General features: G+C 42.2%; 3 protein-coding genes across 4 annotated transcripts in view; 1 reads left to right on the forward strand and 2 right to left on the reverse strand.

Annotated features, from left to right (window-relative positions):
- The window catches only part of RHOU (ras homolog family member U), a 9,697-nt gene extending 1,327 nt beyond the window's left edge, over positions 1–8,370 (reverse strand). Inside the window, exons 1-3 of the mRNA XM_074948831.1 lie at positions 7,624–8,370; positions 5,954–6,012; positions 1–2,404 (exon numbers count right to left, since the gene is read on the reverse strand). The exon at positions 1–2,404 is cut by the window's left edge and continues 1,327 nt beyond it. Coding sequence (XP_074804932.1) covers positions 1,949–2,404; positions 5,954–6,012; positions 7,624–7,909 — 801 coding nt within the window. The 5' untranslated portion in view covers positions 7,910–8,370 and the 3' untranslated portion in view covers positions 1–1,948. The remainder of the gene's footprint in view (positions 2,405–5,953; positions 6,013–7,623) is intronic.
- A 36,614-nt stretch (positions 8,371–44,984) lies between these two features.
- EXOC8 (exocyst complex component 8) lies at positions 44,985–48,507 on the reverse strand. Its single transcript, XM_074948832.1, has 2 exons — positions 46,865–48,507; positions 44,985–46,164 (listed from the first exon to the last, which is right to left on the reverse strand). The coding sequence occupies exons 1-2, from the start codon at positions 48,380–48,382 to the stop codon at positions 45,556–45,558; spliced, it is 2,127 nt and encodes a 708-aa protein (XP_074804933.1). The 5' UTR covers positions 48,383–48,507; the 3' UTR covers positions 44,985–45,555.
- Positions 48,508–48,549: 42 nt separating this feature from the next.
- SPRTN (SprT-like N-terminal domain) lies at positions 48,550–55,044 on the forward strand. Of its 2 annotated transcripts, none has more exons than XM_074948833.1 (5): positions 48,550–49,092; positions 50,201–50,300; positions 51,171–51,299; positions 52,577–52,847; positions 54,043–55,044. In XM_074948833.1, exons 1-5 carry the CDS (start codon positions 48,836–48,838, stop codon positions 54,792–54,794), a joined length of 1,509 nt encoding a protein of 502 aa, XP_074804934.1. In that variant the 5' UTR covers positions 48,550–48,835; the 3' UTR covers positions 54,795–55,044. The 2 variants fall into 2 exon arrangements, with proteins under 2 accessions (XP_074804934.1, XP_074804935.1); XM_074948834.1 differs by having other exon boundaries at positions 48,971–49,097.
- Positions 55,045–64,683: the final 9,639 nt, after the last annotated feature.

Below are 64,683 nucleotides of genomic sequence, written 5' to 3' on the forward strand. Positions count from 1 at the left end.
AGCTGTTAATTTCACAACCATTAAACATTATGGACCACATGCAACTAAGTTAAAATACATCCTCCCAATTTTGAGTTCTAGAAACTGATTTTCCAGGCTGTCCCAATGCAGAAACCAACATATTTTTATTGAATAGATCTCATGGACTTCAGTAAAAGGTTTCTATTGCATTTTTTAAGTTCAGCTGTGGAATGTTATGCATTTATTTTGCTTTAACAGAGGGAAATTTTGCTTATGGCACTTAAGCCAATATATCCCAGAATGCATTTACATAATGTCATTTTCTTTAAGTAGGCCAGGAGGTAAATTGTGGCCAACTTTATCAATTCAAATGGTTTCCATAATTTTCTTATAATCAGATATCCATTTTGTTATGATGAGAAAGAAATTGTGAACAGTTAAAATTCCAGTTTAATTGAAGACTCTGAACAAAGGCTCGCTTTAAGGCTGCTGCCAAAGAAAAAATAAAGCCAGAACATAACTGAGCTTGGAGTATATAGAACAAAGCAAGCTGGGGCCATAAAAAAAGAGAGAATATAAACTAAGGCTTTTCACTCACTGTGCAGACACCGGCCTTGGAGTTAACCACATCTTGCAAATAGTCAAATTAACCCAGTGATACCCTCAAACAAAGCAGACTGGAATTCAGCAGGTTTTGTTAAACCAGGAATTGTGTCATATTTGATGCTGCAATAGGCAAACCACTAAATGACATTTTAAACACACTTCACTTTAATTTGTTGAAGGTATCTGTGAAAGAATCAGTTAAATTTCACTGCTTGTTTCAACACAATTTTGCAACTATAATCTAAAACAAGTTTAACCGACCAACAACTGCTTCCTTTGGAAACAAATAAGAACTTTGTTCAAAACAGCATCAGAAACAGGTCACAGCAGTATCACTTTTCTGGTGTTTGGTTATGGCACGTAATCTGCCTTTTTTATAGGCCTTTCAATTTAACTGGCAGCATGAAAATTTCTCAGCAAAGAACATTCTGAAGTTCATATTTGTAGACTTAAAACAGACACATTTTGTGTGGTGTTATATGGACATTTGTTGCATCCCTTTTAAAAAACAGCATTTACATTCTTTCATCAGTTGATCTAAATGAACTGTCATGGTGTCTGTATAAATACAAAGGCACCCACGACTATTCAAAATGTAACAAAGTAGGACTTTGTAATGTTCATAGGGCGTGCACATTACTGCATGTAAAAGAGAGAGAAAGAGGAGAAGAAAGGATTTCCAAGTCAGGAGGCTACAAATAAGATGTAATTACATCAGTTACTTAACATGTTAGGCAGTCTAACAATGTGTTGGAGGTATATGCATGACCTTTCAAGCAGCAGCATTTGGGGGAAAACTCCACCTCTTGTTTCACATTGTTAAAGTCCACCCCCCCACCCCCCCAGAAGTGGTTGAGGGAAGGAGATGGGGGGAAAGAGGGAGTAAGTTTTTAAAGCTAAAATGTCATTTTGGAGGCACAGTGTTAGTTTTTAAAAATTGTCCATCTATATAGAGCTCTCTATTTCCATAGTCCTGTGTTTCTTCTAAATAGCCCTATCCACAAAGGCCTCAGTTTTGTTCCTCCCTCTTTTATATACATTGTATAGCACAGCGGTCTAAGCTTGTCAAATACAAGATACAGAAAGTCAAACCCTTTGTACAATTTCTAACTTCACAAATGTGTTCCTTGACGCGAGACTAGTCCGGAAACTCTGACATCAGACAGGTGAATGCTGAAACTCCTTAACCTGATTTAACAGGAACTGCCTACCTATGTGTTCTTCCATCTCCCTCAAAAGAGAAGGGGAAATTGAGATTTCTAATAGCAACATAAACACACTTATGGATCTATGCTACATACCTGGAGAATACAGAGTGAGATTTAAGCTAATATAGCTTCTATTTGATTTCACTAGAGCAACATTTAGGTCCTCGCAAATACTATACAAAACAACAGTACTTTTTCCACCAAGATTTGGAGAGATTTTTCATTTTGTCTGGAGTCCTGCACTTGGATTTCTTTGGTTGGTGCTGGGTATCTGAGTACTGAATGCCAGCGACAATGGCCGCGTCAAAGACCTCTTTGAGATTTTTCTGAGTCAAAGCTGAGCACTCAATGTAAGATGCTGCTTTTATTTCCTCAGCACAGAGCTTTGCGGCCTCTTCTGCAACAGGCTTTTCTTTGCATTTGTCCAGTTCAATGAGAACTTTGACATCCTCTCGGAGGTCCGACTGTGTCCCAACCAGAATAATAGGAGCTTTGGGGCAGTGGCATCGGATTTCAGGAACCCACTTTTCACTCACGTTCTGGAAGGACGAAGGGCTCACAACACTGAAGCACAGCAAGAAGATGTCTGTGTTGGTGTAGCACAGCGGTCTAAGCTTGTCAAATTCATCCTGCGCAAAGCAAAGCAACATTACTGCTGAATAAAAGTAGCATTAAAAATTATAAAGGTACCACCCTTACCAGTTACTAAATACTTCCCATTATAGAGATTTGAACTACTGAACGTATAAAGGAAAGGATCATGTTTAACTGTTCTTCTCACACAGGCACAAATGTAACTTGCGTACAACAGAACATGGTGTTTTCATAGTAAAAGCCACAAATATGCCAAATTTCAGCTTCATCCTGCAACATGGAAGTCATCTGAAATTTTGCCATCGACTCCAATGGGCACAGGGCCAAACAATATCTTCTTAAGGTATTTAAGATTCATAAGCTCACGAAAGCTTATGCTCAGATAAATTGGTTAGTCTCTAAGGTGCCACAAGTACTCCTTTTCTTTTTGTGGACACAGACTAACACGGCTGCTACTCTGAAATCTAACACTGCTGATTTCTTTTGAATGCTTTAAGCCTTACTTTAGTGTTTGTATTTATGGCCTTCTGCCCTATCTCAACAGAAGAGCCAGACTGTAGAGGTGGAGTGCAGGCTAAGGTAGACCTTAAATAGGGGGTTAGAGGGAGGGTGTAAATTCACCTTTAACAGAGATTAATCATGGATCAGCTCAGATTTAAAATGCACACACACCCGCAATGCTGACCACACTATCCATATGTTGAGATACAGACAAGAGCACAGAGACAACACAGCTGCAAGTGTTCCCACGCAAGAATAATTTTAAATAAATGAAGGTTCAATAGCATCCTACAGGAAATTAAAATAAAAGATGAGCTCCCTACTATTTTGTGTTCATATTTCTTATTACCATCACACTTAATGAATTACAATATAAAGGCTTAACTTGCCAATGGCATAATATAAAGCCCCTCTTTACTTCTCATTCCCCTCTACATCACATCAACCACCTCCAAACCGGCAGGGTTAGATTTTTTTTCCTTTCTGTCTTTTTGGCCTTTAAAATAAAGATCTAGAATGCAAGGCTCTGATTTTCATCTTGAGGAATCAACTAACATAATGTAGATCAGTGGTTTTCAACCTGTGGTCCATGGATCTAGGTCTAAGATTTCCAAAGGGGTCTGTCTGCACCTCCATTCAACATTTTTTAGGGGTCCACAAATGAAAAAAGGTGGAAAACCATGGATGTAGATGACACCTAAAAGGTAATAGAAGACTTGGCCATCGTGGCATTCTCACTTATCGCAGCAGCTCAAAGAACTGTAAGAAGAATGCAAAATGAGGCAAGGGTTAAATTAACTATGCATAGCCTGATTTTATGCTGACAGCAGGATAAAAGCACAGTAACACTAACAGCTTAAACAGGTAGGATTTGGTTCAGCCATGATGACATTTTAATTAAAATTCACCATGCTCTCACGGGGTCTTAAATTAAGAAGAGCAAAGAGCAAATAAAGTCAACAATGCCGCTCTAGGAACAATATTTTACTGCTGAATTGCAAGTTACATGTTAATTTGTCAGGATTTAAGATTTTATTTGGAAGCTTCTGAAGAGTCTAGGATATGCAGTTGTTTAAAGCCTCAGAATTCCCATTCCACTTGAATAAATTTATTTCAGTTGTCATGCAAAGGTTGACAACAGATTATAAAACAAGAGTCAAGAAAGCAGGCTTCATTAGTTCTCTCGATTCTCAGATTAAGCCTCCCAGGCAGCAAAACAGCAATGCAGGATTGTCACCATTTGGCTTAAAAGGAACCCTGTCTTTACAAAGTGTTCTGTCCTGTGCAGCAAAGGGGCCAATTAAAAAAAGACATCTCCCCATGTTATTGCAAGGCATTATGAAATTTTGCAGGATTCAATGGTTTCAAAAGCCAAAACCAGATGTTACTGGAGATTTCTGTAAAGATGATACATGGTCATTTATACAAGTACAGTCAGCAGACATTCTTTGTCTCACTGCTAGATCCAGGGACTGCAGAGCTGCACCTTTGGGCTCACGACACCAAATCCTCAATGTTTCTGTATGTTTTTACCTATTTAAATGCTAATCCCATTTTGAAGCTGCCTCACACACACAACCAAGATTTTATTTGATTAAGCATCCTATACTGCTGGAAATGGCCCACCTTTATTATCACTACAAAAGGTTCCCCCCTCCCCCCCCGTAATAGCTCACCTAAAGTGATCACTCTCCTTACAGTGTGTATGGTAACACCCATTGTTTCATGTTCTCTATGTATATAAATCTCCCCACTGTATTTTCCACTGAATGCATCCAATGAAGTGAGCTGTAGCTCACGAAAGCTTATGCTCAAATAAATTTGTTAGTCTCTAAGGTGCCACAAGCACTCCTTTTCTTTATATTCAGAATGATTTTCTTCATTTTACTGGTTTTGACCGAACCCATTCCTTTTAAAGGCAAACACCAGAGAGCGGTTTCACTGGTTATTTCATTAAGGAGTTTTTACACTCCTGAACCAATAGCAGTAACCAAAGCAAAAAGTGACTGGACTTTTTAAATCTTCCGGAAACCAATGCTTTTGCCACTCCGTGGGGCCCCATCACCAAGGATATGGTTACAATTACATCTGGTACACTCTACTTCTGAATTCACATCTCAGCTGAAGCTGACAGCATGTTGCCATGCCCCCTTGCCCTCCATCAGGGTATTACATTATGGGACAACCCTAGTGGCCTATCTCATATTATTGTTCAAAGGGGGTTGCTCTGTACTCTTTTAACCTGGGTTAGAACTGCAAAAAGTATAGGGAAAATGCAGTGCTGGCATTGCATAAGGTATAAGCCAGTACTGAACCGAGCCCATGGAGTTCACATCTTTGTTATAATGCCCAATTACAACACTGCTCATTAGGATAATGGGGTTTGTCTACTGATGCCATCATACTCTCCTTATACTGCTTTCGCTAATGCTTGGCTCCCTCAGATGGTATTGCATTATTTGGCTGGATGCATATTCCAGATGCTTATGTAAGGAATGTGAGTTTTCATATGGGTGTGCAAAACTGGGGGCTTCGGGTGGCTTTAGCCCTCCCCCTAAAAATTTAGGGAGTGTCTTAATAATGGAAGCACTGAGTTTAGAATGAAGCTCATTTATCTCATCTTAGTAAGAGTTGACAAATGTGATCATGGTACAAAACTACTCATGAAATGGACATTCAACAGCGTTCTTTTTAATTTCCAGACACCTCAATAAAAATAGTTGCCCACACCCTTCACTTGCCTTCCTATCTGTGCTCAAAACATACAGAATCCCCCCTCCATTCCCCCAGCAGCAGCACTTTTAAACTTATAGATAATTAAAAAAATAAAATTAAATCAGTGGCAACAAGTCTGAGAGAGAACTTACAGTCCCTGGGAATTCAACCTGACAGTGAAGTTAGCAGGGAAGCAATCTAAACCAACCATATACAGTGGGTTAAGAATTACTTACTCTGATGGCAATTTAATAAAATGATCAAACAATGGGTATCCTTTTAAATCCATAAAGTCTTTAGGAGGACTATTTTGTGTGACACTTCTCCCTTCCCCCCATCACTTAAATGAAATAAGAAGCTTCACTGACCTGACCAGCCGTGTCACAGAGCTGAAGTCTCACGGGTCTGCCATCAACAGACACAACAGCTTAGGAGAGAAAAAATGTGTAATGAGTTCAACGTTACACATTTTTCACTTAAAAAAAAAGAGAGAGAGAAAAGAATCATGCCTTCCCTCAACATTTGTTTTCCCTTCAATTAATTTAATGACTTGAAGAACTGGAACCAAGTCTGTCACTAACATTTAGGCACATACAAACCCTTCAGGGCTTTCCAATTCATTTCACTGCAGCTGATGAAGTAGCAAATCACTGAACTAAAACTCTTTGATGACACAAAAAGAGAGTGATCCGAACAATTAGGTTACTTCTCTTGTTACAGAGGATTTGTCTTCTTGTCACGTTTGTGTTTTCAGAGGTCTGGGTCCAAAAAAACCTTCCCAGTTTTAAATCACTGGGAAGACAATGCAAATATTTGTGTTTTCCCTTGGGAAGCTCCTCTTCCTGCACTACTGGAAATTTTGACTACAGAATTTGCCATTAAAACAAGCTAGCTTGATGTGTGACCATGTGCAAACACTGACTATGGTGGTATCTTTTATAAGAGAGACCAGCCTCATTATTTCTTTCTGGCTATTTAAATATAAAATGCTTTTAGCCATATTGTAGGTTTCATTTATTATTTGGTCGCTAGGCTTCACAGTATTGATTTTCAATAATACAGAGAAGTCATGCCATCCAATCAATCTTCCAGCATTTAGAATGATTACATTACCTTTAAAGCTAGAATGCTAGCTGCTAATCATACATAAAGTACACCCAGAAAGGGACCGTTTGGATCAGCTCCATAAAAACTAAAAACCGAGTACTGAAGCTCGACATCCAGATTTGTGCCAGGAAACTGAAAGTCTCCGGCACAGCTGACCTCACACCACTTAAGCGTAGAGAGACTAGAGAGCCATACATTTAATACCCTCATGTGGCCCTACAGTCTTATTAAAACTTTCAAAGAGTGACAAAGATATATAATTGAAAGAATTCAGGAGGCAGTTTCAAGAGCCCCATCCATCTCTGCAGCCACCTTCCAACACAGTTCTGAACAGAGGGGAGATGAAGGATTTACTCCCTCCGTCCTCGCGCCCCCAGAACCCAACTAAAGGGGGCAGGGTTGTGACACACCGATATTTCCAACATGATCTAAAGTTCAATCCTTTAAAAAAAAAAAAAAAAAAAGCAAAGTCTTATCCGGGCGCCTGGCTGAACACAGCTGTAAAATATGGGCACCGCACAAGCACAGAGCTAGGAAAGCTACATGCTAACAATATGGGCCAACACGCGTGCATCACTGGGAAGAAGGGGCGATAATGATGTTTGCCCCCGAGCGTTGGGGGGTGGGCCTTTCGCCTGCCCCATGGGAGCTCCCTCCCCACCCACGGGGGGGAATTCACTCTTTCACCAGTGCCAAGCCATTTCACTTCTCCCCGAAGAGGGAAATCCATGCAGCTCCCTCTAGCGGGGGGTGGGAGCGGGGCATGGGGGTACTCCCCCTTCCCCGACAGTTCATCTCCGGGAGGTGGATGGCAGATCCCCAAGCAGGTCGCCAGTGTTGGGGGACTGTCCCCGAGGGATTTCGTCCCTTCCACCTGCCCCCCTCCCCCAGCTCGTCTCCCCACCTCCCTCCCCCTGCGGCGGCCCCTTACCGGAGAAGTTGTCGAAGGCGGTGGGGATGTACTCCGTGGGGTACCCATTCGTGGTGTAACTCACCACCAGGCTGGTCTTGCCCACAGCCCCGTCCCCCACCAGGACACACTTGAGGCTGCGGCGCGGCTCGGCTCCCGCCCCGGTCCGGCATCTGCTGCCTAGGGCCGCTCCCAGCGCCGCCGCCCGGCTGCTGCGGACCCTGCGCGGGGGCACCGGGGGCACCTCGCAGCCGCCAGCCAGCGGCTTGCTGATGTAGCCCGCCTCCCCCTCCTGCTGCGGCGGCATCCGCCTGGCACCGGCGAAGGAGAGCTCTGCGGAGCGGGGATCAGAGCCACTGGGCTGGGGGTGCGAGGGGCTCAGCGCCCGGCCTGGGTACAGGGGTGCCCTGCCCCTTCAGGGTCCGCCACCCCTGCCGCGCAGCTCCTCCGTCGGGGAGCCGAGTTCCCCCTCGCCGGTCTCCTCTGGCTCCAGATCCTCCCGCCAGCAGCCGGTGCGGGGCGCCCGGGGCAGCTCCTGCTCCTCCGAGCCAGCACGGTGCTGCCTGAGCCGCTTCCCGGCTGCCCGCCGCCCGGCGAGAGGCTGGGGGGGCGGAACAGCAGCCAGCTCCAGCGGCGGGACGGAAGGGGCGCGATCCCGGCCTTCCCGGGGCACCGGGGGGTGGGAGCGGCAGCAGCAGCGGGAGCCCTACGCGTGCTGCACTCGCCTCGCCGCACACTGAGGAGCCTCCAGCCCCGGCTCTCCGCCTCCACAGGACACGACGATGCACTGGCAGCAGGCGGCGGGGGGAGGAGTCCGGCGGTGGGGACTAGGCGGCGCTGCGGCGCTCCCTGCCGCCCCTCGCGGTGGCTACTGGAAAAGAAGGAGCCTGGCGGCGGCAAGAGCTTCTACGGAGGCCTGGGGCCCGGGCAGTGGCTGCGCCGCTTCTCATTGGCCAATTCGCTTCCCCTTCGAACGCTGAAACAGCCCGCGCCGCGACTATTGCCTGGAAGCGGCCACTTCTCCGCCTGCTCTGCCCCGGGCTGTTCCGTCCCTGCCGGCTCCTTCCTCCCGCTAGACAGTGATGCTCCTCCCCCCGTCTCCACTGCTTTGCCCTCTTCCCCCTGCTCCTTGCCCCCATTCCTGCCTCGCTCTTTGCTCTGCTCCCGCTTCCATCTCTCTACTCTGGGTGACCTTGTCTCCCAGGCCGGCCCATTTCCATAGCCTGTCTCCTTCTGTCTATGCCTTCCCCGACTCCTACTCCCCCCAGCCCCCACATGACTTCCCTCCTCTCCATCTTCTTCTTCAGCTTCCCTCCCACGGGCTATTTTTTCTCCTCATTCCACGCTGTCCGTCCCCCCACCCCCGAGGCTCAGCTGTAATTTCTGTAAAACTGTCTAATCATGTCAAAGCTCTGCCTAGTTCACAGAGGGAAACAAAGTTTCCAGAGCTAATTTATCAGTATTAATGAGACATAATATGAGAGGAGATTTATTTGAGCACAGCTAAAGGCTACATCAAAGGAACAGTATTATTTGATTTTTCCATCCGCGTTTCTCTGTCTCTCTGGTTATATTTGGGTATGTCAAAAACAATAGAGTTAATACAAGGTGTTTTTTTTTTACTATGGCAGTTCTCTTAATTGTATTTGTACTTTGTGCATATACAATACAAGATCAGGGGAGTAATGGCTACTTGATATGCTTCCACCTGTGAAAGGAATAAACTGAGATATTTGAGTTTTAACACCTTTAAAACAGTGTCACCAGATCACGGGCTCCCCCTGTGGTTGCAACATGATCTTCAACGTGTTAAATCCGTGTCTACCCAAGCTGCTGAGTGATGTTTCAAGTCACTTTAGGTAACTCAAGTTTCAGAAAAGCATCATTTTTTTCTAATCTAGACACTTTGCTACTATTTCTGGCCAAGTTTTGGCAGTATGGAGGAAGAGATCACAGAACCAGAGGTGTGTTCTGTTTTAGATAGGTCCTTATACCATCCTATCACAACTTCATCTGAGCACTTTCCAATAGTATATTAAGCAACATCTGTCATGTGTGGTTAGTTCTTTCTCTCACTCTTTCCCTGGGTGAGAGTTGTGTGCACCATGTGGTGTTTTGTTAGAGTAGTTTTTTTATTTTTAAATGTACATACTGATATAAAAGCGGCAATGAGTCCTGTGGCACCTTATAGACTAACAGGCGTATTGGAGCATAAGCTTCTGTGGGTGAATACCCACTTCGTCAGATGCACCTGATGAAGTGGGTATTCACCCACGAAAGCTTATGCTCCAATACGTCTGTTAGTCTATAAGGTGCCACAGGACTCTTTGCTGCTTTTACAGATCCAAACTAACACGGCTACCCTCTGATACTGATATAAATTTATGTTAGAGAATTAGGGCTCTCGGTTAATTGTAGTTAACTCAGGCAATTAACTCAAAAATTAATTGTGGTTAAAAAATTAATCGTGATTAATCTTATAACAATAAACTACCAATTGAAATTTATTAAATATTTTTGGATGTTTTTCTACATTTTCAATATTGATTTCAATTACAATGCAAAAAGAAAAGGAGTACTTGTGGCACCTTAGAGACTAACCAATTTATTTGAGCATAAGCTTTAGTGAGCTACAGCTCACTTCATCGGATGCATAAAGTGGAAAATGCAGTGAGGATGTTTTATACACACAGACCATGAAAAAATGGGTGTTTATCACTTCAAAAGGTTTTCTCTCCCACCACCCCACCCTCCTGCTGGTAATAGCTTATCTAAAGTGATCACTCTCCTTACAATGTGTATGATAATCAAGTTGGGCCATTTCCAGCACAAATCCAGGGTTTAACAAGAATGTCTGAGGAACAGTGGGGGGGGGGGGCAAGAAAAAAACAAGGGGAAATAAGTTACCTTGCATAATGACTTAACCACTCCCAGTCTCTATTCAAGCCTAAGTTAATTGTATCCAATTTGCAAATGAATTCCACTTCAGCAGTCTCTTGCTGGAGTCTGGTTTTGAAGTTTTTCAGTTGTAATAACGCAACTTTCATGTCTGTAATTGCATGACCAGAGAGATTGAAGTGTTCTCCGACTGGTTTATGAATGTTATAATTCTTGACATCTGATTTGTGTCCATTTATTCTTTTACGTAGAGACTGTCCAGTTTGACCAATGTACATGGCAGAGGGGCACTGCTTGCACATGATGGCATATATCACATTGGTAGATGTGGAGGTGAACGAGCCTCTGATAGTGTGGCTGATGTTATTAGGCCCTGTGATGGTGTCCCCTGAATAGATATGTAGGCACAGTTGGCAACGGGCTTTGTTGCAAGGATAGGTTCCTGGGTTAGTAGTTCTGTTGTGTGGTATGTAGTTGCTGGTGAGTATTTGCTTCAGGTTGGGGGGCTGTCTGTAGGCAAGGACTGGCCTGTCTCCCAAGATTTGTGAGAGTGATGGGTCGTCCTTCAGGATAGGTTGTAGATCCTTGATAATGCGTTGGAGAGGTTTTAGTTGGGGGCTGAAGGTGACGGCTAGTGGTGTTCTGTTATTTTCTTTGTTAGGCCTGTCCTGTAGTAGGTGACTTCTGGGTACTCTTCTGGCTCTGTCAATCTGTTTCTTCACTTCAGCAGGTGGGTATTGTAGTTGTAAGAATGCTTGATAGAGATCTTGTAGGTGTTTGTCTCTGTCTGAGGGGTTGGAGCAAAGGCGGTTGTATCGTAGAGCTTGGCTGTAGACAATGGACCTTGTGGTGTGGTCTGGGTGAAAGCTGGAGGCATGTAGGTAGGAATAGTGGTCAGTAGGTTTCCGGTATAGGGTGGTGTTTATGTGACCATCGCTTATTAGCACCGTAGTGTCCAGGAAGTGGATCTCTTGTGTGGACTGGTCCAGGCTGAGGTTGATGGTGGGATGGAAATTGTTGAATCATGGTGGAATTCCTCAAGGGCTTCTTTTCCATGGGTCCAGATGATGAAGATGTCATCAATATAGCGCAAGTAGAGTAGGGGCATTAAGGGACAAGAGCTGAGGAAGCGTTGTTCTAAGTCAGCCATAAAAATGTTGGCATACTGTGGGGCCATGCGAGTACCCATAGCAGTGCCGCTGATTTGAAGGTATACATTGTCCCCAAATGTGAAATAGTTATGGGTGAGGACAAAGTCACAAAATTCAGCCACCAGGTTTGCCGTGACATTATCGGGGATAGTGTTCCTGATGGCTTGTAGTCCATCTTTGTGTGGAATGTTGGTGTAGAGGGCTTCTACATCCATAGTGGCCAGGATGGTATTTTCAGGAAGATCACCAATGGATTGTAGTTTCCTTAGGAAATCAGTGGTGTCTCGAAGATAGCTGCGAGTGCTGGTAGCGTAGGGCCTGTGGAGGGAGTCTACATAGCCAGACAATCCTGCTGTCAGGGTGCCAATGCCTGAGATGATGGGACGCCCAGGATTCCCAGGTTTATGGATCTTGGGTAGCAGAATACAAAGTTCACAGTGCTCACTATATATTATTTTTAATTACAAATATATGCACTGTAAATATTTTTCAGTTCACCTCATACAAGTACTGAAGTGCAATCTCTTTATTGTGAGAGATTTATTTGGTGATGGTCCTGCTTTGATCAGGGGTTTGGACTAGATGACCTCCTGAGGTCTCTTCCAACCCTAATATTCTATGATTTTAAGTGTAACTCACAAATGCAAATTTTTTTATTACATAACTGCACTCAGAAACAAAACAGTGTAAAACTTTAGAGCCTACAAGTCCACTCAGTCCTACTTCTTATTCTGACAATCTCTAAGACAAAAAAGTTTGTTTACATTGACAGGAGATACTGCTGCCTGCTTCTTATTTACAATGTCACCTGAAAGTGAGAACAGGTGTTTGCACAACACTTTTGTAGCCGGTGTTGCAAGGTATTTACATGCTAAACATTCATAGGCCCCTTCATGCTTTTGACCACCATTCCCGAGGACATGCTTCCATGCTGATGATGCTTGTTAAAAAAATAATGCGTCAATTAAATTTGTGACTGTACTCCTTGTGGGAAGAATTGTATGTCTCCTGCTCTATTTTACCCACATTCTGCATATATTTCATGTTATAGCAGCCTCAGATGATGACCCAGCACATGTTTGTTTTAAGAACACTTTCACAGCAGATTTGACAAAACACAAAGAAGGTACTGATGTGAGATTTCTAAAAATAGCTACAGCACTGGACCCAAGGTTTAAGAATCTGAAGTGCCTTCCAAAATCTGAGAGGGACGAGGTGTGGAGCATGCTTTTAGAAGTCTTAAAAGAGTAACACTGATGTGGAAACTACAGAACCCGAAACACTGAAAAAGAAAATCAACCTTCTGCTGGTGGCATCTGACTCAGATGATGAAAAAGAACATGCGTCAGTCCACACTGTTTTGGATCTATCAAGCAGTACCCATCATCAGCATGGAAGCATGTACTTGGGAATGATGGTTGAATCATGAAAGGCTATATGAATCTTTAACACATCTGGCACATACATTTCTTGCAACGCCAGCTACAGCAATGCCATGCGAATGCCTGTTCTCACTTTCAGGTGACATTGTAAACAAGAAGCAGGCAGCATTATCTCCTGCAAATTGTAACCAACCTTGTTTGTCTGAGTGATTGGCTGTCCAAGAAGTAGGACTGAGTGGACTTGTAGGCTCTAAAGTTTTACATTGTTTTATTTCTGAATGCAATTTTTTGTACATAATTCTACATTTGTTAAGTTCAACTTTTCATGATAAAGAGATTGCCCTACGGTATTTGTATTAGGTGAATTGAAAAATACAATTTTTTTTACAGTGCAAATATTTGTAATCAAAAATAAATATAAAGTGAGCACTGTATGCTTTGTATTCTGTGTTGTAATTGAAATAAATATATTTGAAAATGTATTACACATCCAAAAATATTTAAAATAAATGGTATTCTATTGTTCTTTAACAGCGTGATTAATACATGATTAATCGCAATTCATTTTTTTAATTGCTTGACAGCCCTATAGAGACTACAAGGTCAGATCAATGCAACTTGCACTTAGAGCAGACGATGAGGTTCCTGATGGTTTTTAGTTTCCAGGGGGCATTTATTCCACAGTCTTAGGCCAGCTGCTCCCCCACCCCCACCCCACAAAAAACCCCTCTATCTCCTGCACTGAGGAGCTTTATTTATCCTTTTAATAGAAATGTCCAATGTGCCCGAGGAGAGAGTTGTCAGCCATAGTCTTCCTCTCAGAGTTTAAAGCTGTTCTCTGCCCTTCCCCCTTATGCTGGGTTTCTGCTTCCAAACACCACAGGGTAAGCATCTCCAACATTAAAAATGTAATGAACCATTCTACCATGGAGAAATAGTGAAACAAACTAAACAGACAAGTGTAGATTCACTCACAAAGAAAGCAAAGAGAGAACTACAATTAGATTTAAATAATTTGGGTAAAGGTTGTTTTATTGCAAAATTTATTTTAATTTTGACAGTGTTCCTTAAAATAAGCCATCCCAGGAGCTGTTTGAAAATGAGAAGGATTTGATACCAAAAGGTGAAGTGAGGTAAGCAGCATAGATTGGTCATCTTGTCCAATGTACCATGGCATGTTGTATTCATGACAGCTCTGGGCAAATGAACACATGCTGAAATCTTTAATGCCAGGGTGAGAAATGACCTGGCTGAGGGCACTGGTGACACCTATTAGATGTCCCTGTTTTATCTCCCATGACAAATGCCAAAGTTGTGTCTTATACCCGTGCTGTTAAGGGATGTTATCAACAGTGAGGGTGAACAGTCAAAGGCAGGGAAAAGCTCCTGTAAATGGGAAACGAGACACTGGTTGATATATTCCCAGAGGAAAAACAGATGACAATAGCTATTTTGCTTGTGCTGAAAATAATTAAAGATTGATGGAAAAGCACTTAATGAAATACTGTATACTGCAAGTAAAAATGCCATGGCTACATTTTTAAACACTGTCAGCAAAGAAATATGGTCTATTTACTGAACTAAAGGATCCAGATAGACAACCATAATTGCTTGTATTATTCCTGTGCTTCAGAGCAGGGGCCATGTGAATTCAGAGCTGCATGGTTGCATTATATTGTGATGTACCCTGTTGAACACAGTAGCCTTTTGTTAAAGGGGACGATCAAGCTGACTGTTGTGCAGTGGGGGAGTACTGGTTAAATAATTGCATCACGATAGCAAATCAAAGAGGCTGTCAGTGATAGCAGTTATAGTGGGGCTAGAGGGACATTAGTGTGTAGGATTTGTTCAGGAATATATAAATAATTTGATACATGAAATTGAAACCTCTGTGCTACAGCAATTGAATTACAGATACTTCACATGTATTAAAATCTAGTTTTAAAAATGCTGATCTGTGCTGTACACAGGCTTAAATCCACTTAAGTCAGCGGAGTTGCACTCCTCTGCTGAATTTGGCCCATTATCAGTTAGTATGAAGAAAAGCATTCACCCTATCTTATGTCCTTGCACTAGTCAAATATTATTCTTTGAGAAAATGACAGAGAGAGGAAATTATTTCATCAAGACATGAAATAGGTCATTGTTATTTCCAAGCTTATCATTTTCCCTGGGCCATCGAAATATGAGCTTGATGTTGGCCTTGTAGAACAAAAGATTATTTTTTTCTCCACAGAAGTTTTAGAGCTGAAAATGAGAGAGACAAGGGAATGATACAGCACTCTGTTGATATGCCGTAATACACTGTCACGTGTTTTAATGAAGATTCTCATTTGGGGAGCTTTCACCCAGACCCTGTTGTTTGTGAGAGGAGCCACTGCTGTTTTGGAGAAACCCATCCAGGAAGAACCAGGAAAAGATATTATAAAAAAATCTCTCCACCTGCCAAGGCATATATTTCCTAAAGCTTGTTCTATGGCTGGAAAAATATTTCCAGTAATAGATACACATTTTCTACATAATACCATTCCCAAACAAAACATGATGTTAAACGGGGTTAAGGCAAGAATACATTAGCAGTCACTTCATGGTAAAATGTTTCACACGCATGTTGTAATTATCCAAAAAAACAAGCATTGCAAACCTAGTACCCAAACAACCTTAACCTTAACCCTACAGTAACTCCAGGTGGAAAACCATCATGAAAAAATAGGGCTGTCAAGCAATTAAAAAATTTAATCGCGATTAATCGTGCGATTAATTGTGCTGTTAAACAATAAAATACGATTTATTTAAGTATTTTTGGATGTTTTCTGCATTTTCAAATATATTGATTTCAATGATAACACAGAATACAAAGTATACAGTGTTCACTTTGTATTTTAGTTAATAACAAATATTTGCACTGTAAAAAACAAAAAAAATATTATTTTTCAATTCACCTAATACAAGTACTGTAGTGCAAGTTGAACTTAAAAATGTAGAATTATGTACAAAATAAACCCTGCATTCAAAAATAAAACAATGTAAAACTTTAGACTCTACAAGTCCAATCAGTCCTACTTCTTGTTCAGCCAATCGCTCAGACAAACAAGTTTGTTCACATTTGCAGAAGATAATGCTGCCTACTTCTTGTTTACAATGTCACCTGAAAGTGAGAACAGGCATTTGCATGGCACTGTTTTAGCCGGCATTGCAAGATATTTATATGCCAGATGCGCTAAAGATTCATATGTCCCTTCATATGTCCCAACTATATTTGTAAGTGCATCAAGAGATGGCACTACAGTACTTGTACGGGGTGAATTGAAAAATATTTTTTTTGTTTATCATTTTTACAGTGCAAGTATTTGTAATCAAAAATAAGATAAAGTGAGCATTGTATACTTTGTATTCTATGTTGTAATTGAAATTGATATATTTGAAAATGTAGAAATAAAAAAAATTAATAAATTTCAATTGGTATTTTATTCTTGAACAGTGCCATTAATCATGATTACTATTTTAAGTCACAATTAATTTTTTTGAGTTAATTGCGTGAGTTAACTGCGATTAATCGACAGCTCTAGAAAAAAACTAATCTCACATTTTAAAAAAATCAGTTTCCTCTAGCCTGGGACCACAAATGCTAAAGGAATGCAAGGCTGCCGAATGTCATGCATCTCATGTGTCATGCATATATTGGAAGCCCTATGCAGTGCCATACCCCACCTGGATAGTCCTGCATCTCTCTGGACCACAAGATGGGGACGAAAAAGGTCCTCCGGGCTGCAGGCAGGAGCTGCAGTTCCTTCAGCTGGCAGCTAGAGGCTGTTGTTAAGCCTGCCATCAGGCAGCCAAGTGGCCTCTCCTCTGGCTGCTCCCCCTGCTGGATCTCAGCACCGCAGATGCAGCTGGCATTGGCAGCAACAACAGGTGGCCAATTAGGGTGACCAGATGTCCTGATTTTATAGGAACAGTCCCGATTTTTGGGTCTTTTTCTTATATAGGCTCCTATTACCCCCTTACCCTACCCCGTCCCAATTTTTCACATTTGCTCTCTGGTCACCCTGTGGCCAACTGGCTGGGTAGGAACAGAAAGTGATGGGCTCAGTACTGACTAGCGTGAACAGACAGCAAATGTGAAAAAACTTTTTTCCCCTGGGGCCAGTGGTGTATAATTGTATATATAGACAAAGCCTCTAATATCAGAATGGTCCTGATAATATCAGGACACCTGGTCACCTTAGTACTGACAAAAAAAATAACTTTGTTCGGAACCATGATAATGGCATTGGTTTTACTGAACACCAGAACAAACAGTAATTACATAAAGTTCCATATAACTTTTTGCTATATAAGTTCTGGCTGCTGCAGGGCACCAGTAATATATTAAACTTCCCTTTCATTTTGTTAACATTGTTTCATAACATGCAACTCATTTTAGTATTATATTTCTGTCTGTGGGTTCCTGCATCCCACATATTTACCAGGAGAACGTGTGGAGAAACCATAAATGGCAGCCTGAACTAGGAAATAAATCAAGTAAACTGGAGAGGTTTTTTGAGATAAGAAATTATTGGGGAAAATTTATTTGGTACCGTGCAGCATGTTATTGGAGAAGATGGGAATCACAGACGAGAAGCTAAGAGAAGAATGGCATGTTCATTTGGATGCAAATCTCTGGGGAAGCAAGATTCAGAATAACTAAAGACGAAAACAGGTTTGATATATGCTACATGTGAGGTGACTCACAACCAGACTCTGCTGATCAACTTATATGTGAGCCCCTGCTAGTTTCTGCAACCCTGAAATCCCTCAGGTAACTGGCCCCCTCCTCAATCCTACAAGAACAGCTGTAAAATTCCCAATCCACACTCCTAGCTGTTGCAATCTTCCCAATATAAGAGCCCTCTTTCCACTAGTTGATTGATGCAATGGGGGTACAGGAAAGAACAGAGTCCCTAACCCCCTTCCAACTCCTTTCAGATTGACATGGGTTTCTCACCAAACCATTCTCAGTGCTCGTTGTCTGCTGTAGCACTTCAGTGGTAACCTCCCTCCTTCCCCCACACCCAGCTCCCAGTTCACACAATGTTCCTGATCATCTGAGTGCTAAAAGCATCATTCGTGACCCCCACACACCTGCTTTAACTATCTTCATGCCCTAACAGGCTGCACCCTTTGCTCAGCCCACTCTCAACTGATCCCCCAGGAAGGAGGGGAATTGCATTTTATTGCTTCTTCGCTTCGTGAGAATCTCTGCTGAATTCTCCATAGCAATCATGCCTCTCCCGGCACAGACCAAGCTTAGATTTCAATCCATGTTTTCCCATGAACCCTTTCACCCCATTCTTTATTATCATTATTTGCATTTCTGAAGCACTAGTGACTGTAGTATCTGGGCATTCTCAAAGCCGGTGTCTTTGCTCTTTAGAAATCTCCACTGGTCTATGTAAAATGCATTTATATATTTGGCTCCTGGCAATTAGGACAAGAATATGAGTTGTTTCCATTTTGATTACCTACATACATACCACATATGTGGTGGTGACATCTCTGTGTTAAATCGCAGCCACATGCTAGCTAAAGTTTACCAGGCACCTTTAACCACCACACCTGCACTCTGCCCAACTATGCAGCTCCTTTCTGTCATACCAAACCATGGAGCAGCTTCCAACAGCCACCAATTTTTAAAGCAACTTTCCAGAAAAAGGTTTCCTTCTGTGACACTCCAGCACCCCACATTCACCATAGTAATATGATTATGATGTAATTATGTGGCATCTTGTACAAAGCATGCCTTGTAAGGTATCATTCTAAAAGTCTTAATCTGCTGAACATTAATATCCGTTGGATTGTATGTGTTATCATTGTAGGTGAAGTTATAAAGTTTTGCTAGATATGTGTTACTGAAAGATGTTGTAAAGTTGAAAACACCCACAGCTAGCCTTTCAGGTACAACAATGAAGAAGCTAGTCAGTGCTTATTGCCCATCAGCAAAGACAATGGACCATGGAAAATGTTTGTCCTCACCTGGGAACGTTTCAGCCAGCCTATGATTAATGGCTGCTATGACTCAGCAAGGCATGCAATGGCATGTGACCAGACCACATGACACTCAACTCCATTTTGGTACCTGTATTTTTCCACAAACTGGGCTAGGAATTTAGCTTGAAACTATGGATTTCACCATAGGAGAGACTATGTAAGGTGGGGAGTAACATCATGATTGGTCTTCACTCCCCTACATCTCAACACCTGAAAGAAGCTCTGGCACACAAAGGACTTGGAATGGAGGAGGGGAACCCAAATTCCAAGGCAGATGCAGCTTGTATCATTAGTCAGGGTGAGATATTGCTAATTCAAGCCCCATCTATCTAATATATTAGGCTTAGCTTGCATTTTGTTTATTTGAAAGGTAATCTGCTCTGATCTGTTTGCTATAACTTATAATCACTTAAAACCTATCTTTCTGTAGTTAATAAACTTGTTTTATGTTTTATTTTAACTAGTGCATTTTGAGTGAAGTGTATGGGAAAATCTCAGTTTGGTTAATACAGGCTTGTTGCATATCTTCCCCACATCAAAGCGGGAACAAACTGTATTAATGAGGTTGCACTGTATAGATCCCTGTGCAGTGCAAGATGGTATAATTCTGGGTTTATACTCCAGTAGGGGTAAAAGGCTGGGGAGGTGGGAAATTAGCTGGTTCTCAGTTGTGGATCTATGAGTGGCTTAGGTAAAGCACTCAGGTAATTCAGTTGGGTGTGTGGTGCCACCTGCTGTCGGGTTGGGTGATAACAGGGCCTGAAGAGGCTGGCTGAATCACCAGCAGAGCAGTGTGAGAAAGGCCAACCCAGAAGGCACAGCGGTTCCAATGGCTTCCAGACTGCACCCCAGGGGTACAGCCTGTCACGCCTTCTTTCCCCCAAATGACAGTCCAGGACTAGGGGCAGATTTAAGGTGCAGTATCTCACAACCCTCTAGCACTGGAAGAGGGAGAGATTCCCAGTTGTTTAATGGGTCAGACAGAACTTGCTTCTATGTGACCCATTGTGCTGAGACCTCGGATTTAAGCAATGGTTAAAGTTTGATTATATAAAGTCATTTTAAAGGTTTTTATAAGCTCTTTCTGAGCCCTGTACAAGGGGATGGGTTTAAAAATAAGCGCCTGCTTTGCAAATGAACCATTAGAGTGAGCAATGATAGAACTTAGCGTGGGGTTTGGGAAGGAGCGAGTTGGTGCAACTGGAGTGGCCCCCAGGAACTAGTTGAGTGGAAAGGGGGTAACCATGAGGAGAGGGAGGCAGACCTGATGCAGCTTAGGAACTGCTGTCCTCTCTCACTCCCCGATGTTCTGTCCCTATGGACTCACTAACCAGCCCTCCCTCTTGCCCTTCTCTCATCCAATTTTGCTTTCCACGTGCAGAGACCAAACCTGAACTTTCTGTCCACTTGGCTATTTTTAGATGAAGGGAAACAAAAAAGAACAATATAAAGTTTGCCACAGAGAGGGAGTGAGCAATGTATGTCACTGACACACACACACACACACACACTCACTCTAACAGCAGCAGCCACCTTGGACAGCCTCACCACACTGGGCCTATGAACACTTATAAAAATCTTCACGTCCATACATAAAACAGCTAACTCTGAAATGTTCAAATGCCAGTGTGAATATGAGATTAGAAGCATCTGGATTAACCGATAATGCTTTTCTGCTGCTGTCTTGGATGCCTCGCAGTGGCTTCTCAAGAGTTCCAACCACCTTTCTTTTTGGGCAAGAAGCATGAGCTAGGTGTTCTGCTTGGGCTCCATGTTGCAACAACAGTTTGAAAATGATCAAGTGGACTTAATGGGAATCCTTGTAAAGGTAGGACCAAAGGAAAGGAAGGGAAATAGACCAGTCTCTGCACTTCAAGGACTGCGCCTGCACTCCTGACATAGCTTCCCCAGTGCACCATGAAGCCAAGTCAGGAGTGCCAGGGACAGCACTAACTCCCTGGCACAGAATGAGTGGGCAACACGCCTGGTGCAGAGCCATAATCTCCTCAACATAAGACAATCTGCACACAGCCCTCCCTTCCCCCCCCCACCCCGCACTTTAACATTGTCACTGAATCTCCCCCTCACAGAACCTTCTTCCTCCTTTTCCCCTAGCTTACCAAGACACCGCATCCCTGCTTCCTACACACCCCACTCATTCGCCTCATACTCCCTGCTGTCCAGTTTGCCTCCAGGCTTCATAGATATTATTCACCTTTTTAAAAATTTGAATATCTATTTCCTTTTCATTACAACAGTTAAATCTCACGCTTTCGTATCCAGGAAGTTTACTTGGTAGATTTGCCTATATATTTTTTAACATTTAAAAAGCCCCCCATGTCCTTGATAGCTAAACCAAACAACAAGTGCTGTTCTGGTGATTCATAGCAACTGTAAACCCAGTTTAATTGGTCACTATACTCTGGCTGCTTTGCACTTCTCCTATAGTGGCAGGAAGCAGCCAAAGTATACTAGTGAATATGGTCCTAAAACATTTCCTTTTAATGTTTTAAAGTTGATACTACATATCTTACCTCATTAGAAACATCATATAGTTACAAGCCTCTTTAGGTTTCTTGTTTAGTGTTCATGTATGAAATTTTTAATATTTAAATAAAAAAGAAATTCCCAGACAAAAATCTTTGTTAAGACAGAGTTAAAACTGAGAGAACATATCAGTAATTTAGGTTAAATACATTACATAATTTAGGTTAAATACATTACATAAATACATTATCCCCAAAACAAATATAATAAACTTTAAAAATTCAGAGTTAAGGTTAAACTTAAATGAAATCCGAACAAGTTGGAAATGCACAGTTAAGTCACCCACTGAACCTTAACTCTGCCCTGTAGTGACATCATGAGAGAATTAAAAAACAAAATCAATATGTTTTTAAAAAATCAGTTTAATTTAAACTGGGATCACAAACATATTAATTACAATTGTATGGTGTCACTAAAGGGCAGCGCTAAGGCTGTTTGGGTGCCTTAACTGTCTTAGGTAGGTGCTGGGAAAAAAAGAAGGAATAGGAGGGAAGGGGGAGTAATCGGATACATTGGGAGGACTTGCATACCTTCCAGAGATGCTCCATGAATGCCTCCCAGGCTCAAGGTGGGAGGAGCATTTTTACCAGCAGGAACAGAAGGGAAGAGGGAGTAAGTGGGAATGGCTAGGTCATGGATACCAAAGTATCTTATACTGGGCAACCAAAAACTGAGGCACCTCAAATTAGTATCCTCATCCATAAGAGACTATATTATTCATAAGGGTGGAATTTCATTTCATGTTTATGAACACATCTGAAGATGAAAAGCTCCTGAACTAGAACCAGAATTTTGGAGAAGTTCAGATCCAGAGCCTAACTTGGTCACTTAAGCCTATCTCTAAAATGAGCTGACAAGAGTTAAAGACTTATGGTATGTCTACACTGTCCATGTTACAGCACAGACGCGGCAGCACCGGGGGAAAGCTCTCCAGGTGATTAAAAATACACACCCTGAATGAGGGGTGGGGATGTTTTTTCACACCCCTGAATGACTAAAGTTTTGGCATGAAAAGAGCCAGATCCTGAGCTAGTGTAAATAGACATAACTCCATGGACTTCAATGGAACTATGTTGATTTGCAACAACTAAAGATTTAATTCTTGCAATTTTTGTTGATTATTAACACTAAAAAATTATGATCTCTTACAGGCTTTTCTCTATTGGAGCATGTTGGTGACAGACATGGAAGAATCCCCTGGCATCTTCTGAAAAATATTTCCATTTCCACATTTTAAAATCATTTCTAAAAGTAACCTGGAGGCTTTTCTTTGGTGTGGATTAAAGGTATTGGAACAAGCTGGCACAAGTGTCCATTGTATTGAAAGTGAACAGGTGGTGGTTCCCTGATAGCAGTTCTGCTTACAGCACACAGATATACAACTGCACTGCTTCTGCATCCAGTTTTATGGAAGCTTACCAAAGATAATAAAGTCAAGATTGATTCTTTTCTGTACATTGAAACAAAGGCAGGAAAGCAAAGACTGTGATTCATTTTGGAGAAAAAAATAGTCTTCCATTGAAAACAAATAGTTTAAACCCAACTGTACCCTCCTGAGATGCTGTATGGAATCTGGGGGACACTTGAGGATAAGATGAATATTAATGTTGTAAAACTGCAATGAGTTGTGCCAGATAGGCCATGTAAGGTATCTGCAAGAATGTTATGATTTGCCAAATATGATAATCTTATTTATATGTTTGTATCACCTTTGTACTATTAGTTATAGATAGGTATGTCTGTATTTCAAACTTGTGCTATGCTTCTAGGTGACACCCCCAGACAGTTTGGCATCAGCACTGCCTAGCCTGCTTGATGGCCCATTAAGGGCCATACAACTGACCCATTGAGAGAAGGCAGAGGATACACCTTATGACTCAGCAAGGCATGCATGGGCATGCCTATGGACAGAAAAGGCCTCCAAGCCCTGTGCTGGGCAGCTTGTATTTGAAACAAAGGAAGCCCAGGTCACATGGCAAAAGACTATAAAAGGCAGCTGCATCTTCTCCATTTTGTCTTCAATCTTGCTTCTTACCTCTGGAGGAACTTTGCTACAAAGTGAAGCTCTGAACAAAGGACTAAATGACCCATCCAAGCGATGGATGTGTTCCAGAGGAACTTTCAAGCCAGCAAACTCACCAATACTGCTAGGAACCTGATATATGGACTCTGAAGTCTTTATATGTGACTGTTTTACCATTTAACATCTCTCTTCTTGTTCTTTCCTTTTTCTATAATAAACCTTTAGTTTTAGACACTAAAGGATTGGCTGGCAGCATGGTATTTTGCGTAAAGTCCAAACCTATACGGACCTGGTGACGTGGCTGACCCTTTGGGGTCAGAATAACATTTTTGTATATGTGAGCAGAGTTTAAAATAACTTCTCACTGTACTGGACCTAGGTGTTGATTGGGAGCCAGAGAACTGGAATGCAATAAAGGGGGCTGTGTGATTTCTTTTTTGCTTCTTGATAACCAGTATGGGGGATCAGAAGCACTGTTTGTGACTGGTTGAGGAGAATAACTTCAGCGTTACCCACCAGTCTTGGGAGATCTGCTCTACCTTTGGCAGCCTGCCCTGACCTTGGCATTTCCAGTGAGGGCTGCCCCAGGCAACCCCAGGTCACACCTCCTGTTCAATATACGTAACTTAAACCTGTATTTCATACCTAGACATGATGGTGAGTAGCACCCTGTAAATACCTGCCATACATTTCAAGTCATATCAGTTCTTAGAAAAGGTCATGTCTTTTTTCCTTGCTGCCCTGTTGCTTGGAATTCTCTCTCAAAAGCTCTGCACCAGGTCACCCTCCTTTCCTGATTCAGACCCCTCCTGAAGTGTCATTTTGTCTACATAGCCCCCAAGAAGTACATGCAAATGTAATACAATTAAACATACAAGTTATTCCCCCCTCCAGGTTTCCGGTGTGTCTTGTATTTGATGGGCCTGATTCTTGTTTACACTAAGGCCCCTTTTCATTGCTCTGAAGGAACCTTCAAGTGATGTAACAATACTTTATACCCACTTCAAACCCTCTTTACACTGCCACAGCAATGTAAAGGGGCCTCAGTGTAAATGAGAATCAGACCCCATGTTAGGGTTGCCACCTTTCTAATGGCTGGTAACTGGATCCCCAATGCCCAGCCTCCTGCTCCACCTCTTCCCTCCAGGGCCCCATTCCCCTCTGCCTCTTCCCCCAAGGCCTGTCCCCTTCTCCACCTCTTCCCCCAAGCCCCGCCTCTTGCTCCTCCCCTTCCCTGCCCAGATGAGAAAAAAAAACAGACATCAGGGTTTGTTAAATGGCATCCAGACACACAAGCTGAAACCCGGACCGTTTGGGTGAAAAACGGACAAGTGGCACCGCTGCCCCATGTATTTGTCCATTACAGTGTAAGCTCTTCCTGGCTGGTGCTGCCTTAATTTTTTGTGTATTGCATAGTGCTGAATGCATTGTTGGAACTAAACAAACAACAACGATATTTTGGATGCACAAGCAATGTCAGATCAGGCTTTCTGCTTGCAGGAGAGATGGTCTGGATTCAGAGACACACTTCCCAAAATTCAAAGATGTCTGGATTCAGAGCTGAGATTCAGGCCCATCTCTGGTTTGGATAGCTGGAGACAGCATCACTTAAGAATTCTTTTGCAAAGGATTAAACAAGTTAAGCACACGGCACCTTTATCTAGACACCAGTGACAATTGTGCCCTAAAGTTTGATGGTTTTAATCTCATTCATCGCTCAGGGTATGTCTGCACTTAAAACGCTACAGCGGCACCGCTGCAGTGCTGCAGCTTGTAGTGTGTCAGTGTAGACACTCACTGCAGCAAGGGGAGGGGTTCTCCAATTGCTGGAGTAAATCCATCTCCAAGAGGCAGTAGTTAGGTCCCAGCCCTGAGCCCCCTCCCATACCCAAACTCCCTCCCTGACTCCGCACTCCCTTCCGCACCCCAACCCCCTGTCCCAGCCCGGAGCCCCCTCCCACGCCCAAACTGCCTCCCAGAGCCCGCACCCAACACCCCCTCCTGCACCCCAACCCCCTGTTCCAGCCCTGAAACCCCTCCAGCACTCCAAACCCCTCGGCCCCAGCCCGGAGCCCCTCTCACACCCCAAGACACTCATTTCTGGCCCCACCCCAGAGCCTGCACCCCCAGCTGGAGCCCTCACCCCCTCTTGCACCCTAGCCCCCTGCCCCAGCCCGGTGAAAGTGAGTGAGGGTGGGGGAGAGCAAGCGACGGAGGGAGGGGAGATGGAGCAAACGAGGGCGGGGCCTTGGGGAAGGGCGGGACAAGGGTGTTCAGTTTTGTGCGATTAGAAAGTTGGAAATCCTCATTTAATATTGCTTTCAAATTATTTTCCACCACTCTTCCCTCCCACCAGCTCTCCGTAGCAGAGACAATCGTGGGCAAGAATGTAATAAAAAATGCAGGATAAAAAAAAAAAAATGCAACAGCTAACTAAAGAAGTTTTCCCAGGCCAGTCATCTGAAGGTTCAAAAGCCCAGAATCTGTTGAATATAAACATAGATTCATTAAAATGCATTACAGCTGCTTCCCCTAGTAAAAGTATAGTCATCAGGAACAGAGGATAAGCAGTTGGTTGTGCTAGAATGATAACTGAGGAAGTATCCAGACACTCTGAGGCATGACTAAATTGAGTCCTCAGCTAAGGCACATGGCAAATCAGCAGAGAAGCCACATCATGGAAAATTGAGCTAAGTATCAGGGAAAGAAGTTTCTTATCACAAGCTTGCGTAAATGGAAGTGTCATTGGGAAAGAGGCAGAGGAGTTTTCATTAGAGGGAAGGAGGAAACTTTTTTTTTTTGCCTTTTTAAAGTGCTGATCTTTTTCATAGAAAAGGCTCATTTGAAATGCAGAGCAAGGGCTTCAAAAGGCGGTTTGTTTGTTTCATTTTATTCAATTGTGCTGTGCTTGCAGGAATACTGCCTGGTTTGTTCCATTCTATTGTCATCAGTGAAGATATGGCCTATTAAAATAGTATGGAACACAGCTGTGTTAATTACACCTTCAAGTCTGATTTGGTATGAAGTAGGACTCCGGGGAGAGCTAGAACTCAAGATTTAGGGCATTATGGGAGGCTGATGTTCTCTTTAGTGGTTTCTCAGACTCCCTAAACTCCTGCTTCTTAAAAAGCAGCCTGCCTAAATTGCTTCCAAAACAAGCTTTCACTTTGCTTTTGTTTTTACTGTTTTCATTACTGCTAATTAACATAGCTAAAGAGGATAATGCCTAGATTTCTTTACTGTTTTCAACAGTTTGTATAACAGAAGAGAAACAGCTCTCTTATCAGTCCGCACAGGGCAAGGAACAGCCTCAGCAAGGGTAGCAAGGACAGAGATGGGCCAAAACCAAATTCCACATCCTTATTAGGATCCAAGTTTGCAACTCAAGCCTCTTTTTCTAATGGGCCAGATCTGTTCATGAGACATGCATGCCATGAACTCGAGGAAGGTTCAGACTGTATCCGAACACTCCCACCATTGCTAGTGCCAGGTGGTAGCAACAGCGGGAAAATGTTAAGAGAAAGAAGGCTAGTGTAAGCCTATGGCCCACAGATTGGATCCATGTGAGTGTACCCTGTATTCACTTAGAGCCCCACTGATGTCTGTGGGGCTCTGTGCACACCCAGAGATCCACCTGAGCAGAGTTAATTGCAGGGTCAGGGCCTAAATCACCACTCCCTGGACTTAAAAGAGGCATCTAGGAATTTTACTTGGAAAAGACAAAGACTTTCTGTAAGAGATTAAATCATGTTTCTCAGATACCTGCAGTGTGATATTCTTTATAAAAAACACTCCAAATACAAATGCATAACTTAATTTTTATAAAGAACTTGCAATACAATCTAAATTAAAACTGCAGAGTTATTGTATATACTGCCATGGACACCATGGTGATGAGAATGGTATAAAAGCCTAGAAAGATCGACTTGCAGCTGGAACACTGATCAGCCACTTCCCCTAGACACAGAAGACGTGAACATGGATAATGGAATGTTTATGATGTGGAACTGCTGTCTATTATCTCACCATAAAAACCTAAAGCAATACGCAGTCCCAAGTGCTGAGTGCCTTCAGTTGCCGGTGACTTTGGGCAGTCTCCTGTGTACAAGTTGTACACAAATACCTGAATTTTGGATTGTTTTGGGCACTGAAGTCCAAAGGAAATATGGTCCAGTGGTTAGGGCACTAGTCTAGGCCTTCGGAGACCCAGTTCATTTATCTGCTCTGCTACAGACTTCCTGTGTGGCCACGGGCAAGTCACTTAGCCTCTCTTTGTCTCATTTTCCAACCTGTAGAAGGGGGAGAATAGTATTTTCTTACCTCCCACTAAAGACTGTGATGTGATCAGGTACTATGTAATAAAGGCCATATAAGTACCTAAGTCAGAAGTCCAAAGCATTTCAGCTAGTCTAATAGGAGACAGTGCTTCTGTATCTAAGGCTATGGCTACACTACGAGGCTTTCAGCGACACAGCTGTGCCGCTAAAGCCGTGCTGCTAAAAGGCACGCAATGTAGTGTCTGTTTGTCGGCAGAAGAGAGCTCTCCTGCCAACAAAAAACTTCAACCCCCCCCATGAGTGGCAGTGGTTTTGTCAGCAGGAGTGCTCTCCTGCCGAGGAAGCACTGTTGATACTGGCACTTTTTGTCGGTAAAACTTGTTGTTTGTGGGGGGTGTTTCTTTAACACCCCACCCTGAACAGCAAAAGTTTTGCCGACAAAGTGCCGGTGTAAACAAAGCCTAAGACCAATTCCGGTTGGAATCTCCCTGCCTTTGCCCTAGCTGCACCGGCTCTGCAGCGCTAATAACAGTTCAAGCATCTTTTGTCAGTAAATTGAGCAGACATAACTTGAATGCAGATATGCAAATCAGGTGACACAATTTCTTTATGCCCTAAGGAGCCATGCAAACACTTAAGGCCATGCTTCACTGTAAGCACACAACATTTGCAGGATCCAGGCCTAACTTCTCTGACGACAACTACACTTTAAACAAAATACATGTCTAAGAGTCCGGTGACACCTTAAAGACTAACAGATTTATCTGGGCATAAGCTTTCGTGAAACCTTATGCCCAAATAAATCTGTTAGTCTTTAAGGTGCCACCGGACTCCTCGTTGTTTTTGTGGATACAGACTAACACGGCAAGCCCGCTGATACAAAATACACATCTGTACTTCTGGTGCCTCAAAAGCTAGATGACAATAATAAATGGAGCTGTCTGAGCAAGGTTTAGTCATACTTTTTCCTCTGCGCTACACTAAGACAAATAGGAGTAACATGAAAGGTGCTTAAAGATCAAAAGACTTACTGAAGCATATTCCATGCACCAAAGTCCAATAAGTGACGGGGGGCGGGGGTTGTGGATTTGTTGCAATGGAGCCATCAGTGTGACTGGCTAAAATATCAGTCCTCAACAGCTATGGGAGCCCGTACAGAAAAGTAACAACTACCAGAACATGAAAATATTCCTTTGACTACAGCCATTGAATTGTCAGTGATGGTTTTTTTTTTAAGAGTTTTAGTCATTCTTAGCTTCATGCGTGGCTAGCAACCCACAAACTGACCCTAAACGACATGTAATGAACGACTGATTTCTAAAGGATTTCTGTTTAATGCTATGTATTTGCAGATGGCTTTATATCTATGTACCACCATTACACATACAACCTATTGAATCCCACTTAAGAATTAGAGCCCAAACAAGGACAAACTTGTGGGTTATCTGTCCATAAACATGCTGCTCAGAGGAGTCAGAACTGATAAACGGTCAGTAGCTGTATCCTGCATTCTGATTTAACTCCTCACAATTTAACTGGTAATGGACTGGAGTAACGTCACTCCGGATCACAGTGGGTCGAAGCTTGCAGTCCTTAATCAAAATTCCCAATTAAGTCAATGGATGTTTGCCTGCATAAAGCTTGAGTCAGGATCGCCTGATTTCTCCCATATTCCCCAGGAGCATATTTTGATAGTTGCGCCCCACCCCCCACCCCCTCCCACACACACTTTTTTTTTTAAAGTAACTGATTAATAACAACCCCAGAGTTCAATGTTGCTGGAGCAACAATATCAAATGTCAGGTACATTTTCTTCAGCAGCTTAAAAATGCCTGCAGCTGGAATATGCCAAAGGGGATTCACTTTGCCTCTTTATAGACATCAGCTAACAAAAGGAAGGAATAGATTTCAAAATATAAAGTCTCCTGACTCTCAGTGCAGCCATTAGTCACAAGAGCATCCTTCCCCTCTGACTTAAGACCCACAAGACTTAAGGAGTGGACACTGACTCAAAGAAATGTAGAGAGGGAACTATATTTACAGGACGTAAGTATTTCCTAGGTGCCCTGCTGCCTTGTTAATGTGATCAGAAGCTTGAATTGTAAAAAAACACCCAATATTCTTCTAGGGTCTGATTCTTTCATGGAAGACACTGGGAGTTTGATGGCTAACTTCCACGGAAGCAAGCCTTGACACATACTTTGCAAATGGCAGCTATACTGATAAGCACAAATATAAGAGAATATACATGTATTTACACAACCTGGGCTCTTTTGAAATTGCCTTGTGAATGGGGACAGAATAAAAGCTGTGGATTCAAACCTTGTCACAAGACATTTCAAGTGTGCAGAGAATTTCTAGCTTGTCCTAGTTAGGAAATTTTTCAGCAAACCGTTATGAGCTGGGTGAAACCTTGTTATGGGTTGCGCTAAAACCTCCTTCAAATTCATATCTAAACACACCCTTCACCTAACATACTTGTGAGACAGTTGAGGAGCCACACCTAAAACAAGGCTTAATAGGTATGTCTACACAGCAACTAGACACCTGTGGCTGGCCTGTGCCAGCCAACTCAGGCTCGCAGGGCTCCGGCTGTGAGGCCATTTCATTGATGTGTAGATGTCTGGGCTTGGGCTGAAGGCCAGGTTCTAGGACCCTGGGAGGTGGGAGGGTCCCAGAGCTCTGGCTCCAGCCTGAGCCTGAAAGTCTACATAGCGATAAAAAAGCCCCAGCCCCAGCCCCAGGAGCCTGAGTCCGCTGGGATGGGCCAGCCTCAGGTTTTAATTTGCTGTGTAGACGTACTCTTAAAATCTACCCAGAAACTAGCACCCCATGGACAGAAGGGGCTCCACTGGTTTTGTGAGCAGGTGTGTAGGAGATGGGCGTGTAAAAAAGACAAGCTGGAAACAGCAAGAGCGAGAGGCGGAAAGAGAGCTAAGCAACAGCCTATAAGGACAGCATGACCCTGGGAAAAGCTAGAGAGAGAGCTTTGGGTTATTATGTTCACTAAGAAAGCTTGGGACAGTAAGCTAAGAAACTGGCCCTTTTGTTCTGGGTTCCTCCTACCTTTGGAGAAGCAGGACTTTGTACATACAGTAAACAAGATTGCAAAGAAAATACCAGACTCCACCAATTTCTGCTTCTAGGAGGAACACTCAAAAAGGGGTAACATGGGTTTCCCATAAAAAAATGTCAATGAATCAAAAGCATTATGAGAAATGATTGATTTTTGAAGGATTTCTCAACTCAGAAAAAGTTTTGAAATTGTCAAGCCAGGATTTCTTGAGATTTCCCAGCTCAAAATAACCTTGTTTTTAAATTTGAACTAATTATATAGTAAAAAAAAAAAAAAGGGGGGGGGTTAATAATAGTCAAAATACAAAAAAAATTATTGACCTGAGCCAACTTTTCTTTGGTTTGTCAGTTTGCAAAAATTTGAGATTTTGATTTTTGTCCCATTTTGAGACAAGAAGCTTTTTTGAAATTTGAATATTTTCTCACTACAGGAAAAATGTTCCCCACCCAGCTCTACATCTAGCCTGCCTTTTGGAAGGAAGTTATTTCATCTGATGACGTGTAATTGGTGACAGACTGCCTGCTTCCTGAGCAGGATTATTTTACAGGGGCAAGCTACACCAATACGCCCAGGTCTAAATCCATATAACATTGTCCACACACAAAGCTGCACCAGGTTACGAAACCTAATTAATATCATACCTTTAGCTAAACTGGTGCAACTTCTAAGTTTAGACAAGACCTAAATCAACATGACCCCAGTCCTGAGGCCATTGAAGTCAATGGGAGAACTCTCGTAGACTTCAGTGAGAACAGGATCAGGCCCTAGCTAAGAAAAGTGCCTAGAACACACAACCTCAAAAAAAACCAAAACAAACAAACAAACAAACAAAAACCCACAACCACCACCACCACCAAACAGTAAGCAGTTGTTATCTGACTGAATGAGAAAGGATGGAAGAATCAGAATGAAGCCACAGTATAGAGAGTCCAGATATGAACATTACATTAATTCCCATTAAGCAGGGCACCTGTTTCATAGTTGTATGTGTATAGCAGGGGTTGCCTTATTAGTCAAGGAGAAAGTGAGCGAGTCAGCAAAATCTAATGTGTCAGAGTGTGTGCATAGCTTTCTTGTAGAGACAGCTTGGTAAACTTTCACAGTACGCTACAAATAAAAATTAGACACTAGAAGAAAAAGAAGGAGTAATTCTTGTTCAAGTCCTAATTTAATTTCATAGTAAGTAGAAAGAATATCCCACTACACTGAAAGCATCAAGTTACTGGTATCCATTTCCAGTTATAAAACACGGAAGAAAATCTGTTAATATAATCAGGGAAGGACTGTGCTCTACTCGGACACACTGACAGCTTAGAATCAGATCGCAACATTGCAGTCAGTAAAGCTACTGATACTTGTACTTATAGTGGCCAGGGTTACAATACTTACCTTTCACAAATTCATTTGTGCGCAGAGAGCTACCACATGTCTATGCATCACTTATGTCCCATTTAAGCCAGCAGGCCTTGCCCTGGCTCTCTTCACAGGGGTGAATTTCACCAGGAATGAGGAAAGAATTCCTTTAAAAACATCCTTCCATTCTGGCCATCATGATCCAGATCAATTTAACAGCTCTGTCTCCACTGCATTAGGTAAAGATTATGAAGCAAAACTGTGTACTGAAGTGTGATCAATAGAGCCCTGTTAACTTGAGATTTTTCATACCACATAGAGACAGTTTTCTCAGCCTAGGGCCAGGTATACACTAGAAAAGGTTGGCCCCCGATAAGGCCAAACTGACAAAACCTCCTCGGGTAGACACAGCATATACCAGCAAAAACTGTTTTTTCTAGTAGAGCATATACCAGTTGCCAGAGCAAAATAAACTACACTGGCAAAAGCACTTTTATGCCAGCATAACTGCATCTATACCAGGGCTTCTGTTGGAAGCATGCATCCGATGAAGTGAGCTGCAGCCCACGAAAGCTTATGCTCAAATAAATTGGTTAGTCTCTAAGGTGCCACAAGTCCTCCTGTTCTCTTTGCGGATACACACTAACACAGCTGCTACTCTGAAAAAAAAAATAGTGACGGTACAGTACCAGCAAAAGCTTCTAGCATAGACCCGGCCTGGAAAGTGACCATTATGTGTGATGTGCTTGCTCATGATTTCAGACAGACAAGGCTGCCCTCTGCTGCATGGACTAGAGAAGTGCTTCAGTTTCAATTAGCCCAGTGGTCCCCAAACCGACATCTGTGAACCACTGGTGGTTTGTGAAGCCCTTTCTGCTAGTCCACGGAGAGCGGACTGGTCATGCAGCGGTGGCTTTCCTCCCTTCCACCTAAAAGAGAAAAAATCTTGGGCAGAAGAAGATGAAATGAAGATCAACAGCGCACAGTCTGATTAACGTTTTTTCACGAAGGACAAAACACTTCTCACACATTGTGCAGATAAAAATACATCAATCCTTTCATTTTCAGTGTAAGCAACTGCTGTAGTTGCCACCGGGTAGTTAGGTGATTGCAGATGGTATGGACGTGTCCATGAGACAGTCTCTATTAAGGTATGGAGCTGCACCGGCATTAGTAACAGTGAGAAATTTGGGGGGCGGTAATCTAGTGTAGACAAGGCCTAAAAAGCTGGAGCACCATTTTTCAATCACTGTTCTGACACAGTTTGGCCCTTGGTCACAATCACCAGGCAAACTGTGTTAGAAACTCATTTGTACATAAATGAGCATAAACAATCTCCAAAGGCGATGTGGCCCTCACTGATAAATCTCATAGCATTTTCTTAGGCCTTAATTCAGCAAAGCATGTGCTTAAGTCTCACTGACTTCAATGGGAATTAAGCATGGGCTGAAGATGAGGTATATGTCTGAGTGCTTGACCGCCCTGGGACCACAGACAGAAACAAATGCCACAAAGTAACCTCACAAGAGAGTTTCTGATAGTTTGCTATTCCAATAGTAAAACAGGAGACAAATGCAAATTGTCACTTCAATTCTACCTTCAGAGCTATTTTATCTGTTGCTAATAGATCAGTCAATAAAGCAGTTTACAGTTTCCCTGCATGCCATCCTCTGTCCCTATATCAGGCTGCTCACTCACAGCACCAGTCACATCTCAGAGGTCACACTACCACATGACATTAAGGAGCTACTCGTATTTCCATTTACGTTAATGGGATTTTTGCCATTGACTTCAATCTGAGCAACAGAAGTCACGCAGATACAGCAGGTGGAATCTATGTAAGGCAGTAACACCCGTCGATATCTACAGCATTATTATGAATGCTAGGTTTCAGAGTAGTAGCCGTGTTAGTCTGTATTCGCAAAAAGAACAGGAAGTAAGGTGCCACAAGTACTCCTGTTCTTATTATGAATGCTGGTAACAATGTCGTAGCAGTCTGAACTTCACGGTTGTCAGCCCAAAGTGGTTACAGGGACATGGAATTGTCAGTGGGAACAGCATGTACCACCCAGAGCCTTAAGCTCCAAACTTGAGCAAGCAATTATCTTCGTTAGCAGGAGAAATATCTTATATATACAACTATTTCAGCAGCTCTGACAGTCCTTCCAAAAGGGGGCAGCAGTACACATTAGCAAGTATACTGTATGCTTTCCAGCAGGGTGTGGATGGATTATAGTTTTTATTCCATGACCTATTCATAGACTAATAGATTTTAAGGCCAGAAGGGATTGTTATGATCATCTGTCTGGTCTCTTGCGTAACACAGGGCATAGAATTCCACTCAGTAGTTTTTCCATCAGACCTCTACCTTCTGGTTGAGTTAACAAAGGATCTAACACATCCCTAGGTAATTGCATTGGTTAATTACCCTCCCTGTAAAAAAAATCGCCCTTTAGTTCCTGCCTGAAGTTGTCTAGCTTCAGCTTTCACCCATTCAATCTTGTTATGTCTTTATCTGCTAGATTAAAGAGCCCTGTAACAGGTTGTGCTACTCACTGGTCAGACACCTCCTTGGGGCTTATGTGGGGATTAGCGCTCAACCAGTCTGACACCCCTTCCTTCAGTTGCTCACCCCATGCTCTCTCTCTGGACTCTGGTTACTCCCTGTTTCTGGCTTGGGCTTCTGGCCAGGTCATGTAGTTTTCCCATTTTAGGGTATCAAAGTCCCACTGGACGAACCTTCTCAGGCAGTCTTCAAATCCACTGTCCTGACTGTGCAACTTCCCCAGTGACTGGTAGGGGAACTTGGGCCCATTCAGTACTACAGGTGCCAGCCAGGGGACCCCTTTCCAGTTTGTCAACATCTTTTTAAAAGCGGGACACCAGAACAGAACATAGTATTTCAGTAATAGTTTCACTCAGGTTGTATACAAAGGTAATACCACTTCCCCACTCCTCCTTGATATTCCCCTGCTCATACAGCCAAAGACTGTGTTAACTCTCTTAGCTACTGCATCACACTTTAAAGGCATACAAGGTAATAATCTTTTTCTTTATTCATTATCATTGCTTAATCTTGGATGAACCAGACACACCCTTCCCACTCTATCCCACTGCTTTAGGACTGAAAGGTGAAATTCATTTGTGTGCAGAGAGCTATCACATGTCTACGCATCACTTATGTCCCATTTAAGCCTTCAGGCCTTGCCCTGGCTCTGTTCACAGGGGTGAATTTCACCAGGAATGAGGAAAGAATTCCTCTAAAAACATCCTTCCATTCTGGCCATCATGATCTAGATCAATTTAACAACTCTGTCTCCACTGCATTAGGTAAAGATTATGAAGCAAAACTAATTGATCTTCAATATCAGATGCTTTTGACAGAATGGTGAAGATCATTACTGTATCTAAATCCCTGTCTTTTATACAATGAATATTATAATGCCAAAGTTGTAGAGAGGCCAGGAAAGAGACAGAGTAGAAATTAGAAGCCCTTTTTTCATTTATAATTTGTTTAAAATTCTTGCTGGGTTTTCCAACATTGTCAGAAGTATTGGAATTAATGAAACTGGCCTGTAGTAAAATACCTGATAAGCATCTTCTCCTCTGTAGAGAGGGTAAATGCATGTCATTTTCCAATTAACTCTTCCTCTAAGCCATTATGTTGATCAAATAAGTGAATAAGTGAAAGGAATGTAAATTCTAGAGAGAGCTAATTTAATTCATCCAGAGGTTATGGTTCTACTTCAATAAACACTTACAGTAGGCTAATGTGTTATTTAGAACTGTAGTGTGACAAATAAATACAACTTGAATAATCAAACAAGGAGGAGTTGTGTGTGGAGAGAAAAGTTTCTTGGGACCTTGCTTTCAGATAGTAAATTATAGTAATAGAGGTCTAGTTAGTGAGTTTGTATTTTACAGGCCAGTATGTAGGACAGGGTAGATGTGTGGCCTAGCTTGGGAAGTGAGACAGGGAAATGGTGTTTTGGGTCAGTTCTGAGGACAGTTACCTTACAGGGTAATTCCAGACTTTCTGACATTTAGGGTTTGTGGAAGCACAGCATTCTAACAAGCTGACTTTCATATGTTTGATTTTAACTCCAGCTGTGGGCTAGATTATCCCTAGCCCTTACAAGACCACAGAGGTGGGGAGGAGGGGAGTAAGGAGCCTTTCCACCTTACATGACCAAAGTAATGGATGCTTAGAATTGTGGTCCCTGAGCTCTGAGGAGTACATGGGATGCAAAGAACCTGCTCCTTGCTTGGGAGCAATTCTCCCAAAAGGCGATGGGGAGTAGACCTATGGATCTGTTCCATATGCACTGGCTAGAAGAGCTAGCAGGCCTCATGCAGGAGGGAGTGTGCAGCACCCTTTAAATCCCAAAGGGACCACTGTGATCATCTATTTTGACCTCATATTTACCCCAGGCCACAGAACTTCCCCAAAATGAATCCTAGAGAAGATCTGCTAGAAAAACAGCCCATCTTGATTTAAAAATTATCAGTGAAGCAGAATTCACCAAGACTCTTGATAAATTGCTCCAATGGTTTATTACTCGCACTGGTAAAAATTACCCCTTATTTCCAGTCTGAATTTGTCTCGCTTCAACTTCCAGCCATTGGATCATGCTAAACTTTCTCTGCTAGATTGAAGAGCCCATTATTAAATATTTGTTCCTTAGGTAGGTGCTGATAGATTGTAATGAAGTCACCCCTTAACCTTCTCTTTGTTAAAATAAGTACTGGTAGATTAAGCTCCTTGAGATTAGCACTATAACTCTTATTTTTTAATCCTTTAATCATTCTCGTGGCTCTTCTCTATACCCGCTGCAATTTCTCAACATCCTCCTTGTATTGTGGACACCAGAACTAGACACAGGATTCCAGCAATGGCTGCACCAGTGTCAAATACAGAGGTAAAATAACCTCTCTACTCCTATTTGAGATTCCCTTTTATGCATCCAAGGATTATATTGGCAGCTCATGTTCAGCTGATTATCCATCAGACACCCCAAATCTTTTTCAGTCACCAATTTCCAGAGTCCCCCATCATCTAAGAATGGCCTATGTTCTTTGTTCCTAGGTGCATACATACATTTACATTTAGCCGTATTAAAACACATATGATTTGCTTGCGCCCAGTTTACCAAATGATCCAGCTGGTTCATTAGGGAAGTGCACTAACCACTACACTTCTGAACACAAAGTACTGCCTCTCTGTTTTGTGCAGGGCCCCATCCCATAGGTGTGCTCCCAGGGGGCCTCTGAGGACACCTACCGGATCAGTCTCCACAGATAGGTGATGGAACATCTTGAGGACCCCATCAGGGTTTAAATACTGAAAAGCTTGGAGGCATCAGGATTTAGAAGGCTTTATGAAGCCATCTGGTAGCAATTTAGGTCCCTAAAGGGTTAGGTGGCAGCTAAACTGGGGTTTGGAGGATCTAAATTTTGAACTTAGGCATCTAAATCCCTTTGTAGATCTATCCCTTAGTTTCTAAATTAGTTTTGTTAAATTAATACAGTTTTCTCACATAGACAAGACCTTAGGAGAATTAAAGTTTGTCTCAGGTTGTATAACAACGTACCCAGGGAAACATAGGATATTCTGGGGTGAATGGGGATATTCGGGGTGAATGGTTATTTAAATGGTAACAGACTTTAAGCAAAAAGGAATGGTTGTTCACAGCACAGCAGGAGAATGGCCCCTGGGTGAGAATATACTAGACAGCACCTAGGTGCTGATTGTCTATTCACTTACACCATTTAGATATGAGCAAATAAACTACAGCAAACTAAGGCCACTTTACTTCTTAATGAGAGTGTCCATACAGAGGTTTAATGCACTTTAATTAAGGCACTTTTACTTCACAACTTAAGTTATTTCATCTTGACTTTCCTGAGCAGCCCCATGTAGTCACCCCCTGAGTATTGTCTGCAGCCTCCACTAGTGGAGAAATAACAAGGAGTTTGGTGGCACCTTAAAGACTAACAGATTTATTTGGGCATAAATCTGTTAGTCTTTAAGGTGCCACCAGAGTCCTCGTTGTTTTTGTGGATACAGACTAACACGGCGACCCCTCTGATACTGGAGAAATGTAAACATACCCCTATTGTTCCTTCTACTTTGGGGGGGCGGGGTCATGACCCTTATTTATTCTCTGATTAGTGAAGATCAGGTGTTACACATCCTCATGATCATTTAGACACAATATCAGTCTTCTAACCAAATAGTCTTATTCAATTAGCACAGCTGAAATAGATTTCTTTCCATTAGCAGTTGTTGAATCACAATCCGCCTTTACTTCTGAATGAGACTGTCCACACAGGGATTTAGTGCACTTTAATCTAATGCACTTTCATTTCATTTTCACTTTTCTGAATTTTCACTTGTCTCCCCCTAGACAAGCCCTCAGCATTTTGCCCATGGTGTTGTCTAACCCCTTTCAGAGATGGGTTATACAAATGCCTGAATCCTGTTCACCCTCCAAACACCATGGTGGTTGTTACTTCCTGTGAAGTTGCACTGGTGATGAATTACGGGTCCTAGTTTTCCTATCATAGATGAAGCCTGGAGGAAAGATTTTGCTGACACCGGGGTGAGGCCTGGTTTACACTTAAAATGTAGGTCAATATAGCTATGACACTCAGTTACATGAACAATCCACACTCCTGAGCACTGTGGCTATGCATCCTGATCCCCAGTGTAGATGCAGCTAGGTCAAAAGAATGCTTCTGCTAGCCTCGATACGGTATTTCGGGGAGGTAGTGGTGACCCTACCCACGGAGAAACCCCATCCCCTTCCACTGGCATAGGCTGCGGTGACACTATAGGCCGGTCTACACTATGGGACTAAGTCGACCTAAGTTACGCAACTCCAGCTACATGAATAACATAGCTGGAATCAACGTACCTTAGGCTGACTTATTGCAGTGTCTACACCATGCTGGGTCAATGGGAGAAACTCTCCTGTCGACTTACCTTATGCTTCTCATTCTGGTGGAGTATCAGAGTCGATGGGAGAGTGATCGGTGGTCAATTTAGTGGGTCTAAGACCCACTAAACTGACCCCTGGTGGATCGATCGCCGCGCATCCATCTCCTGATAAGTCAAGACAAGCCCTATGTGACTACGCTAACATAGCTATGGCTGTAAACTAAGCCAGCATAGCAGTATAGTGTAGACATACCCTGTGTCACACTAAACTAGAGGTGCCAAACAAAAGTACTCTTAATTTGCTCATGCAGTTGCTGCAGTTTTGCACACAAATCAGGTAATTGCAAAGAGTTCATTTAAAAAAGGCAGAAAAGCAGTGGTTCTGGAAGTGCCTCTGCATCATTTCTTCCCAGTGAGTTTTGCTGAATGCAACAGATATTTACTAACTAAACCCCCAATCCAGCCAAGCACTTCAACACAATTAACTCTGAGGCCACAAGTAGTCCTATAGACTTCAGTGGGATTATTTATGTGCTTAAATTTAAGCACACACTTAAGTGCTTTGCTGGATAGAGGCCTGAAAGATTAATTATTACAAAAGGGGCTGTCTTCTATCTTTGATCCTTATGCAAACTCCTATTGTCATCAGTGAAGGTTCCCCTGAATATAGAGAGTAGTGTAGGGCCCAAACTTTTTTAGGCCTGATTCACAGACTGTAAATTCAACATTTCATTTGTCTCTCTTCACAGAATGAATTTAACACCCCTGCTGTAAACCCTGCTACCACATGGAATGGGAAGATAAACAGCCTTGCCAAAAGGGGATCTGAGGTAACAAAATACAGATACAGTTTACTTATAGGAGGCACATTTTGTGAGGGAAAGAAATCAAATCCTTGAAACAGGAGGGATGTGTCTGGAAACAGTTATTCAAATACTCTCCTAAGAAACTCATTTTGTGGGATCAGGACAATTAAAATTCCCTTTCCCATCCCCCACCACCATCTGTTCCAAGGCTCAAACAATTATTATGGGGCCAGCTCTCCAGTTACTTTTTACCAAGTGTAATAACCTCTTTTCTAGCCAGTCTGATGTCAAAACTGGCAATAAATGTAACAAGAGAAGCCCTTGTTCTGCCTTCTTAAAGCGTATTAAAGGTTTTAAACTGAAATAAAAATGAAGCCTAAACTAAAACTTGGCAGATATGGCTGCAAACTGGTAACAATCTTGGATATAATAGAGATGAGCCACTGCAAAGTTCAGAACTGGATCTGAACTTTGCCTGAGTTTGGCTGTGTTTGAAGCAAGGTTTTGGTTTGGCCCATTATAAAGCTAGGAGCCAGTTAGGAAGTTTGGATCTAGACTTTGCCAAAGTTTGGAGGTATTGGTATGCATATCTGACTTCACTATAGGCCCAACCGAACTCCCTAGTGAGCCCCATTGGAGTTTTGCCATTGATTTAAATAGGAGCAGCTTTTAACAGGTTTTTTGGGGAGGGAGAACAGTATCCTTATAGGGTGTGCACTTCTGGGGGCACATGGCCAAACCCTGAACAGTCAGGTTATGTTGTTAATAGTTATGGACATTTTTGAAGAGCCTTTCATCTAAGGATCTGAAAGCACTTGTATAAAAAACACTGGTGAATTTAGGTGTACACCCCCTGGGATGTAGTTAAGTATTATTATTCCATGGATGAAATCCTGGTTTTGTTGAAGTCAATAGGCGTTTTGCCCTTGATTTCAGTGGGACCAGGATGTCACCCCATGAGATCTTTCTTCCTATTAAATAGTTCACAGAATGAAATGGTTGGAGAACTACTGTCCTAAACAGTGCAATCGTACTGTTCATCACCTGGCCCAAGTTCCTTAAGTTCCTTCAGAACTCTTGGTTGGTAGCCCTGGTGACTTGTTCCTCTCCTCTTCTGACAATTCAGTTTGTAACAGTGCTTTGCTTTTATTTCATCTAAAGCATAGCACTGGGGTGGTAGGCATCTCTCCAATATCCTCTGTAGTGTAGACTGATACAAACAAATTATTTAGCTTCTCAGTAAAGATTTTATCTTCCTTAATGGCTCTCTCCACCCTAGCAGTCCTATGGATTCACCAATTTTCTGGCATACATTAAAAATGTGTCTTTTTCGTTTTCATCTGTTTCTCTTTGCCTTCCTCATTTCCATGTTACCCTCTACTGTTTATGCTTTCTATTGGCTTCACTGGGGTTGGATTACCATTTCCTGAAAAATGCCTATTCAAATAACCTCTTGAAACTTATCACTTAATCATACTGGGTTTTATTTCCCGGCTTCTTTTTTGGTTTAAGGGTTGTGTTTGCCTTCAATGACTCTGTTATGGAATGGTTAAGAATAACAATTTTACTTTCCTTAATATTGAGTTTAGAGCCCATTACAGCAGCTTCCACATTTTTTTTTTAAATCTCCCTTTCCAACATTTAGTATCACAGTCTACATTTTCTTCCCACAGGATGTCAAACGTACTTACTTTGTGGTCACTATTATTTAGTGACTCAACTACAGCTACTTCTTGAATCCATGCTTGTGCGTAACTTAGAACTATGTTGAGAATAGCCTCTACTCAATTCTAGAACTAGCTGTTCCAAGAAACAATCGTTTAAGATGCTGAGAAATTGTTTCTCTAAACTGTATCCTGTTGTGTCAATTGCCTAGTCTGTATGCAAGTAACTGAACTGATACATTACTTAGTTACCTCTTTCATCTATCTCAAAAGTGTGATCCAAAGCCTGCTGAAATCACTGGTAGTCTTGCTATTGCCTTCAATAAGCTTTGGATCAAGTCCTCAATAGCTTTTTTGTGATAAGGAGACTGGTACAACATTTCTATTCCCCTACTACAACATTTCTATTCATATGACTATGAATTTGTATCCATACAAAGTCTACTGTATGGTCCTCTCCACTCAGAAATGTTACTGCATTAAATTATATGAAACACATCAACTCCCATGAGTAACAGTGTCTTGACTGTATGCAGACATTCACAATTTCATCAAAGCAGCTAAAGGAATTATCGAATTTTACACACAATGCCCTCTCAAAATGAAAAAATTCTAACAACAGAACTGATTACTCCACTCCAAACCACCAAAATTGCAAAATTAGTGTATCATCTTAATAGTTAATCCAAATACTAAACTAAAAGCTGAACAATACTCTTCCTACCTGCATTTTGTTTTAGGAAAAGAAAAGTGCTACCTAACATTAGTGTAAGCAAATCTGAAATTTTATTTATTAAAAAGGGACTTTCAAAATATGTTTATTTTAATCATAGCTATTTCAGTTAGCATAGAAGTGTGTGTTCAATTTAATTTATACATCACTTTTCTCAGCCATAATTTATTTTGCCCTATATAAATTCTCAGTCGCGACTTAAACAGAACCACAAGGTATAAAATATCAATGCTACCTACAGTGGTCTAGACAGCCCAAACTCCATATGCAAAAATTAGTGTGAATTTGTAGCAGTCAAGCAAATACAAGATTTGGTCAACAAAATCGAAGGAAAGCCTGGACTTTCTGGTCTGCTAAAGTTACTGGACAGATTCTGCCTCTTATATCGGGTGCTTCCCAACCTCTGGTATAAAGAGGGATCACATCAGGGGCAGAAGAAGATATGGCAGAGCTGAGATCCACTACGCTCAATCCTCTGCTGGCAGTAAGGAATGTTACATCAGCAGCAACAACAGCATCAATTAGAAGAGGACACCCCTCCTACTGTATCTTATTGGGAAGCTCTGAATCAGGGTGCTGCAACCCAGCTCCTTTCAGCAAGCCCTCAGATACAGTGAAGAACCAGAGCCTTAATATTTAGTCTCGCAGGTTACCTTTCTTGAACTGCAACAAATTCAAATGAGCTTTAAGTCGATTATTCTGTACTCCTAAATGAAAATACTATCTTCAGGAGTGGGGGGAAAAAAGATACAGAATATATAGCATTAAAAATAATAACCATAAATGATGCTCTTTGGTTCTCTTTTATAACCAATCTGAAAATGTTTCCCAAACTCATTAAGGCTGATGCATCTACCATGCACTGGTGTGTGTTTCAAAGGACATATTAGCTATAAATCCCCCCCAACAAACTACCCCGGATTGTTGGATTCTGCTTTTCAGGGCAGTGCAATAAAATAACCCCAGAACATGGATTTAAGAGGAATATTTGCCTGAGCAGTAACTCTCATTGTCCTAATTTGGCATAAAAGAAATACAATTATTTTAGTGGCCTTCAATTGCATTCAACTAACTTAGACCATGGAACTGGTTCTTACACTGTAAAAATGCACTCTGGTTTTTCATGCAACTTGACCAGCAAAATAATTATATAGTGAACCCAGAAATAATCTTGAGAGTGAATGAATGGAGTGGGAGGGTGCCTTGCAGAGTCTGTAAACTCCAGTGCTGTCCAAGAGTCACCAGCGTGAGAACGAGCCATTAAATAAAGAGATGAAAATCTAGGAAAATGCGGCAATGGGCTGGCTCTATATAATCAGCTATTCAATTGCTTTTACTAGTTAAATGTTTTGCAACACATGCTTTTATAAGGTGCTGATCACCACAAGTTGCTAAAGTTTATTTAAAAGAGACAAGTTTAAAAGTGCAGGGGTATGATTCTCATTTATGCCCATTAAGAGCCTATTAAGATTCTAACACAAAATTATTTGTAACAATATTGTTTTCTCAAGATTAAGAAGATGTAAGGTTACAAGAAGAGGAAGAGAGAATTCAAAAGACTGGGCAATGGTTTGAGCCAACAGAAAATTACAAGTTATTTTCAGAGACCTATATAGAATGAGATAGTAGTCACTGTTCAGATCCCAGAGAACAGGCATCTACATAAAATACCCATGAAACTGGCACTCTAGTTGGCAGTCACAGTAGTGAAACCAAGTAGATCAAAAAATCTTATTTCTGGTTGTGGTCCCTTCTACAAACAGGGATAAAGGACATTGGCAGGGTAGTGTATCTGTGGTGTGGATAAAGCATTTCAAATTTTCAGTGTAATCAAGCACATATAATATGGTTTGGTGTTTGAAGAGGGGGAAGGTTGTAAAAAGAATGAAACAGGTAATTTTTATAATGAATTACCATACTGTAGAAAGCAACACTAACAAATCTGCAGTAACAGCCATGTCGTATATGTTTTTAAAAAGAATTACATAAGCATCATTCTCTTTAGGAAAAATGTTTCTTCCTGTCTCTACCATCCATGCCCTTGCACAAGTGAAGCTGGAATGTAGGTCTCCTAAACATGAAGTCGTACTTTAATGACAACTCCAACCCGCACAACTCAGTCTCATTTATGTTTTGAAACAAGAAGCCCTCTTTGCTATGGTTTCTACAGGTGGATAGGGGATAGAAATGTAGTTATACCCACACCTCAATAAACTAACACTGTGTGTGTGTAATGGAGCCGCTCCTGCTCCCATTGAAGTCAACAGAAAAACAAAGTAAATACATAACTTTAAAAAATTCTCTCAGTTATAATAAATAATCTTAGGTGTTCTTTCTACAAGCAGAAAAAACCCACAACAAAAAATCTTTCTAACGGTAGGTAGAGCATTTCGTCACGGAGGTAGGATTTTTAAGTTGACAATGTCCTTTTGCTAAACTAGGTAAGGAAATGTTTTCTTTTTTAACAACATCTTTGATGTGAGAATCTTTTTTTGAAGTGACTATGCGCTCTCTGTAGTGCTGATTGCCTGTCTTGTTGTCAAGCAAATCTCTGCTTAAAAACTACCAGAGGGTGAATTTTGCAAATCCATAGAATTTACTCATGTTTGAAAGGTGGATGAGCTTCACAAAGAACCACACTCATAGAATTCTTCAGTAAAACTACAATTGTACTACTTCAGGAATGTTAATTTTTTTTTTTTTAAATCACACAATTCAAAATGTGATTAGAGGTTATATTCTACTGCTATATGTAGTACAAGTATGTAGATATTTCACTCACATTTTATTCGGCCCAAAGCAGAATATAAAACATCACAACAGAGGCTATTAATGGGGAAAGGAGACATGCAATACAAGATTATATGACCCCAATGCTTTTTCTCCTTAATTATTTGATTTTTCTTTTCCTTCCTTGTTTTCAGATTTGGTTCATGAATCTTTAGTTAAAACAAGGTTGCAGATGGAATTTTACAGCTTTCAGGGATTTGGAAAAGATTTACAAAATATATCTTCATAGACAACACTATTGAAAGTACGCTGTAGACTTCTGAACAGAACACACGGGTTTCATTTATACTACAGAAGTTGTACTTTCAGGATTTACACGCATTAGTCTTGAAGCATTTCTCAGATCCTGTAGTTGCTTCGCTGGCTTTCCGACTCCTTCCTCAAATCTTTTCTCCACAACAGGAAGGACAGTTTCATAAAGAAAAGATGCATTCTGCCTGATGAATGCTTTTTTCTCAGGGTCCTGTTCACACCGTAAACTGTAATCTACATGCTGGACAGCCACAAGGATAATCTCCACTAGGCTTTCCAGTAGAACCATGTGCAGCTCTGGGAAATACAGCTTGAGTGCTTCCTCCAAGAAGGCCATAGTCTGCTTGGTAAAAGCCACCACAGTGTAGCTAAGGTTCACCCAGCAGTCATCACCAGTGTATTGGTCAAAAGTGCTCATTCCACAGCTCCTCATCTCCTCTCTGAGTTTTCCCAGAGCCCCTGGGGTCATCAGGTTCATCCTTCTCCACATCTCTTCAGAGTTGCGATGCTTGGTGGCCTCAATTATGATATCCTTGTAGCTCTGCAAAGCTCCTTTGATATCTTTCACCAACAAGGCATGAATGATGAAAGTGAGGTCCAGCCCAATCTCGCTGAGCTGCTTGCAGTGCTCCTTCGCTACCTTCAATAACAAAATTTATTAATATATCTTAATATATATCTTATCTGGATATCTTATACACTAATTTTTTTTTACAGACTAATCTAGTTAATCACCATGTTACCCTTAAAAGTATCAGCCCTATTTTATAGATATGAAAAATAAGGCAGAGATTAAATGTATCTTCAAAAAAAAGAAAGAGACTGATTTTATATATTTATATTAGAAATGCAGATCTTTTCTGCCACAGAACACTACGGACAACTAGAGCAGTAATAGGATCATGTCATAAGAGCCTGAAAACTGGGGAATTAAGGAATAAAGGACTTTTAGTATTTTTTTAAAAATCTTTTGTTAATCCATAGCCGAATCCAATCCAATAAACTCTTTGAAGAAAGGCATATTCAAACTTTAACAAATAAATCTTATCCCTTTAATTAAGGTGTGAAAGAGCTGACAAACTTTTGCAATCTCCAATCAGTCTTTGGGCAAAACACGGGAAAACCAAACCTGGCATTGCTGATATTCACAGAACAAAAGACAAGCAGAAAAAACGCACAACAAAAAAGCCTTTCACACATCCTAAAGAAGCAGGACACCTTTCAGACCAAAGCCACAGAGGTAATCAGTAAGCGAACAAGGATTAGAAATCAGAAGTTACTGGTTTCTTCCAGGAATGGGGTCAATTCACCAGACCATACTACCTTCCTTACACACTTACCTTCACACACTCAGCAGCAGTGGACAAGCTCTCTTTACTGTCGAATACTTGCTTGCTAAAGGCATCTACAAACATCCTCATTGCCGAGCGGGCCCACACAATGAAGGCAGAGTAGCAGCCACTGTTGCCAGCAAAGTCTGTCTCAAACTCTCTGGCAGTCTCTAACAAACTGGTAAAAAAGACATGGCAAAGCTTGTGGATGTAGAGCAGAGTGGCACCCTCAATGCGCAGTTGACGGATGGCTGTGTGTACAGCAGCTGCCCTGTTCTTCAAGAAAAGCTCACATGCCTTGGTGGACTGGCCCAAGCGAATGAGCTGGGACACAGCCCGGCGAGTGGCCCTAGGACCACCTCGTAATGACCGATCTGGAGATAGCTCAAACACCAGCACATCGGTGAGCTGCCTGACTCGCTCATCTACCTTGGCTCGTAGCTCCCTCACTGGCTGGCTCACGGCCTTCTCTCCCAAATACTCATTCAGCTTATCCAACAGGTCCACTGCCCCCTCAAAATCTCTCTGGGCAATGCAGACATCTAGGTCTTCAGGCAACTCCTGGATCCACTCCAGGGACAGATCTACTGTCTCTTCCTCAGGTGCGGGTTCCTTTTCATCTTCTCTGTCAAAGGGATTAGTGGCCTCAGGAGGTGGCGGAGCAGTACGTGGCAGGGCCTCCTGCTCCAGCCTCAGCTTCTCACTGAGGGCGCGGTTCCGCTTGGTCTCCTCCAGCACCTCCAGCCACTCCTTCTTGATCTTGGCATTCTCGGCCTGGAAGATGCGGCTCTCGGGAAACATGAGCAGCTTGAACATGTCCTTCATGGGCGGGTTGTCCTTGACATTGATCACAGCCAACCCTTCCAGGGGATAGAGGGCATTGTAGCAGTAGGCACCACGCCGGTTGGGCAGCCAGGTGGCCACCAGCAGGCAGTCGTTCATGAGGAAGGCATGCACCCGCTGGATCTGCGCCATGTGATCGGCGTCGTACTCCACCAGGTCGCCGTTGTAGACGAGGTACTTGCCGGGGCTCTCAGGAAGCAGGTCCCGGCAGCCCTCCACCTTCTCCAGCAGGGTGGTGAGCGTGCGCTGCCGCCCCTCCTCGCTGGCGGCCTCCTTGGCCGAGAGGGGGAGGAAGGGGTTGCTGTGGGGGTCGGCGGCGGCGCGGCGGGCGCCCAGGGCGGGGTCGTCGCGGTCGGCCTGCAGCAGCAGGGCCTGGGTGACGGCCTCCATGATGCCCTTCTGCTCGGTGAGGATGTGGCTGAGCTGGTACATCTCGCTCTCCAGGTAGCTGATCTCGCGCGCCGTCTCGATGAACTGGCGGTAGTTCTGGTAGACGTTGCGCTTGAGGCTCTGCGCCGTCTCCTCGCTCAGCGCCTGGATGCGCTGCCGGTGCTCCTGCAGGTCCCGGTCCCCGTCCGACTGCTGCGACAGCTGCTTCACGTACTCGCCCGCCGCGAAGCCCCCCGACTCCAGCTGCCGCCGCAGCCGGCTCCCGCCCCCGCCCTCACCCAGCGGCAGCGCCATCGGTACCGCCGGCAGGGAGGCCGCAAGCCCCGACACACCGAGAGCGGAAGACGGGTGACAGCAGGTACGGCGGCGCTGGGAAAGGGCGCATGCGCCAGGATTACGCACCAGCTACTGCGGCATATTGCGCGTGCGCCTGGAGAGCGACCTCCTTTGAATGCCGTAATAATCCTACGTCAGAGGCTGCACTGCGCAAGCGCTGATTGAGGGGGCTGTACTTGCTGGGTAGTACGTATGCGTCGGACAGAGCGGAAGTTGAGTGTGGGACGCTATTTGGCGCACGTGCAAGAGGAAAGTGGTAGAATACGCATGTGCTGAGAAGGGGGCAACAGGAAGGTGCCCCGCTGTATTGCGCGTGCGCCGGAATCCGAGTCAACGGTTGCCGGTCGGGAGGCTGAGGGGCTCGCACAGTGCGCTTCCCGCCCGGGCCCGGGCCGACGGCGCTCCATCGGGATGGACGGAGACTTCCTGCTGGCGCTGCGGTTACAGGCGCAGTGGGAGGAAGAGGAGGAAGCGGCGGCGGTAGCGGCCTGTAGCGAGTCCCCGCGCGGCTCCTCAGCGCCGCCGCGGCCGCTCTCCGTGGTGGACGAGGCCTGGGAGCTGCTGGACCCGAGCCCCGACGTCCGCGGCCTCTTCGTGCAGTTCAACGAGACGCTCTTCTGGGGGAAGCTGGCGGCCGTGGCGGTGACGTGGAGCCCGCGCATGACGCTGTACGGTAACGGCTGCGGGCGGCTGTTGGAACGGGCCGGCGGCGGGGCTCGGGGCGCTGCGGGAGCCGCGCTGCCGGGGGCTGCGGGAGTAGGAGCAGCCGGCCCCATTGAACGGCCCCGGGGAGCTGCATCGAGCGGCCGCGCTGATCCCAGGAACTCGCGGCTCCAGTTAAAGCGCGATCGCCGCGGCCGGCAGACGGGAGGGGGCCCGGGGGGTCGCAACCTCGGGAGCCTCGCTGGGGAGCTGGTTCAAACCGTAACTCGGATGCCGACCCGCTCCCGGAGGGGGCGATGTGGGGAGAAACCCGCCGCGCGCCTGCAAAGGCAGGGGGCGCCTCGCGGGCCTAGAGACCGGCCACTGAGCCCGCAGAGGGAGACCCACCAGAAGACGGGCCTGGGCCTTTCGGACAGACTCCTCCTGTCCGCAGCGCCCCACGAGGTGGTGTGTAATGATGGGGTGCGAGGGCAGGGGCGGGTGTCTCTCTAGCTCACTTGGAATAGTTAATTCCTGCCACCTCCGCTCGGGACGTGACCTGTTCAGTGACATCATGTGTCACGCTCTCCCGACTGGACACTTTCACAAACTGCGAATCCCCCCTTGGCTTCACACGCCAGGAACGTGTTTCCCCCTAGAGTAGGTAAACCTGGCGGGGCATTAGCACTGGCTGCACAGTCAGTGCTGTTAGTCTGTGTGTGGTAAACTCAAGGTGTGTGTAACTGCATATTACACTTACTGTAAGATGTAGCGCCTCCGTTTTTGTTTTCACCAATTATTTGTTTTGAAAGATTTCAGAAAAGGGAAACTCAGGTGGAAGCAGTAGCAATAGATTCATATGTTTTAGGACTATTTTAGAAGTCGTTTTTGTGTTGTTTTTTTTTTCCATTTCCTAGTTTGTACTTATTTAAGTACAATTTAAATTATTGGTTAAACTCTGGATAATTCTTGGACTTCAGCAATGTTGTGCTCTTTGGAGAGTTGTTAAAAAAAAATCTTGGTTTACTTGGCAATGTTAAGTGGACCAGTATTTGTGTATTTAATTCTCAGTTCTGCTCCACCAGCTACAAAAACAAATAGAAGTCTACCGTCTGCCTATTTTTTCTTTTTTAGATGTGCTGGAGTGTGCAGCTATGAAGGAAGAGGTGGGATGTGTTCCATCCGCCTTAGTGAGCCACTCTTAAAGCTAAGACCAAGAAAGGATCTTGTAGAGGTATTTTAAGACAATTTGTCTATGTGTAAACTTACTGTAAATCTCCTGAAGTGTATCCTATCTTAAATTGTGCACTGGAGGTCTTAATGCACGATGTTATCTAGATTATAAAATAGTCTTTGCTTTGATAGAAAACTTGTATTAATTGCTTAGTGGTGGTTGTCTAAGTATGCAAAATTATGGTACTCTCAGTCACAATTTTTCTGAACTGACACCCTTATGGGTAAGACCCAAAGTCATTCACCCATTTTACTCCCAGAAATAGGAAAAATATTTTTGAGGGATTTAAAATATCCCCTTCCTTAATGTTAAAACTATAAAGTTGGCTTCAGAATGCAAAATGAAACTCTTTCAATTCAATCTCCTGGCTGAGCAGCCCAGTAACACAAAAAGGAGGATTTGATCATACATGTAAGTTTCATGCTGTTTCTCAGTTCTCTCCCAGTTCTGTTGTTGTGAGCTGGTTGGAAATTAAGGTTGGACAAGATTCCTATTCTAAAGTGCTCAGTGATCTGCAGTCTTGTGAAATCTGCATCCTACTGCAGGCTCACAAGCATCGCTTTTCTCCTGGGGAAGTAATTTTTTTAAAAGAGCCTAAGTCAGGGGAGATCAGATTTTGAATATGTCATTCTTCATAGTAATGTGCTTTTGAATGCCCTTTAGGATATATGGAGAGAAAGGATGATTTTTAGCAGAGAGTTATTGTATTCTTATGACCCATACTTAGATTGCGAATGCATGGAAATAAAATCTGTATCAAGATAAATAGAAAGTAGTAAAGACAAAATGGGCTATTAGCTAAATTATTTTAAAATAATATATCATATGTTTTTCAGAAAACATCTAGCAATTTAATGACTTTTGTTTCAGACACTCTTACATGAAATGATTCATGCCCTATTATTTGTCACTAACAATGACAAAGACCATGAATCCCATGGGCCAGAGTTTTGCAAACACATGCGTCGTATCAATCGCATGACTGGAGCCAATGTTACAGTAAGTCGTTTTTACTTAACAGAATACAATCTAGAAAATTTAAACTATATTTTCTATTCAGGTACTATGTAACTGGATATTTCAAATATAGTATGATAATATGTTGGCACTTATTGTTAGCCAGTCCATAGGTGGTATGAACAGTTTTGGGTAGAGAGAGCTTTGTACTAGTTATGGGGAGGGGAGGAGCAAGCAGGTTGAGGAGAGTGCAGTAAAACCTGTTTGGGAATATGTAACTTGTAAACGTATATTGTATTATATTATACATTTTTTAGAAAAAAATCTCTGGAGCCATTTTGGCTGAATATTTGTTTTTAAATTTTTAGTGTTATGAACTCTTAAAGGAAAAAGACTTCAACTTCAGGATACAATTTGGGAACTAAAAATCCAGTTTGCTTTTAAGATTTAATAAAAGAGAGACTGTTGCGTTAACCATAAATTTTGTATTTTAAAGCTCACATCTATGTTACTACTAATGCCTTAGATAAATATCTTAAGTTTTGAATAAAACGCCAATTTACATTTTATTATGGTGTTTCCTCCTCCATATTTTTTTCTTTTTAGAAAATGAAAACAGAATCATCAGTTTCTTTTGTTCATAGTCAAAACTTGGTATTTTACTTCCTGGTTTTCACATATTCTTACTATAGTGCACTGATTAGGAGCAAAAAGCAGCTGCAGATAGGGCTTTTTAATGAATTCAAACAGAATATCCAGCGAAAGTTTCTATTTGTCTTAAGTTTTATAAAAGCCTTGTTTTTACAGTATCTAAATTTTGGGCCAAATTTGACCCAACCGTTGTCCTTTAGTTGAATAATAATAATAGATAACATTAAAATTCAAGAAGATTCTGTACTTCAGTTACTAACTTAAAGATGCAGGGAGGGCAGTTGATTTATTCCTCTGTCTAGGTGCAGAATAAAGCTTCATGAAAGGGAAACAAGCATTGATCCATTATTGCTTAATATCTCTTAGTGCACAGAGTGCTAGTTAATATTTAATGGTTATTAGTATGCAAGATTGTGCTGTCCATACATCAGGTGTTTTAATTTTTGTAGGGAGGGAAAAATGCTGTTTACTTGAAAGTGGTTGCTATGCATACGGTAGGCTTTCTGCTAGCAGGTAAATAATGTGCTATTTTTCTCCTGGCTCTCTGAGGGTTTTCCCCATGAGTAGTAGTAGTAAGTAGTTAAAGAATGCTAGCACATTTCAAACATGTAAAGATGAATGATTAATATGAAATGGAAATGACTGTTGTGTTTTTGTTTTATGCTTAGATCTATCACGACTTTCATGATGAGGTGGATTCATATCGCCAACACTGGTGGCGATGTAATGGCCCATGTCAGAGTAGAAAACCTTATTATGGATATGTGAAACGCGCAATGAATAGGGCACCCTCTGCGCGAGACTTCTGGTGGTCTGACCACCAACAGACCTGTGGAGGAACGTTCTCAAAAGTAAAGGAGCCAGAGAACTATTCTAAAAAAGGCAAGGAGAAAACCCAGCTAGGAAAGCTTTCAAACTCTGAGCCATCTGATACCAAAGGTATGTAACTCTGTTTTCACTTTTCTTCACTTCAGACTCACTCCTGCCCTATACAGTACTCCAACAAATGAAAATAGATCAAATACTGGAGAAATTTAGTATTAAGATTTTCTGTAGTGTTGGATTTGGTTCACATGGTTTTTGGTTTTTGTTTTTTTTTAAAAAAATGCTTGTGTTGCATTAAAGTTATAGCATAGTTAAAGGTCTGTGCAGCACTATGTAGTCATCTTCATATTTTTAGAGCAAAAATATTGGACTAAATAAATAACTCAGATTTCTGGATTTACTTGTGATCTATCTTACTATTAGCGAATCATAATTAGAATCACAGCACCTGGCCATTCAAAGGGACGCAGCTTATGAAAATGTCATTCCATCCGTATTAACTTTCATCCCAGAATTTTAAGCAGAAAACTAGTTATGCAGGCATGGCCCTGCGTATTTCAGGGCCACAGAACTTGCAGCAAAATCTTTACCCTGCACAGCAGAGTCAAAGGCTTAGGTTCTACAATACTATTAGACATTTCTTGTCCTTATCATTGTGAGGAGAGCCTGCTAAGCAATGTTATCTTTCTGAATCTAACTAGCCAGAAATAATATGAATTAACCACCTTATTTATCGCAGTGGCTTGCTAACTCCTGAAAACGAGTGTAAAATTTCAATATTCACTGTTTCACAGGTGATGACTTTAGCAGAAAGCTTCACCTAAGATGATTAACCCACAGTGCCCACCTCTCTCCCACCTGCCAAGTGGTACAACTGTCCTCTATCCAGCTTCCAAAATCAACATTTTTCTCACCAGCCCCACACTTGACATCTACTGATGCATTACTTCATTATCAATATGAAAATATACAATATATTAGACTGAAATATGGTGACAGCGTAAAATTGAATATAAAAAACAGGAAGGGTACTGTATTAATCATATATATGTCCTGCTTATATTAATTAAAAAACTCCTTTTTATTTAAATCAAGCTGCTGAAAAAGTTTTTGTCTGCCACACGAGTGTGTCAGAATTTGGGGATCTTACCACAGAACTTAGCTCCATCCTGCTGTGGAATAACAGGCTGGTATTCAAGTCCTATTTTAACTTCTTAAAAGTCAAATAGCAGGTTGTTTAGTTAACAGACTTGATACTGAGCAAATGTAGTAGATTAGAACAAAGTTACTAATCACTCATCTTTTGCAGGAAGGATACATGGAGGTGATATACGAAGCCTAATTCCTTTTAGTGGAAAAGGATATCAGCTTGGAGGAGCAGGCCTTTGGTCCTCTGAGAGACACAAAAGTTCCAACAGTATTAAGGGCAGAGAAATACCCAGTCCACAATGTTATTCAGCAGCTGGAACCGCAAGATCAGTTCCTAAAAATGAACTAAAATTTGAACCAAACACATTCAGTACCAGCATTTCCCATCCAGTTTTTACAGATTGCTCCAATCATAAAAACAGCTTTGCTTTGAACCACATGTTTCCTAAAATATCTGTCGCTAATACAAAAGCTTACAGGAATGTTGATGGGTCGCCTATTAAAATTTCTCCTGTTAATGGAGGAAATTTGAACCAAAGTCCTACAAATGCCAAGTCGGTTTTTCCATCTTCTAATGAGACACCAAAACAAACTTCCTTTGAACAAGCTGAGACAACTCTAAGATCCTGGGTTTCATCCCAGGGAAACAGCAGCTTTGAAAGTGGTGGTATACCACAGAAACGGCCGAAAACGGAAGACAAATCTGCGTTTGTAAACTACTTTATAAAGAGAGAGAGTACTGATGGCACTTCTAGAACTAACACTCCTATAAAAAACAATGCTGAACCAACAGCGTCTTCTGAAAGTTGTAGTTCTGCTGTTAGTCAGGATAAAAAAGTTAGTTGTCCTGTTTGCCAGACCGAGGTTTTGGAGACCAAAATAAATGAACACCTAGACTCTTGTCTGACATAACCTTTGAAATGCAATATCACAACTAAGTCTAAGAATTGTTTGAAATCTTCAAATTACATTGCTCAGGGTTTATCCAATTATGATTGTTGTTGTGTGCCTGTACACTGGCCTGAATTGTCCAAGCTGGAAACTTTCCTATATGTGTAGTGGAGTCTGAATTTCAGCATGAAGGGAGGGCAGTTCTGATCCTAACATGCAACTCAAAAAAAAAAATAAAAAAAAAAAAAAAAAAAAAAAAAATTCAGATTTATAGACTCTCCCGGTGCTCGTGTCCCAAAGAGCCTAAGGGTATATGTACGCTACCAAGCCTACATCAGCAAATTATGCCAGCACAGGTGACAGGAGGAGGAATTCTGTTGGTGTGGGAACAGCGCCTCCCTGAACGATTTTAGCTGTGCCAGCAGAAGCCCTCTTCTGTCCATATAGCTGTGGTCTGTGCTGGTGGTGTAGTTGGAATAAGTGTGTCGCTATGAGGTATGGTTTTTCTACACCCCGACCAACATAGCTATGTCGGTATAAATTTTGAAGTGTAGACCAGGCCAGATACACTCCTGATTTTAGTAAATGCAGTTGTGGTTGGGTTACATTTTTATTGCAGAACCTAAGAAGGTCTCTTCCCATGGTAACACTTACTAGATTCTGAAATCTTAGATGATTTCTAAAAGCAACTTAACATTTTTAACCGTTTTGTCTTTTTGTTCTTTTCCTCGGTCCCCAAAATGTTCTTTAACTCATCCCTCGCCACCTTTTAAATTTAACTTCTAAATTGTCCCCTTCCACATACACTGATACCAACTTATCAGTTTACCACAATGAAAATGTGTTAAATAGTGGGCATTTTTTTTTCTATTCTTATAACACCAAATATTGTGTTTAGGCCACAGCTACCGACTCTCCAGATATCAGTTTCTCCCAAAACTTTTTAAAGGGCAGGTAGGAATGAGGGTGGAATTAGATTTAAATTATGGCTTGTCCACAATGCCAGTGAGGGGTGTGATTCCCCTGCTCATGTACACATACTCACTCTAGCTCTTTTCAATACCCACCTGAAAGCAGTAGAAATGTATGCACTCAGCTCAGCCATATCTCTGCTGCTGCTACATTGCTATTTATATTTGCACTTGCTGGATGAGAGTGCAAGTATGTATAAACTGCCAGCAAGAGGTGTGATTCCCCTGGTTGTGTAGACATAGTTTAAGTCTTCAGCAAAAATGGGGAGCAGCTTAGAAGTTAAAAAAAAAAAAAATACAGTAAGTCTGTTTTAGCATAATCTTGTAAGTGGAGAGCATGGGTAGAAAATTAGTGATATGGGAGGGATTCTAGATACTTAACACTGCTTGATGCATTTCATGAAGCATTAGGCTGTAGACTTAAGGCCCTATTAGAGATACATACTGGGTTTTGAAGCATTGGTTAAGAGGGACAGGAATAGGAGCTGAGGAATTTAAACTTCCTTATAGCGTTAAGGCATAAGATGGTTAATTTTTTGTTTAGCCGCTTTGGTTTGTTTTTAATGTGCATGGATGGTATGCAGGCAGTGACAGCTAATTCATGGTCCAACAATCTCCACTTTTTTTTCCTTTTGTCCCTCGCACTGGCCTTGCTGCATATATTGACGCTTCAGTGGCTTTCACTCTTTAACTCCAAGAATGCGTAGTATGCGTTTCTGTATATTTGACCCCTAAAGGCGAAAACCACCAAGAATAAAAATAGGGCTGAGTTCAAGTAGCAAAATTAGAAAACCTTGTCATATCACTAGTCCTGCTACAGAATTCTAACTGAAGGCCTGAATTTAAATGCAGATTTCCAATTGAATTCCCATTGCAATCATTGGCAGAGCTTTGCTTTGCTTCCTTATCAGCCTAATTAATAGTTCAGTCAGTATATGCTAACAGCATTCTATTACATGTTATGAATACCAAGTAAGATGTATAAAGCCTACTGAAATGTTTACAGTTCTGTTGGTGCGCTAAAGGTATTTAACTGACCGGTTTGGGCAATACTGTCACAGTTTAAACTAGCTTTCCCAATGAACATATTATACACTAGGTTGCTTTTTGAACTGCTGGTAGGTATATATGGTGGCTATGATGCAGACAAAAGTGTAAATACAGGTTGTCTTGTTATAAATGTAACGTGGTTTACAGTTGACTTCCTCTGAGATGAGGAATAAACAGATCAGACAGTTACGGAATTTGACCCGTGCTAACTAATACTAGTTTCAAAGTGTAGGAAAAAAAAACCTCTAAGAATGCATAGAATGTACTCTTTTTTTTTTTTTTCAAGAAACTGAATTTTAAAATACTGACATTACTGAAATGTTTTAATGACCTTAACAAAAATGTCTTGCATATTCTGAATAAATCATGATGCTGAACCTTGGGTTGTTAAGTCTGGTTTTCACGTGGCTGTCAATGACCATTTTATTTGCTCTTTAAACACATTTTGTACAACAGTAGTCACTTTTAACAGTTCACTCCAACATCTGCACAACTTTCTCTTCTTAACTACCCCACAAACCCAAACCTTGCTGTGGAATGATAGTTACTCTTGGGGGGATTCTGTGCCATTGCACATGTATGCAGAGTTCATGTCCCCTGCAGCTTTCTCTGCTTCCCCGCAGAAAAAAGATTTCTGAAGAGGAAGCAAAGAGAAGCCATAAGAGCGCTGATGCACCCCTCCAGGGCAGCGTGGGTGCATCAATTTGGGCATCAGGAGTAGCTAGGGGAGATGTAAATCACTGCCAGAGGAGGGGGATTGGGACTGTGCGAGCGAGCGACTCTGTCACTCGCTATCACAATGGTCCTGGTGTGGAGGGGCTAGGCTTCAGGGTGTTTCTGAGGAGGTAGGTGTGGGCTGGCCCTGTCCTCTCAGGCAGAGCAGAATGTTAACGCTGCCTGCTTAGTGAATTGTTCCCATTGTTAGTGAATTCCCCCAAGAGTATAAAACAGGTGTAAAAGTTTAAAGGCTCCCTTACATTGCCAGAGTGGTGTAAATGGCCAATTTGAAATTGACAAGAAAACCAGGCAGCTAGAGCCCAGCTGCCCCCACTCCCCTGGTGAGCTGGGTGGCTGGACCCCATTCCTGGTGGGGAACAGGGAGCTGAGAAGCCCTGGGCGGCCCAGTAGGAACCTGTGGGGTATCCAAGCTCCTGGCAGGGAGCTACCAGCAGAGCTCTCAACACTGCCCCTCCTAGGTTGGTGGAAGCACTCCTGGTGAGGATGTGTCCCACTGACCTAAGGAAGGTATTGTGGACACAAGCCACCACAGTAATTACTGTGGTTGCTCTAAGTTGGCCTAACATAGGTTGACTTCTCTTTGTAGTGTAGACATAATCTAAGTGATTAGAACTGGTCTAAATTTTTGGACTGAAAAATCTTCTATTAAATGTGCTCCATGAACTGTTTACTACTGACCTTTCTGGAAATGGTCAGTAGGCAACATAAATTGTGAGTTTGATTTCCCCTGCTCTCACTTAGTCTTCAGTTGTCTATGATTTAATACTGAGCATATGGCTGCACATATTTGTTGACTAATAACTAGAAATAAAGGGTCATTACTAGCTACATTACTATTAGACAAAGGGATTTTGTCTCCAATGCTCCCCACTCCCATTCTCCATCCATCTCAGCAGTTCACCTGAATCCCTGCCTGAGTCATTTCTTCTTCCAAAAGGCTGTCAGTCATCTGCTGCAGGCACCATGAATTCTTGAACATGGCCCAGGATCCACTGATGCTGCAAAGTAGATTATAAGCAGCCCTTAATCTTAGCTGCTTTTCTGTCATTTTCTCATTGCATGGTCTTCCCATTTGTTTTTGGGTGCAATTCCAAGGTTTATTTTTGATCTACAGTGCAAAGCATTACATGGTTAGGACTTGGTTTCTTTTTCCCTGTGCACTATCAAAACAGCAGAAGGCACTTTTGCATATAGCTTAATCTTATTGACCCCTGAGTGATACAGCCATCTTCTTGGGCAAGCACATGCTTGATTTAAACTCATCCATACATTATTTATGATTGGTAGGGAGTACAGGGAAGGGGGCTGTTATTCCAAAATATGCCAGCTGATGAGTCCCCAGTGGGTGATCTTCAGGTATTTTGAAATCATAGAATATCAGGGTTGGAAGGGACCTCAGGAGGTCATCTAGTCCAACCCCCTGCTCAAAGCAGGACCAATCCCCAATTTTTCCCCCAGATCCCTAAATGACCCCCTCAGGGATTGAACTCACAACCCTGGGTTTAGCAGGCCAGTGTTCAAACAAATCCCTCCCCCCCTAGAGAGTGTAATATGCTCTGACTGGGCTCCTTTCCCCACCCCTCCCTCTTTCCTGTATAGGGACTGGCAGTGGACAGGAGTCAGGACTCTTTTCATAGCAAGGGAACCCTCAGCTAGGAAGAGCTACGTGCTTTCTGGCTTTTTTCCTGTGCCAGAGTGGCACAATGGGGCTCGATTACAGCTCAGGATCTAGGTTACGTGTTGTGCCTTTTTTCTGCATTGTAGTTTAAATAAATTACCAAAATAATTGAAACTGGAGTGATAATATTGTGTTATTTTGACAAATAAAATATGCAGAATTTTAAAATACTTTCTGCAGTATTTTTAGTTTTTTTGGTACAGAATTCCCCCAGGAGTAAATAGTGTAGAGTTGGTTAAAAACAGGCTGCACTAACTTCCACAGTTTCCATCTTTTACTTAACACAGAGTTATAGGGGATGTTTTCGATGCTTTGCCAGAAATAGTAAGTTTAAAATGATCACACAACTACTGATCTTAGGACTTGATGTGACCTGTTCTTTATCATCAGTTTTGTTTAGATGGACATATATGTATTTTAGTTGTACAAATGCCTCCACAAAACTTAATATATAGTGAAAGAAAGCAAGTTTCCTGACTTACAGGTCATTAGTTGGTTTAAAAAAAATAACTTAATAGTAGTTTCAAGTATGCACCTATCCACTTCAAGTTCTGTCTGTTTGTGTAACCCTAACAATTACACAATCTTCCCCCTCACTATTTTTTTCCACCTAGTACAGCATGAAAGACCTACAGAACCCAGAGATGGTGAAACTGCATTTGTCAACATTTTTTGGATAGGGTCAAAGTAAACAAATTGAACACAGATTTTTTTTCTAAGCTGTTAAGTAATTTTAGGTGTTACTTGTTCAGTTGTCAGTAACAACAAATTTAACAAGTGTTATTTTACATACTACCGGTGTCCACTTTCTTTACAGAATCAAAAACTACCATGTCAGTTATTTGGGGGATGTTTGGGGGATAGTGAGAGTTTTTCTAAATTCTATCTTTGACAGTGTAAAAGCATTCTGAGAAGCCTTTTGGGTTGGCCTGTCACACCTTCAAAAAAAATCAATCAAAACTGGATTGCCTAAAGAATTTGGCAATCATGGACAGCATTTTGAAAAAAAAATCTGGCTTTCTGCCTGTGAAAAGCTGTCTGATTAAGTATAATGGTAGCCAGGCATTTCTTGTGCAATAGTTGTATAAGATAGTTTCAAAGCTCTTTAAGCAACAGACTCCATAGTTATTGTATACTGGAAGGTATTAGCATGCCTCTAAGCTCCCTTTCCAGCGTATTGCTGTGGGTGCTTCTTGTAGAATGTTAAGTTTTGCACTTCTATCAGTGATTCAACTTTATGTATGAAGAATATAGTACCTCCTATGATGCTGGATGATTAAAGATGACCATTTATATTACCACTGTTATATAATTGCCATCAATCTTGTACAAAGTGTATCATGTAAGGTGTCAATAGAAATGTTACAATCCAGCAGGTATGATTATCCTGGTTAAATCTGGTATCTTTGTATTTGCAGTTATGAATATTGGCTTCTACTTGTATCATAAACCTGCGTTGTATCCCTGGGTGATTCATCACCAGATGGATTTACTTCAGGGCTAGACAGCTATGTATTGATGGCCCATCAAGGACACTCAACTCTCACAATGGGCCCCTGGAGAAACTCATCCCACCCAGTAGCTCTTCCTGAGGATGCCTGAGACAGCAAAGAGACCGGAGAAACAGGTGTTTAAAATTAAATTTTTCCTAGGGCATTCAGAAAGCAGAATTCCTATACGCGTTAGGTCTCTGGCTTCTAACACAATTGTGGCTAGACCCTTTTCCTTGTCTACAGACCATAATGGCTAGTCTAATTCCTCAGAAGGGAGAAACAAGTTCAAGGGGGCTTGGAAGAAAATTTAGACAACTTTTCAGAGACCAAGATCTTCATCTTACCTCATGCGCAAAGAAAAATCCAGAAATGAACCATCTTGTGAGCATTTTTTGTTGCTTATAAACCCATATGAATGGGTGGATGCTGTAGAGCCACACTGAGGAGGAACCCAACACCCATAACTCCTAGGGAGTTCACTGGGAGTTTCAGCTACTCCGTCCTTCTCATGATCAGGCCAACACAAGGTTTTCCCTTCCTTCAGGGACTGAGCATGTTGCCATCTAGTGGAAACAGGCTCTGCCAGCCATGGAATAAATGGCTGAGATCTGGCCTCAGCATTAGTCTTTTGAATGACGAATTGTGCTAACCCCTGGGGCCACTGCAAGCAGGTTGAGTAGGCTGCAGGCTGATGCAACTAATCTCCCTCCCGTGCCTGCATAACCATCCTCTGCTCCTGACCCAATTTCTCCCATCATCCCATGTACAACATTCTGTCCTACCTATGGGTATGCATCAAGCCCTGAGCTGCAGCTAAGGGAGGCTTTATTTATTTTGTTGAACTGAAGAGTGAGAACATGGCCCACTAGAGAAAAGAAAAAAAGTAAATCCACCGGGGGGGGGGGGGGCAGGGAATGAATGCAGGTAGTTTATTGCTGCTTCAATGGTATTTTGAATTTTGAAGAACTTAGTTTTTAATCTACCTTGAGTCTAAGTGTTTTCACCTTCAATATGCTCTTTGGTACATTCTTGATTTTCTGTATTACGATTAAGGCCCTGCACCAAGGCTCTTGTCGTTCTTGGACAGCACAACAATGGGTGTAGTATAAGAGCCTGGATAGACAGATTGCTGGATAGACAATCCAGGGGATAATGCTTCAAGGATAAGACAGCCTGGAGCCAGCAGATCTGATGAGATCACATAAGGAGCCTTTAGAGAAGAAGGTGGCTTTAATAAGAGGATGAAAGGAATAAAAGAAAATTGACAACAGAGGGCACGGAGGCTCTTCCAAGCAGCATGAAAAGCATTCTAGGGAGCATTGAAGAAACAGTGAGCCGAGTTATCATCTACATTAAGGTTTGTCAGGCTAAGTGCTTGTCTACTCTAACTCTACCAGTGTAGTTAAAAGCCCCATAGCATGGGTGCAGTTATACTGGTATGGAAAAGTGTTTTAGCGATATAGCTTCTGATGCTTTGTGAAGCAAAATAAGCTATATGGGTGTAAGGTAACTTTTATAGAGGTATACATTTATCTAGACTAGTGCTTAGATTGGTACTACTATATCGGTTAAAAAAATTCCACCCCCCCCCTGCCCAACAGTTATAGCAGTATAGCTTTTCTAGTGTCAGCCAGGCCTTAGACCACGTTTCATGGCCTAAAATACATAGAAGAATTTGACTTTTTCCCTCCTTTTCATTACCCCAAGACGTTTTTAGCAGAAAACAGTAGGAAATGTAGAAGAGGTTTTTTTTTTTTAAAAATGGTATATTTATTTGAAACCACCACCAGAGGGACCCAGTTCCCTCGTCTCACTGCTGCTGGCTTGTTTCCCCTGTAGGACTTAGTAAATTTTTCTTTTTTTGCCAAGTATTCTACATACAATAGACAGTTTGGGCAGCCTTTGCTGAAGCATAAGTGAATATGATAAAGAAAAACATCCTTGTTTCTCTCCTGAACTTGTATGAGCTTCCTTATTTGTACCAGTTAGGATATGTATCATACACTAAAGTCACAGGAAAACTCTTGATCTTAACATTAGGTGGCTGGATATACATCTTTTTCTTCACCGATCATTTCATCTGAAGTATCATTGACCCCTCTTTTTCATTTTTATGTTGTGAATTTCTTTTAAACATTGTTCTAGGGTAGAAGTTTCAACAGTACTTAAGTGGTTTAGGGGCCTAAAAAATTGAAACTGAAGATTTTATGCTTAGTCTCCAAGGTGCCACAAGTCCTCCTTTTCTTTTTGCGGATACAGACTAACACAGCTGCTACTCTGAAATCTGTCTTTATTATGAGATTCTTTTGTTTATTCCCACTAAATATATAGCCAAGAGCTTTGTGACATCTCCCCAAAACATCCCCACAGTGCACAATTACATTTTTACTGAATACATGCCCAAAGCTCTGTTAAATACATGTGGCATTCAAAAAGCATCAAATCCTTAAGCCCAGGCTACTTGCAAAGAATGGAAAACAGCCAAAAGTTGCACAGTGTTAAATTCACAAAACTACTCTTCAATCCTGTTATACAAATGCTTTTCTATTGCTCTTTCCCTAAACATTATGCATTGTGGTTTGCTCAACCCCGTGTGATTTTAATCAACCTTTCTAAAAGGGAAACCTACCTGACTCAGTATTAGTATCTAGTGGTCTGTTACTCACAGGAAGTCAAGAAATAAACAACATTTGAAGTCTCAAAACTTCCCTAGTTAAAAGGTACACAGTCACCTTGAAATCTAGTGCATTGGAAAAAGTTAAAAGCACGTTCAGCTATTATACCTGCTCCTGAGGCTTGCCCCCAATCAATTTTGAGGGTTTTTACAATCGCATTGTCCCTTTGAAAATATTTCTCTTCTCTTTGACATGCAAGTGCTGCCAAATACACAAAGTAAAATTAAAAGTAGATACAACTGATAGAGAATTTTTCAGTATTGCCTTTCAGTTACCACAATCGTAGATGCTGCTTGTAGAAGTAGGCAAAAACAAAACAAACCAACCAAAAATCACCTGATAGAAATGCCATGTAAGCGGACAGTGCCCTTGATGGGCTCAAGCCAACTCCCACTGAGGACTCCTCATGACTGCAATGGAGCTGGATCAGATCTAAGATTCCTGTATTCTAATTTGACCTCACTAGTTCCCGTCATGCCCCATGTTATAGTGATACCTGTGTCACAGTATTGTAACAATCTTTTAATGTGTTCAACATATTCAATACATTAACACAAGTAAACTAATTCACAGGTGAAATGACAACCCAAGTAACCTGCCCTACCAGCTCTAGGACTTGTAGGTTATGTTGAACAGAAGGTGTTCTTCCTTACATGTACTGAAATACCAGCACACAGGGTATCAGCTTGCAACTAGTGCATTTTCTTGCTTTTGTGGATGGAAGTCAGAACTTTGTATTTTAATGATGTTAGATGTATTTCTATTTAAAAGCAAGCAGACCGCTTGCTGCCCACACTACTATCGAAAACTGGCACAGAAATGAAATCACACCTGACCCTAACAAACAGCAGTGACATTTATAGACAGGTCCAAAAGGGAACACTGGATCCAAATCCTGAACCTTGAGGGAACGGATGCTACTTGAAAGGAAGGATGGTCTTGGGTTAAGGGATTGGACTGGAGAAATGGGTTCAATTATCAGCTCCACTGCAGATTTCCTGTGACATGCGGGGCAAGTCACTTATTTAGTCCATCTGTAAAATGGGGTTCCTGCCGACTTCCTTTCTCCCATTCTGTCGCCTATTTATAGTCTCTCTTAGGTATTTGTACAGTACCTAGTATAATGGGGCCCCGCTAAAAGCATGACTGTAACAGTCCATTGCCTGCCTCTCCCTCATTCCAGTCAGGTGAAGCTGGTGCCAGAGCACTCCTGCTGGTCTTTGCAGCCATCTCCAAACCTAGCCCAGCCGAATTTACCCAGCACCTTATTCTAGGTAGTGGACAAAGATCCCAGGAGCTCCACTG

Source organism: Natator depressus, chromosome 3, assembly GCF_965152275.1.
Source record: "Natator depressus isolate rNatDep1 chromosome 3, rNatDep2.hap1, whole genome shotgun sequence".
Classification (NCBI taxonomy): Eukaryota; Metazoa; Chordata; order Testudines; family Cheloniidae; genus Natator; species Natator depressus.

Coding starts and splice junctions, on each gene's coding strand:
- EXOC8 (XM_074948832.1), bottom strand. CDS start 48,382: ATGGCGCTGCCGCTGGGTGAGGGCGGGGGCGGGAGCCGGCTGCGGCGG. Junction 46,165..46,864: donor CTGCTGCTGAGTGTGTGAAG/GTAAGTGTGTAA, acceptor TTGTTATTGAAG/GTAGCGAAGGAGCACTGCAA.
- SPRTN (XM_074948833.1), top strand. CDS start 48,836: ATGGACGGAGACTTCCTGCTGGCGCTGCGGTTACAGGCGCAGTGGGAG. Junction 49,093..50,200: donor TGGAGCCCGCGCATGACGCT/GTACGGTAACGG, acceptor TTTCTTTTTTAG/ATGTGCTGGAGTGTGCAGCT. Junction 51,300..52,576: donor TGACTGGAGCCAATGTTACA/GTAAGTCGTTTT, acceptor TTTTATGCTTAG/ATCTATCACGACTTTCATGA.